We start from the raw sequence: 72,089 nt of genomic DNA, 5'->3' as shown, positions 1-72,089 counted from the left end.
TCAGCAACATCTCCTGAGTACAGTGATACCTCACATGAATGATTTTGCCTGGCTGTTTGGGGGGAAAAGGGGCCACATTTGGGGTATGCGCATTTTTCAATGTTGAACTTTGGCATTTAGGGATCCACTTTAATTTATTTTTACTAATCACACTGTGATTAGAAAGCTGGGCTCCATTGACTTGCATGGTTGAATGCAGTACCTGTATTCAACCTGCAAGTGGAGCCAGAGTTCTCTAGAGGGTCTGGAGACCATCTAGCGAACTTTTTCAATTTTATTTTTTTTTTTCCCGGGCCACCGCCATCTTGCGGATGGTGAAGATTGCGTGCTGTGAAATGGGTATAGCCAGGATCACAAGGCTGTTTATCATGGGCTTTGGTCTCTAGCACACTTCTCACTGATTTGGACATCTCCAGGACACAATCAGCCAGGATTTCTAGGACAGAGAATATCCCTGCGTACTCCTTTATTGTGGCCTTTGCATTCTGTCAGGACCCGGGCACGCAGGTCGGGTTGGAGCCCAGTTGCAGGGGACACTAGGGGCTCTGTCTGTACCCCTTGATGCATCATGATGGGTAGGTAGGTACACAGCCAGAAAAGCAGGACTGGAATCAAAGAATAAAGTTTGTTTCTTTTTCCTGTTGTCGGTTTTTTCTCCCTTTCTCCATATGGTTGTAGAGTTCCTGTTGATGTCATATACCTGCTTTTCATGTGTCTCTTATCTTCCCTATTCCTATCTGATGATGATAAATTAGATATTACACCAGACTCTAGAGGGCACTTTCAAGAATGAAAGGGACACGGAGCAGTCCGTATATTTTCTTGGCCAGCTGTGTTTGTGGACACATTTATAAAAAGTTTAATGCTTGCTACACAGCCAATGATTTATTTTATATAACTATGTAAGCTAGACATTACACAAATAAAACACACCTATGTGGAAACAGAGCAAAGCATGTGTTAAGGAAGATTATTATTTTTCTAACAACTTTACTACACTTTGCCCTGAATATCTGAATTGTTTTGGACAAAGGCAAATAATTAAATATGTGCAAATGGGTTAAGAACAAAATTTGGGGTTCATTTTTAATTTGGGAACAAAATTAATTGCCCATATTCACTCTCACTCACTATCTCTTTCACACTCATTCACTCTCTCGCACGCTCTCTAAAAGGTTCCCTACCTTCTCTGCAGACTACTTCCGCTTTTGCTTCCACGTCCACTTCTTGTTCTTCATCTTCTCTCTTCAATCTTCTCTCTTCAAACTTTTATTTCCGTACGCATCTCCGCGGATGTAACCTGGCACGAGCTTCTGCCAAAATGGCAGCCCTTCCGGTGATGCCCTCTCCCTGATTGCAGATAACCTGGCTCAAACTTCTGCCCAAAATGGTGACGCTTCTGTTGACGTCCTTGTGAGGGCCCTGGGTTAATAAGTGCCGTCCATAGTAGTGCCGGGTGCCACTCATTAGGGGGATGCCCAGATGGCCACCTAATGCGGGCCCGCACTTTACTGCTGTGGAGCTCGCAAACTGTGCGACAAAACTCTATTTCCGCCCAGGTTCCTGCTTCCCCTTTGCGGAAAAAGAGTTTCCTCACACAGAGCACGGGTGCCACAGCAGTCAGTGATGCTCGACCAGCCCCCGGACCAGTGAAATCTGTAAGGGGGTGCGGAAGAGTGAATGGGTGAATGATTTAATGAGTGTCCAGGGGCAGAAATAAGACAGACAGGCTGTTTAGGGTGGGCAGAGTTGGCACAGACTGCTAAAGGGGCAGCAGTGGCACAGATAGCTTGTTTTAGGGGGAGAGGCCTACCACGTCAATGTCTGGCTCAGTGTAAAGTGATGTGAGTTATGCTGTACCACCATCAATGCCTAGCTCAGTGTATAGTGATGGGAGTTACGCTGTAACACCATCAATGTCTGGCTTAGTATATAGTGATAGGTGTTATGCTGTACCATATCTGTTCAGTAAATGTGAGTTATTTAAACTTTTTTAATTTACTTATAAGTTTACTTATATTTATTTTTTCAGATTTTTTGTTTTTTCCAGTTGACGTTTTTTGTGTGTGTGGGGTGCCACATACATGCCCCCCCCCCGAGTTTCAAAGACTTTAGGTACACCCCCGGTGATCATTATTTTTTTTTACCCATATTTAATGCTAAGTAAAACGAGAAGAGGAGAGGAAAATATTCTGAGGAGAAACTGAGGTAACTGTTTATGTAACTGTATTGTGCCATATTGCTTTGGATTGAGCAAATGCTTATGAAAAAGCCAAATATGACACAATACATTTACCTAAAGAATATATTTTTGCCAGTACAGTACTTAAAACAACAAGAGCAGGTATTATATTAGGCTTTTTTCACAAACTGAAAAAATTAACTTTTACAGCAGCCAAATTAAAGGTTCACTCCAGCCTTATTTTCATGTGCACCGGTGAATACAAATTGGTGCAGGCATTCTTATCTATGCATACTCCCTCCCCAACATTTCAGGTATCCAAATCAGAACACCTATGTTGAGGGGGTCTTTCCCAATTAGCCACCTCGCAACATTAGGTTGCGTGGAGACTTTGTGCAAGTTGCAATAAATTGCTTTTTTACGTCCCTCAGCTGTTAGGGGAGGCCGAAGGATCTTCCCAACTGGTACATGCTACCCCTTGCCTGAAGAAGGGGGACAACGGAAGCCAACTGCCCAAGATAACAGGACAGTGCCTGAAAATCAGGACTGCCGTGCAGAAACCAGGATTTTGGGGATGAATGGTTATGTAGTTCAGAGACAGGGGTATGGCATCAGTAAGTGTAACTTTAAGAGGCGTGTAGCTTCAGTGGGCTTGGTCTCAGAAGGACAGCTAAATGCAATGGAAATTTGATTACTGCATGTGCCCTGGTAACCCAGGATACATTGTGACATAACTACTTTTTTGTCATGTTTTCTCCCATCTAGGTAGAGTGACAGCAAATGCCATGATGCTATATTAGTAAATTGCAATAATGTTTATTATGGAGGGTTAGCTCTGCACCTCTTGAAGGGGTGGCTAAGCTGAGTTTGGTGATAAACAAACTGCTTAATCATCACAGTCCAGCACCACACTTGCACACCACCCCACGGCATCCCTTAGTGCATCCACAAGGCTGCATGTAACTTGCCATGTAACAGCCTAAAATCAAAACACATGCTTTCACACATTGTGAATACTGATTTGTACAACGGATGACTTGACATATTAAGGGAATACATCTCCACAACCTCTTCTAGAAATTAAGGACATAAACAGGTAAGTATAGGACTCAGGACTTACCTCTTTATTCCACCGCTGACCAACTCTATGTGAACGCCCATGATTTCAGAATGGGGTCTCCAACAGGCCTTTGGTACGTGTGATGGTAAGGTGTCAGATATTTTGGTCATATAGTGTACCAGTGATAAAAATGTCGGTTGGGGTGGTCAGATATCTTTAAACTAGACCAGAATGCGACGTACTCTGAAGTTCTCAACTGTGGGACCCTGACAAATTCAAACTTTAAAAAGAGTATAACTTAAACAATAAATTACTAGTATGTGGCATGTGTGATGTATAAGTGAAATGGTTCTTTAAGAGTGCTATCAGTAGAGACATTTTGGGGGCCCTATAAATAAAATGTTTGTTAAGGTAAAATGTAAGCTATTGATTGATTGTTGAAAACTAAATATAGCCATAACAAAATGACTGATGATGCAATGTGGTTACTTCATAATCATATGATACTTATTTGTATCAGTGGATAGCAATGGACCACATAGATACTGGAGTAAATACCTTGCTTAATTTCCTTACATTCTATCCTCGACTAGTGACTCCCTTATAGATGTATTTTAACAATGCTTTAACCATTTATGGATATTTGAGCAAATCCATATAGTAAGCAATATGCAATAGCAAATTGATATAAATGAATAATGCACAACAGCAATAAACAATATAATGCAAGACTGACATCTTGTGTTAGATAACAGTATTACCATAGTTATAGAAAAGCTATGTTAAGAGTTGAGTACAAGACGATTATAAGACGACCCCCCCAAAATCTGAATATTAATTTAGGAAAAAAAGAAAAAGCCTGACTATAAAAAAGTTTTACTAGTAAATATTATTGCACGTAAAGTATTTTTTCATATTTAATAAAAGCTATGATTGAGAAAATGTTTTTTTTGTTTTTTTTTCCTTTTATTTGCCAACCTGGCCCCCCCAGTTATGCACATCTTCCACCAGGCTTGCCACTCATCCTCCCTGATATACCTTATACCCTCCTATATGCCACTCTGCCTCCCTGATATGCCTTTAACCCCCTGTATGCCACTCTGCCTCCAGAAATTTTTTTTCCAATTACATTCTTTTTTATCAGAATGTTTTCTATACTTCCACGCTGTATCAACTCCAGACGGTCCTGCAAACATTAATTCACCCAAGCCCTTTGCATGGCTGATGGAAAATATGTTGCATCTCCCCAATTTGAGATAGGAAAACTCTGGCCAAATTCAGTGCTGGTTTGTTGTATATTACATGTGTATATTTACAAATGTATTTTTATTTTGCTTGTTGGTGGAGAGCTCTTTGTTCTTTAATGTAAGCAGAATATAATGATGTATTACTAACCACTACACATCATTAATTACATTCCATGGAGCCATAATTCTTTGGTTACATTAAATCCATTATGAGGACCTGGAATGTCATGCCTTGACGAGAGCAGTGTGCATATGGATACTTCTGTGTGCAGAAGGCCACACAGCCAAGACTGTCCTGTGGGTGCTTAAAGCACTATCCCAGTCTTATGTTAGCCACAATCCTTCCGCTACTGGTAGAAGTGCACTTTGAATTTGCCACAATGGTGTCCCCTGCAGCAATATAATTTATATTAAAACCAATGAGATTTTCTCCTCACTGAATTGTCTGTTGTACAGGACCAGTTGGCTCATGTAATTATGTAACATTATTATACTGATCTTTGTTGCACCATCATATTTATTTTGCTATTTCCTCCCTTATTGTTCTGGGTGGTGTTAAGTTTTAGGTTACTGGGGTGAATCTATTGTAGATTGTAAAGGACAAATGTTCTGGGACACGTCTCTTAATTATTGAATTTAGATGTTTCAATCAGACCCATTGCCAAATGTGAATAAAGTCAAGCACCTAGCCATGCAGTCTGCATTTAGAAGCATTTGTAAAAAAAAAAAAAAAAAAAAAGGTCATTCTGAAAAGCTCAGTGTGGCCCTGTGATAGGATGCCACCTTTGCAATAAGTCATTACAATTCACCCCTGCAAGATATTCCATGGTCAACTGTAAGCAGGCTTATTGGAAAATGGAAGCGTTTAGGAACAGCAGCATCTCAATGGCCAAGCAGAAGACCACATAAAGTCACAGAGCACAGCACAGATGCTTTGCTGATTCCATAGCTGAAGAGTTCCAAACTTCTGCTGGCATTATCAGCACAAAAATTGTGCAGCAGGAGCTTTGTGCAAGCCTCACATCACCATGTACAAAGCCAAACCTTGGATCGAGCTGCGTAAAGCACGGTGCCACCAGACTCTGGAGCAGTGGAAACGTGTTCTGAGAGTGACAAAATCACGCTTTGTTTGGCGGATGCCAGGAGAACGTTACTGTGATGTCTTTTCTCTAGATCTGGTGCTGTATGGTTTGCTGCTCTCAGTGATTATATATATATATATGTAACCAAAGAAAAATGGGCACTCACGGGTCTTTGTAGCAAAGTGCATTAAACACTAGTTTATTTCAATCGGCACGGCCAACGTTTCGGACCACCTCTGGTCCTTTCTCAAGACAAGTGCTGTGTGGCAAAGTGAAACAATGTATGCAGTGCAGTGATTAATGTGATAAACAACAGGAGTGGTTTACCCCACCTCTCAAACGATTGGCAGGTTGAACAGTATAAATTTGGACGACAACTGCGACTGAAAGAATTTTTTCATAAGAAAAAAACTACGACTGATATTTTGAATCATCTGTTCAAACTCAGAAGTACTTTTGATCCTATCTCAAACCATATTTTTCTCACCACATTCCAGAGGGTTCAAGAAACTCAATTGGAGAATTACAACTGGAATCAACATAAAGCTCATTTTAATTTAAAAATTTCACGAAAACAGGCACTGACTACTTTATCCACCGATCCGGAGATTGTAATTCGCCCCGCTGACGAGGGTGGTGGGATAGCGGTCCTCAATTACACAGACTACAGAGATGAAATTATAAGACAACTCTCAAATCCAGAAACATATGAGACACTTACATATAATCCAACAGAGAAATTTTCAGCTATGATTAAAATAGTGATTCAGTGAGGGCAGGAAGCTGGTTATTTGACTCCAGATGAAGCCAATTTTCTGATTCAAGAGTTTCCACGTATTCCAGTACTGTATACGTTACCAAAACTCCACAAGAATGCACATAAGCCACCAGGCCGACCCATAGTATCCGCAAAAGGTGGACTTCTTGAGACATTGGGTAAATGGATAGATTACCATCTACAAGATGCGATCCAGAACACCAGGAGTCACTTGCATGATAGCCAAGCATTAATACAAATACATCTCTACCAGAGGGTGAAATTCAACTGGTGATGATGGACGTTACCAGTTTATACACATTGATTCTCCATGACCTGGGCATGCAAGCTGTCAAGCAATTTATCACCAATAATCCACTTTATAAGGGTCCGCTAGTTGAGTTTTTGTTGGAACTTTTACATCTTACTCTTTCTTTGAACTACTTAAATTTGAACATAAATTCTACGTACAGCGCATTGGAACAGCTATGGGGGCATCTATGGCACCCTCTTATGCCAATGCATATATGTACCGTTTTGAAGAAGACTATTTGATGGATATCTTGGGTGACCAAGACTTATTGTACAAACGCTACATCGATGACTGTCTAATAATTTGTAAGGGCACCAAACAGTCATTTCTGGAGACCGTTGACCGAATCGATGCACTCCCCACACCTATTCTGATGACATCAGAATGCAATATGGATTTTATTAATTTTCTTGATTTGAGGATCTCCATCTCTGAACGTCAACTACATTTTTCATTATTTAAAAAAACCTACTGATCGAAACACATTACTCCACAGACAAAGCTGTCATCCTCCTCATGTGTTTAAATCCATCCCCTATGCACAATTCCTGTGGGTACTGTGAAATAATTCTAATATTGACAACACGGAACAACAGTTAAGGGAGATGGAGAGCAAATTCCTACATCGTGGATATGAGCACAATTTACTAAGAAAATGTTTAACTAGAGCTAGAAAGACGATGGACCAGGACAATATCTCTACTCAAATTATCGGACAAAAAAGCTCTGACAGATTGACGTACAATATGCGATACACCATGGCTTCAAAAGATATCTCAGATGGCATTAGAACCAACTGGAATCTGGTAATAAACGATAGAAGCCTTCCTTTATCATTCAAAAAGCGACCGAAAATGAGCTATTCGAAAGGCAGAAGCATTAGAGACATAGTAGTTTCCTCTGATCCTATTCACTGTTATGATACTAATTGGTTGGCTAACCTTCCGGCTCGAAAAGGATGCTATAAATGTAGTGGCTGCGTTACCTGCGGCCACATGATTCAAACTAAAACATTTCAATATCCACATACAAATAAGCAGTTTGACATTAATCATCATATCATCTGTAAATCAGAGTTTGTTGTATATAAAATCACATGCCCGTGTGGCCTCTGCTATATTGGAAAAACGGACTTGACATTACGGGACAGAATCCGGCGAGAAACATCACTTGAACTCTTTACGCTTTGTAGCCATTGATATAGCCCCCCCTTGAGAAGAGGAGATGACAGGGCCAAGTTATTGCTTCAACGTGATAACTTTTGGATTAAGACTCTTTAATACCCTCACACCAATGGGACTAAATGAACATGTATCTTTTTCCTCATTTTTGGATACTCGATGAAATGGAGCATAATACAGTACTTTTTGTGGACGTATGCTTGCTGCATTTATGAAATCCCAATATGTTCTGTTTTTATTCATTGCATGCATGATATTTCTTTGCAGTCTGCAGAATTCTCTGCCTTTACCAAATTTTGTCTATTATAGATTATTGTGGTATGGTACTATGTATTTTTGAAACGTACACATTTTCATTCTATATGCACTATTCAACTGCTATTTCACTGAGAGGTTTCTCTTTTGTTTATGTAATTTCACCAAGGGAATTAAATGTATTGAACGGAACGGTTTTAGGTTCCGCTTGTTGCATGGGGGATGTTTTATTAGGTACACATTATGTTTGACTGGGGATATGCACATGCTGTTCTGGTGATTCCAGTCTTCATTCCCACATGATGATCGTTTGAGAGGTGGGGTAAAACACTCCTGTTGTTTATCACATTAATCACTGCACTGCATAAATTGTTTCACTTTGCCACACAGCACTTGTCTTGAGAAAGGACCGGAGGTGGTCCGAAACGTTGGCCGTGCTGATTGAAATAAACTAGTGTTTAATGCACTTTGCTACAAAGACCCGTGAGTGCCCATTTTTCTTTGGTTACATGTGTCTGGCTATTTTTGGAGCACCCGGGCAAATAAAAGCCTGTGTATATTAACAATATTTCTGAGTGTGCAGCCGCTCCCTTTGGTTTGTGTATATATGTGTGTGTGTGTGTATGTATATATATATATCTCATTGCTGTGATGTCTGGCAGACGGAAAAGGTCTTGAGAGAGGTCACATGATGTGGGGATGCTACAAAACTTCAAAACTATTTATTAAAGAGTTGCAGAAATGATTCTGGAAATCATTTGTAAGTTATAACAGTTACCAACTGTAGTTTAGTGGAAAGGGGATAATGGTATAGGGCTATTTTCAGGAGTTGGGTTTTGCTCCAACTTTGTGGGGACAGTTTGGGGAAGGCCGTTTCCTATTCTAGCATGACTGTAACTATGGGCGTAGGAAGCGGGGGGGACAGATCCCCCCCAGTAACTCATGCGGGGGGGGGCGATAATGAAGAAATCCCCCCCAGGGCTGTAGGAACCCCCCCAATAGAAACGCCGCAAATGCGGCCCGCGAGACCTCGAAGCCAGGGCAACCGATCTTATGCGGTCCGCACCTCGAGCCCTGCTACCTACCTGTGGGAGGGTCTTCTGTACTGCACAGAGGAAGCGGAACCCAGCAGAGTTCACGTGACATCACATCACATCCTGCTTCCTCTGTGCAGTACCAGAGACCGCGCCCCCTGCTGAAGTCTGTGAGCGGCATCGAGGAGCTGCAGTGCAGGTAAGGGGGTGGGGAGGGTGTTTGTTTGAATCAGTATGCGTGATTGAGGGAATGAATCTGTGAGTGAATGAGTATATGAATGAGTGTGTGTGTGTGATAGCATGGATGTGTAAGTGCTGGAACCTAGGCATGATGAGACTGTGATTGCTGTTAGCAATCACACTCCTATCATGCCAAGTCAGCCAGTACATGCTGAAACCTAGCTAGCTGCCCCCCTTGTGTATTGATGCCAGCAGTATGGGGTCTGCACATCACACTCCTATCATGCCAAGTCATATTGCTAAATTTTTTTGTCAAATTGTGGTGTGTTACCTACTTTTATTAAAAATGTGAGTTTTTATTATTATTTTTAAAGGTGGGGGGTCATTTTCGGTCCAGAATTTTCATTTTGGTGCATCCCTGGAATAAATAGAACTATTTCATTTGTAATTATCCTGAGTCCTGAATCTGTAGTCACAAAACTTTCTAGGCCCAGAAATCAGTGAGAGGAAAGGTTTTGTGTCATTTACTTTATTTTAATCTACATATTTTATTGAAGGCGTATACAACTTCCAGTGCCGGGACTCAGCGGATGTGCCGGCACCGGAAGTTGTATACGCGTATTGCGTAGGTGTCCCCCGCCGGCCCCGCAAGACACCCGGGAGTCTGCTCTGGTAAGTCTTGGGGGCTGACAGGCGCCGACTTGCACCTGTGGGGTGAAGGGAGGAGGAGCCCAATATGCAGGGGAGACTATAAATCAAAAATCAGAGTCCATAGGAAAACGGAGGTCAAAGTTCAGGCAGTAATCAATAAGCGAGGTCAATGGGCAATCCGAGGTCAAAGTTCAGGCAGCAATCAGCAAACGAGGTCAGTAGGGAATCCAAGGTCAAAGTTCAGGCAGCAATCCGTAAACGAGGTCAGTAGGGAATCCAAGGTCAAAGTTCAGGCAGCAATCAGCAAACGAGGTCAGTAGGGAATCCAAGGTCAAAGTTCAGGCAGCAATCCGTAAACGAGGTCAGTAGGGAATCCAAGGTCAAAGTTCAGGCAGCAATCCGTAAGCAAGGTCATATATATATATATCTCATTGCTGTGATGTCTGGCAGACGGAAAAGGTCTTGAGAGAGGTCACATGATGTGGGGATGCTACAAAACTTCAAAACTATTTATTAAAGAGTTGCAGAAATGATTCTGGAAATCATTTGTAAGTTATAACAGTTACCAACTGTAGTTTAGTGGAAAGGGGATAATGGTATAGGGCTATTTTCAGGAGTTGGGTTTTGCTCCAACTTTGTGGGGACAGTTTGGGGAAGGCCGTTTCCTATTCTAGCATGACTGTAACTATGGGCGTAGGAAGCGGGGGGGACAGATCCCCCCCAGTAACTCATGCGGGGGGGGGCGATAATGAAGAAATCCCCCCCAGGGCTGTAGGAACCCCCCCAATAGAAACGCCGCAAATGCGGCCCGCGAGACCTCGAAGCCAGGGCAACCGATCTTATGCGGTCCGCACCTCGAGCCCTGCTACCTACCTGTGGGAGGGTCTTCTGTACTGCACAGAGGAAGCGGAACCCAGCAGAGTTCACGTGACATCACATCACATCCTGCTTCCTCTGTGCAGTACCAGAGACCGCGCCCCCTGCTGAAGTCTGTGAGCGGCATCGAGGAGCTGCAGTGCAGGTAAGGGGGTGGGGAGGGTGTTTGTTTGAATCAGTATGCGTGATTGAGGGAATGAATCTGTGAGTGAATGAGTATATGAATGAGTGTGTGTGTGTGATAGCATGGATGTGTAAGTGCTGGAACCTAGGCATGATGAGACTGTGATTGCTGTTAGCAATCACACTCCTATCATGCCAAGTCAGCCAGTACATGCTGAAACCTAGCTAGCTGCCCCCCTTGTGTATTGATGCCAGCAGTATGGGGTCTGCACATCACACTCCTATCATGCCAAGTCATATTGCTAATTTTTTTTGTCAAATTGTGGTGTGTTACCTACTTTTATTAAAAATGTGAGTTTTTATTATTATTTTTAAAGGTGGGGGGTCATTTTCGGTCCAGAATTTTCATTTTGGTGCATCCCTGGAATAAATAGAACTATTTCATTTGTAATTATCCTGAGTCCTGAATCTGTAGTCACAAAACTTTCTAGGCCCAGAAATCAGTGAGAGGAAAGGTTTTGTGTCATTTACTTTATTTTAATCTACATATTTTATTGAAGGCGTATACAACTTCCAGTGCCGGGACTCAGCGGATGTGCCGGCACCGGAAGTTGTATACGCGTATTGCGTAGGTGTCCCCCGCCGGCCCCGCAAGACACCCGGGAGTCTGCTCTGGTAAGTCTTGGGGGCTGACAGGCGCCGACTTGCACCTGTGGGGTGAAGGGAGGAGGAGCCCAATATGCAGGGGAGACTATAAATCAAAAATCAGAGTCCATAGGAAAACGGAGGTCAAAGTTCAGGCAGTAATCAATAAGCGAGGTCAATGGGCAATCCGAGGTCAAAGTTCAGGCAGCAATCAGCAAACGAGGTCAGTAGGGAATCCAAGGTCAAAGTTCAGGCAGCAATCCGTAAACGAGGTCAGTAGGGAATCCAAGGTCAAAGTTCAGGCAGCAATCAGCAAACGAGGTCAGTAGGGAATCCAAGGTCAAAGTTCAGGCAGCAATCCGTAAACGAGGTCAGTAGGGAATCCAAGGTCAAAGTTCAGGCAGCAATCCGTAAGCAAGGTCAGTAGGTAATCCGAGGTCAAGTTCAGCAAGGTCAAGTTCAGGAAACAATCAGGCAAGGTTACTAGGTCACTATAGGAACAGGAGCACAGAACTGAAGACACTCTGTAATGCACTGAGCGTCTCAGAATATCTGAGCACTGACATGATGGTGTTCAGGTGTTTTATAGGGATCTCAGGCGTGACGTCACCCGTCACGCCTACAGACCCGCCCACAGTACAACCCCTCATACAGTTCAGTGAGGGAGCCGGTGCTGGGAGCACCGCCCCTCCTGTATAAAAAGCCTCCGTCCCGCCCCCTCTGTCTCTTTCCCCACGGACTGCAGAGGGAGGTGGTTTCAGAGCAGCATGCTGCAGCACCACCCCCCACCTCGGCGTTCCTGCAACCGCGGCACCCGCGAACCTCGCTCCCTCCGAGGACACGAGGAGAGGAGCTCCGGAGAACACAGCCCGCGAAGGACGCCGGCGATTAACGGACGGACGCCCTGCCGTTCGTCGGCGCCTTCCCTGTTGGAGGCGAGCAGCGGGTGCAGGCTGCTGCCGGCAGGTACGTGCCTGATAGGGGCAGAGGTAAAACGCATGGTGCGGACGTTCACCGCTGCCGGTGAACGTCTGCACGATGCGCTCAGACAATCTCCCGTGCCAGCACTCCCCCCATGGGAAGTGCTGGCAGGGGAGGCTGTCTGAGCGTATCAGAGAGTAGGATACGGGTCCCCTGCACCGCTGCGGGGATCCGTATCCTAACCCTGCTGCCTGCCTGGCGCCCGGAACCGCATGTCCCGGGCGTCAGGCGCTAGACCCCGAATATAGGCCGCACCCCCACTTTAAAGACTTAAAGTGGGGGAAAAAAGTGCGGCCTATATTCGAGCCAATACGGTATATATGTCTATGTATTTAGAATGCAGTGTTTCATAAAAGTCCCTGTTGGTGTAATGGTCACGTGTCCCAATACTCTGTCTTTATAGTGTATATCATTTTGAGTACATTAAAGAAGGGATTCACGATTGAACAAATGTCACAAAAAATTTAACTATGATAGCAATTGTCTCTTGGATGGAAAGGGGTGAAACAATGCAAAATATGACAAAAAAAAAATCAATACTTTTGATTTAAACAGATTTAAATTTATCTTACAGGAGTATCACAGTGTAAAAAAAAAACCTTTTGATAAATAATAGACAAGGAAAAAATTAAACGTTACTGAGAAATATTCACAAATTGGAATAACTGGAAATAATCTGTTCAAGGGTTGCAAAACTTTCCAAAAATTCCTCTTCCTCAATTCCAAATTTTGTATATTGGTGAATGTATGCTCTAAAGCGGGAGAAAAAAACAAACCAAAAACTAAATTAAACATACACATATAAAAACGGCAGATTTATAAATTTGTGCGACTTTCAAAAGTACCAATTTTGTATGTCAGAGATTACTGAAGTATCACTTATCTCTGTGACAGTAAAAGCTCAGTACTGTTTTTGAATGGCAAAGACAGACATTTCAATCTAGTGGCTGAGCTGAAAACTGGACTTACTAGATCCTGCTAACAACTGTTCATGTTTGTGGAGGTACTTACTTGGACGCAAACATGTCCCATGCCTTACTAACAATGTTGTCCAAGGGTTTTAGCAAATATTGACTATTGCTAACCAAAGTAGCCGATTTCTCATATTTGTTGAATGATTTTGGTGTTTTCCAAACAGTATAAGCGTCATCTGGTGGCAGCCACGAGGTATATAATGCTGGATCACGGAAACTTTCTGAAAAATGGTAAAACATGACTTTTCTGAAAAGAGTCATTTTATCAATACTTTAAATATGTTATTAGTATACATACACATTCTTACAGTAAATATTGTGCATCACTGTGGGGCAATGTACACACATTATATATACCTACCTACCTACTTGAGGATTAACTGTTTTACTACACAATGCTTAACTCACACAGAGGTTGTTGGCATGGGTACAGAACTGTCGCAAACTATACAAACAGTGTTTGTTGGTAAATTAACATGTCAACTTGAGACCAAATTTCAGTCTGTCTTATTGTCCCTTCATTTAATTTGTAGCCATAGCAATTTACATATAGCGATGTTTACATGACAATTAAATATGTCCCTATAGTTTTCTTTAAAATAGTGTAGCTTGTAATGTTTAAAAAAAAAAAGTTTCTCCTTAGTTCTGTTTACCTAGAGAGGCACTATGAAGGTCCTTGCCTCGGAGAATTGTCAGATTTGCAAGCGAAGTATTAAAAAGCAGTTCCCTTCTCGAGGAAAACTTTTCCTCTGTTGGCCGTGATGAGGGTCGCACCTGCCAGTTAATTCCTGGGGAAGGAAATAAAAACTTAAAAAAACAAAAACAAACTATAATTATGCACCACACGTGCCTCTTTTAAATTAGATATCCATGTAACACAGAAACAAACGGTTACCTTGTGGTATCATACAAAAGTATGCTTTACCATCACAAACACATTACCACAATATATTATGATTTTAGAAAGTCCATTCAGATAAAGAAATCCTAGATATATCCAACAAGAAGCAGGTATACAGTTTTCAGTATATTGTATGTAAATTACACATTGGTGAAAATATAGCTGAATAAATCTACTTGTCTAATGTGATGTGTCATTTTGCTTAAGAATACTACTTCAGGAATATGCCCTAAATACAGTAATAACCACATGCAATTCTTTTTTCTTTTTTTAAATATCTTGGGCAGGCTATATCTATCTATATACATGCTATTTTGTTATAGTCATGCGATGATTTAAGGTTAAGTGTTTTGCTACAGCAAAAGCTAAGAGTCATGGGTGTTGTTTTTTTCAAGCAATAAAAGGAACCTTTTTTCCTTTTTCCAACTGAACAGCCCAAAGTCATCAACAGAACATCCAAGAGAAATAAACATGCGTAGCTTACAAGAACATTTATTCTTTATTTTTTTGGAGCCCTACTGCAGGCCTGTCCTCACCTTCTTCCATTTTCGCATTAGCAATGAGCATTTGCCTAAGATGTTTGGTAAGCCCCTGCCAAGTAAATGTACTGTATGCCAGGGAATGTTCAGACATTTGAGGAATGTTACGGAGACCTAGCATCTTAAATTCAGGGTGTGGGACCAGGCATGCCATTAATTCCCCTGCGAAGAAAAGGAAAAACATTGTATTAGCACATGAGCCTTAAAATAATGTATTTTCTTTTAGTATTTTATATATATAACCTGAAAGAAGAATAGGGCAATGTGAGTGCCGTTATATTAAACTTTAGCCTGTGTGCATGATGCAAAAATTAGAGTAACCGTAGAGTAACCGTTGTTAAAATTACACAAGTCATTGTTTTCTGGACAGAACCATCAGACCTTTAACGAGAGCTGCGAAAAGCAATATTATATTTAAATGACGAAGCACAATGACAAAAGGTTTTTTATTTCACTGTAATAACGTACCATTACTCCATTTTAATACCACCTAAATTAAAAGGGTACACTAATGTAAGTAGTGGTCCAACATCTATTTCACCTTTTCCACACCTCACTGCCCAAAAAAAAAAGTATTTTAAAGAAACAAAGACAGGTCGTCAGATGGCCAAAACGGCATGGATGGGTGCCATCTGCCAAGGTGTGCCTAGTCAGATAATCAAAAGGCAAAGCACTTATGTGTGGTAGTTCTTTGACTTGGATGTTTCTGATTTCTCAGAAAGTGATGTCTTGTATTTTGTCCACTGGTGAAACAAGTTGCAGCAAGAGTGTAGGCCTTTTTGCCGCAAGAACCTCAAGTGTTCATATCTACCTTCTGAATACCTCAAGTATAGGCATTATACAAAGACAGGGGTTTTAGTGCACAAGATAAAATATCCTTATAAGAAAAAAGCAGAATAGAGGCACAAAAACCCTAACCACATCTGTATAGAACAATAGGTAGTTGGCTCAATTTTGTCTTTTATGATAGGACTATAGTGTTGCTTTGTGTGGATGTAGTGGATCGTTTTTGTTTATTTTGAAAGTATTTATTTTGAAAAGTATTTGTTTACATAAAAAATGTGCGCTTTGGAAATATAATAATTTGAAAAACCATTGGCACTATTTCCTTTTTTTCTTTTCTTCATGTAGCCTCATCATTGTCACCAAACTTTGCTAGTGGAAACTCACTTCTCGTATCTATTTTGACACCATAGATTACCTAGCAAGGAGTATGTTATTTAAAGAAAACAAAAAAAACCCTCAAAATAATGTCCAAGTAGTGTGGTGAAAATTAAAATCAGTCCCCAAAGATTAGGAATATATTAAATTTATATGTTTCTATATACAATTCTAAAATATAACAATCTTAAAAATGTCTTATTTGAATATAAGTATGTAATAATAATTACAGTTAACAGAAAACACAGGCCACTTCCAGCTAAAATCACTATTAATACCATACCTAGAGGATTCCTGCTGTATTGAGACGCTCCATCTGAAGTGTATGCAGGCTGAAATACGCTGCCCAACTGATGAGCAATGACTTTGTTGACATCCCGAAAAGATATCTGCTTAATATTCATTAGCTGTGAACAAACTTTGTGAATGATATCATTCTCATGTACTAGCAGTGCATCTGAGGACAGGTAGAGGTGGAAGAGGGTCAGAATGGAATTGTAGTTTTGAACAATCACCTATAAAAGAGAAATAAAGTTGTATAACCTGAACATGACTACAGTTGCTTAACCCCTTAAGGACCAGGCTGTGTTTTACCTATTGTACCATTGGGACCGAGGCTGTTTTAATACTTTTGCGGTGTTCGTGTTTAGATGTAATTTTCTCTTCACTCATTTAGTGAACCCACACAAATTATATGTTGTTTTTTTCAGGACAAGAAGGGCTTTCTTCAGATACCATTGTAATAATAAAATATGATGAAAAATGTAAAAAAAACCCACGTTTTCTGACTTTTACCCCAAAAATCTTTTACTCATCCAAAAAAGCTAATGAAAAAACCTACTAAATATATTCTACTATTTGTCCTGAGTTTAGAAATACCCAATGTTTTTATGTTTTTTTGCTTTTTTCTGCACGTTATGGAGCATTAAGTACAGGTAGCGTTTTGCTATTTCAAAACCATTTTTTCCAAATCTGGTAATTCTTCCCCCCATGTGCCATTTCGGGTATCTTTGAAGCCGGCCAATGCAATTTACCCCATCAAATCATATATTTTTGAAAACTAGACACCCCAAGGTATTTCAAATGCTAGTATTTTAACCCTTTCCATGCATAAGATTCTACCACCAGCCTTTGCCACACTTTGTGTTAGTATTTTTTTGGTATTTTTTTTTACACAAATTGTACTTTGGGTATACATTTATAGCTCCAGGTATACGTCACTATCAAACAACACCCTAATATGTGTTCAATAACATCTCTCGAGTACAGTGATACCACCCATGCATGGGTTTGACTGCTGTTTGGGGTTAAAAGGCCACATTTGGGAAGTGCGCTTTTTTCCCCCTATTTTGGTCAGTCTGTGCCTATGCCCTATCTTTGAGCCCGGCCACTACAATTTACCTCATAAAACCATATATTTTTGAAAACTAGACACCCCAAGGTACTTAAAATGGTAGTATTTAACCCTTTCCATGCATCAGATTCTACCACCAGCCTTTGCCACACTTTGTGGTAGTATTTTTTTTTATTATTTTTTTCACACAAATTGTACTTTGGGTATAAATTTATAGCTCCAGGTATACGTCACTATCAAACAACACCCTAATATGTGTTCAGGAACATCTCCCGAGTTCATTCATACCCCACATGTATGCGTTTGTCTGGTGTTTGAGGTTAAAATGCCACATTTTGGAAGTGCGCTTTTTTTCCCCCCCATTTCGGTCAGTCTGTGCCTATGCCCTATCTTTGAGCCCGGCCACTCCAATTTACCCCATCAAACCATTCATTTTTTTAAATTAGACACCCCTTGGGTATTTGAAATGCTTTTATTTAAATTTTTCCACGTCAGGATTTTTGGGAAGATACAGCGCTAATTTTAGCACTTGCTCATAATAATAAACTTTATTTTTTTATTTTATTTTACTCTTTTTGGACTTTTTTTTTACATTTTGCTGGAACTGGATAGTTCCTCTAAAGCATAATAATTTTTAAATGTTACCATGTTTTTTTTAAGCTTTTTCTTTTTTTCTTTTTTTCTTTTTTTTCTTTTTTTTTTAAATATTTTACTAATCACATAGTGATTAGAAAGCTGGCCTCCATTGACTTGTATGGTTGAATGCAGTACCTGTATTCAACCAGCAAGTGGAGCCAGAGTTCTCTAGAAGGTCAGGAGACTGTCTAGCGAACTTTTTCAACTTTATCTGTTGACGCCCCGGGGAGGGGCCAGACATGGCCCATCATGCCGATCTCGGTGTTGCTGAATGCCTCGACATCGAGGCATTACAGCAACACCGTTTAAGCTTAGAAAGTGATCATTGATCACTTTCTAAGCTTGTTTAAGTCTGATGACGTGTCAGGCACGTCATAGGTCGTTAAGTGACCGTTTTGCATGACGTGCCTGACCCGGCAATGGACGTTAAGGGGTTAATCCTTTGCCAAATATGCAAGGACGAGGTAGCCCCATGCTACAGGCCAGGCGTTGGGCTCAGTTTGTCAATCTGACTTTACATCTACACTCAATCAGAATTTACTGAGCAATGACATGAAACATAGCTATAATAAATAAACCAAAAACAGATTACATGCGCTCAAATCCAAACCCACATTATTAAATAGGGTTAAGTACAGGAATTTGGCTAAAGCACTCAAGCTCAGCTAGCAAGCCAAGGTACCCTGCAAGTTTTTCATTTAGGACCAACAAAACACGAGATGTATTTACCTTCTGTGCTTCCCTAGGTCCGACCTAGGGTAGCACACACCCCAGCTGCCCCCCGGCATCTTTCTGGCATTGAAAGTGCCTGGTATTTTGAAGATATGGAGCGCTGGGATATGTGAGGTCATATCCCAATGCTCTGTGTCTTGAAGGCGTGCAGTGCCTTTGAATGCGGTCTCTGGAGGCTGTGCTGGCACAGTCTTCACAGTGTAAATGGGCCAGTTGGGAAGATCAAAGATCTCCCCTTTAACTGGCCCATTGTGCACCAGTTTCACAGCGGGCGATTGTTACTCCCCTGGACCTGCTGCCCCAGGCAGGATACGTAAATTAACAAAAACAATAGGTTGTATGCTGTTAATTGGTTTCATTGACCAAAAATATTAAATATATTAATATAAAATATTAACCTCTCCAGTTCCATATGGCCAAATGACTTCATTAAGGAGAAATGAGTTCGGGTAGGCATCACGTAAACACTGTGTCACATACGTTCCCATGCCAGATCCTGTTCCTCCAGCCATACTCATTATTGTGAAAAAACCAGCCAAGCGATCACATTTTTCCACTTGCTTGCGAACTAAGTCCATGACTACGTCTTGGTGTTTTGGACCATGCACACAGTAACTGCACAATAAAATAAAACATATTTCAGCGAATACTAGAGACTGTCAGAGTAAGATGTGTCAAAAACAACTATTGTTACTTGTAAAACATGGACTATTTCATGTTCAATTTCTACATTACTTTTTAGATGGCAGATCCACATGAACTTTATTAATGGCATTTGAAGTCAATGATGTAATGCAGGACAATCTGGGTCAAAAGTAGTGAAATCTCCACCTGTTACAATAAACCTCGGCAAAAGGCTCCTGTTAGGGCATAGCTGGCAAAGACCATGTCAGGATTGGGTGTTCTTATTTTTCTTTCCTTTACTGCAAAAGTGCAAATGTACAAGAAAAAAAAAATACAATGTTTCAACATAGGCCTACCTGACCAAATTTTTTTTTACAAGTGGTAAAAATTATTAGCATCATACCCATTTGCCCAATTGTTTCCCGATCCTTGCTTCTGAGAAAAGTGCGACTTTTGATCATATTTCCATTTTCCAGAACGGGTAGCCATAGACATTGTTTGAGATATTACTTTAGGCTCCATGTCTACAAGAACAGCCCGTGCCACAAAATCTGCATTATAAGGAAAATAAAACAAAACCATGCTCAATAATCAAAATAGGAAGAAGGCTTTATACCTTATAAAATTAAATCAAAAACAAACCAAGCACTGGAATTAACACAAATACCTCCTGATTCCTCCTCGCTGAAGAATCTCTCCATGCAAACTTCTTGATAATGGTCGTTTTCTCTCCGGGAGCAAAGTCCAGTATTATGGTTAAGATCATTGTGGATAACGTCAAATAACTCATAGCCGATCTGGTTGCCACACTGTCCAAGTTGGACCGTAACTATTGACATGCTCAATAGTAGTTTGGAATTTAATCTGGGGGGGAAAAAAGAGGCAAAAGGACTGAAGGCATATAAACACTGGTAGTTTGTGCACTTTGTACGCTCAATACAAATTTTCTTTTTTACCATCTTCCACTAAACAGACAAAGCACCATTGCATTGATCAACTGGACTCTTTCCATTATTCACTAAAGCAAGAGAGCTGTATTTCACCAAATTCATTATACATTAAGGCCTATCCTGGGCAAAGTTCTTTTGCAAGAAGCTAGCTTAACTGGCCCTGTATAATATTGTTTTAACTGTGCATTATAGAAATATTATATACATATATATATGCATTATATAGAGGGAAGTCAATGGGTTGAAATAGCAATTTGCGTACCAACACTCTAGTAAGCAAAGCCTTCTGTTCTGTTTACATTTCTATTGTAAACAATACAGTGTCATTTAGTCTGCTTGGGCTAAATGAAGATAAGGGATACATTGAATTGGCCGGGTTCAAAGATGTCCCAAAAATAGGTCATGGACACAGGCTAACCAGATGTCCACATTCCAAAAAATGCAAAAGTGGCCTATTAACATGACAAACCCATGCATGGGGGTATCATTATACCGAGATGGTGCTTAACACATATTGGGGTGTTTGGCTGGCTCCAAAGATGTCTCAAATAGCACATGGGGACAGAATGACCAGATTTGGGAAAAAAAAAAATTTAATTGCAAAATTCTACTTGTACAAAAAGCAAAAAAACATTTGGTATTTCTAAACTAGAGACAATTTAGCAGGTGTTTTTCATTTTTTGTAGATGAGAAAAAGAGTTTTCAAGTAAAAGTCAGAAAAAGTCCTTTTTTTCCTCTCTCAATTTCCACCATATTTTATACTTTTTTTTAGTAAATTAAATGATACAATCAAAATAATGGCATGTAAAGAAAGTCCTTTCTGTCCTGAAAAAAACCCCAAATATATAACTTGTGTGGGATCACCGCAGAAATGTTAACAGCCATTGTCACGAGGGGTACAAAAAATAAAATCAGCATTGTCACAAAGGGGTTAGTCATTAATTTCTCTACTCTGCAACCGCCACAGCTTTAGATCTGAAAAATTCAGTGGCTTCACATTATGGCCTTGTCTTAATTTGTCCAGCAGAAGGCTCTAGCTCTGCAATTGCGCTCCCTATGTTCAATTTCTCTTCTCCTTCTCACAATCACTTGCAAATTAGCACACTTAAGCTCAGTCACCTCCTCTATTAAGTTTGTTCAATGCAAGTCATTTTATCAAAACTTTTGCTTGCAGTACAGCGCCGTTGTCATTTGTCAAAGGTCACCTTTATGGGGCACCGTCTCAAAAATTAACAACATGCTAAAATCACCCAAAATCTACAGCTCTCTGATGTGCACCAGTACCCACTCTCTCATACACTATATGGACAAAAGCATTGGGACACCAGACCATTACACCAACAGGAACTTATGTCACTTCAGCATACAAAGATATTTTGGACAATGCTATGCTTGCAACGGTGTGGGAACAGTTTGGGGAAGGCGCTTTTCTATTCCAGCATGACTGTGCCCCAGTGTACAAACCAAGGTCCATAAAGACATTTTTGTATGAGTTTGGTGTGGAAGAACATGAGCCCTTTCCTAAACCTCATCAAACACATTTGGGATGAACTGGAACGGATATTGAGAACCAGGCCTTCTCATCCTGACCTCACAAAAGCTCTACTAGATGAATTCCCACTTCCCAAAATCTTGTGGAAAGTCTTCCCAGAAGAGTGGAAGCTGCAAATGGGGGTCAACTACATATTGATATCTATGTATTAAGAATGTAATGTCATAAAAGTCCCTGTTGGTGTAACGGTCAGGTGTCCAAATACAGTATATGGACAAAAGTATCTATTTCTGATTTTTCTTACAGAATAACTTTTGATCATAATGATTTTGATCTCTTAGTACACTTCATTTGTATTATCTTTCTTCAGTCTAATTGGAATTTTATGCCGGTTGCCTAACTTTAAGAAAATTATTTTCCGCCAGGATTTAGAATTCCTTATTAACCAGTTGAATATCAACAACGAGAGATGGTAAATCTTTTTATCATTCTAAATAAAGGCGAACCTTATCTTCTTCAACATCTAAAATAATTGTATCCCTTTTTGGGAAAAATATATTTTATTATTACATATAAAGGCTTATGAGCCTGCAATTTCGAGCCTAAAAAATACAGTATGGTAATAATGCATAGGTTATTTTATCTTTAATCTTAACATCTATTTAAAACTAATAGATAAAAAAAATGAAATAAGGGAAAGTGTCACAAACAGAAGCTTTGTTTACATATCGTCTTATATAAGAGCTCACGCCACCTAATGTATCAGTTTGCCTTAGTCTGTCAATTCTAGTCTCGTCATACCCCTTGAAGATATGTTTTGTAAGAAGTGCTGCATAAATTGTTTAAATAATTAAAAAATTAATTCCATCGAGTACAATTTAAAGCGAACCCTTCAACGGATATTTTTAAAGAGGGGGAAAAAGGGGGGTAACCACCCACCTTGGTCTGCAACCGCAACTATGTTGCTAACGCTGGAAGTAATGGTTGCTGAAACGGCCACTACCTGTCTCTCACTCCCTCACCCCAGCAACCACCCTGTAGTTCTCCTAAAGGCTGCTCAGATAGATGACGCAAAAGGCAGGCGACTGACTTGTATTACACAATAACAATATTAATACAAATCGTAACGAGGCTCATATTGTCACAAGTCGCAGATTTGTCACAAACGTTTATCTTTTATTGTAGTTTCCCTTAACAGCCTTTCATGGCAGAAAAAGATTCGTAAACTTCGTTTTCAAGAATTCCCATTGAAGAGAGCTTTTTCTCTTCTTGCTAGGTCTTACTGGCGCGTCTGTCTGCACATGCGCAAAGCCCATGGATCTCCGCAGGCGTTCGGTGAGGCTTGCTCGGCTATATGCTTGTACGCATGCTCAGTGTTAGGCAGCCGGCTCGCTATTTGTCTCTGCGTATGCGCTATATACGCTGATGGGCGGAGGGCTGGCGCCTGGTGGGAAGTAGTGACGTCTGGGAGGCGCCGTCGCGTTTCCACGTCCGGTGATGGCGGCCGTGTGTTTGAGCCCATGAGGCGGGGAAATTGTGTTCCCAACCGCGCTGCGGTAAAGCAGAGGACGTCCGAGGCAATGGCGGGGGTGTTTGACATTGACCTAGACCAACCCGAGGACGCTATTTCAGATGATGAGCTGGAAGATGGGGTAAGATCTACTGTTTGAGGAAGGGGCCCAGTTGGAGCCTTGAAGGGTTGCAGGCCCCTGTGCTCGCCTACCGGTGCCTGGTCCCCGTCACCTGTCTCCCTGTCCGTCATGTCGTACCTTATAGATTTGTGCCGAGGTATAGCACTACTGATCAGCCGAGACGCCTTTAGTATGGTATAGTTGAGTTACAACTTCCATCGAATTGTTCCACTTCCTCGCCCAGCTAACATCGATGGGAATTGTAGTTTTTTTTTTTGTCTCACGAGGGCTGAGAATCGACTTGGTGCCAATAACAATCATTTTGGGACTGTAGTTCTCTACCCTCGCCGTAATCGCATGTGTGCCGTACTGGGGTTTCAGGCTGAGCCATATGATTGCGAAAGCTGGACTGTAAATGGCACTTGACAGGTGGAGACCGATAAGTTGCAAGATAAAGAGCATCATGCCAACTGATCCTATAGTTAATGAGGACCCTAAGCATGAGCCATACCTGCCCAGAGTGTATTTAATTTTTGCAATGTTGTCGTGGTTACCAACAGCCTGTCTGTGTTGATCATGCAAAGACAATGAAGTTACAAGGCCAATTAATGATAAGTTAAAGATGTGTGCAAGAAGGAAGAATAAGAGCTGTAGTCATGAATGGTTCACAGTTCCGTGTCTCAGCTGATGATCTGTTAGATCGACGCTTTATATGTTTGGATACATTTCTAAATGGACCAGGGGCCTTTTATAGGTTAGTTTGTGCCCCCCTCCCCCTTAGGCAGCTACGGTTCTTAGAATCCCCTCTACGAGACAGGCTTTCTATGTCATCCTGTGTACGGACTGGTGGCTCTTTAACATGTGTCTGAGGACACTGGAAAGCTGAGCTCAAAGGCATGTTAGTGCAACTTCCCAGAATGCAAGAATGCAGCATTTTCCAGGGAACACATTTCAGCTGAAACATTCCGTTGGTTTCTATGGAGTGCCTCTTGGAGATTGCTTGAAATGTATTGTTTTAGCGTAATTTTGACAGAAAAAAGTAAAAATGAAATTAAACTCGGAGAATTGTTGGAAATCTATAAATACAGTTGGTTATTGTGGTCCTTAACTATGAACTGCGTTAGCCATCTCTGAACTGTGGCTGAATGAGATTTTCCCTTAGTGATCTGTTTTCCCCCCTTATATCTGTGTTTTGAAGCACCCATATTATTAGAAGTGGTGTAACTTCCACAATTATCTATAATGCTTTGGGATAAATTGTCCAAATTGTCCAGGAGAAACAAAGTGCGTCTGTTGTCCTGTTCGACCAGGTGAAGTATTCAACGGAAAAGGGCATGAATAATGTCATTTGTTTATCACTATAACTTTATATGGGGTGCAAGTTAAGATTACTACCTGGACGTATAGAGGGTTAACTCTATATGTATTGCTTACCCAAGATCCTTGAGATATGCAATTAACTTAAACCATTTCTGTTAATAAGAATATTCACCCAGTATATTAAAATTGTGTGTAAGAGTATGTGTCTAAGTTGGATGTAACCGCAGTGATTTCATTAGTGTGCCTTTTACGTATGATATATTTCCCAGCGTAGTTTAATTTCTTATGGTTCGTGTCAAACCTTTTGGTACATAAGGTGGAGATCTGTTGTCACTTAGCTGTGCTTTGGTTTGCCCCCACATTATGAAATTCCTTCTGCCGCTAATTGTTGTCGGATAAAGCACCTGCATATTCAGCAGTGTTGTACAATAGTGTAATAACCAAAGTGACACGTGCTGCTGCATGATGTAAAAAGCAATGTTAACCCTGTCAGCAGGAGGCATTAGACCAAACCTTCCCATCTCCCAGCAGATAACAGAAAACCTTAAATGAAAAAGCTAGTGGCATCCTGGTATGTTTGCCCAATGATCACCACTGCCTATGTAAGCCATGTAAGCTGAATTTTATTTTTATCCGTATTGCTTCTGCTTTTTTGCCTTCCTTAAAATGGATCTACAAAAAATACTAATCTGAGATTTTTTTTTCACCTAAAACAGCTCTAGCTTTTGTATGTAATATATATGTATTTTCGGGTAGTTGCATATTAGTCATTTGTGTTCTGCCCTATCCACCAGACGCCCTCAGTCCTTATAATACTGCCTTGTGCGAAACACTAGAATGGCTCAGCTAGCTACATAAAAGCCTATGAAGAAACAGATTTCATTGTACAAGTACTTCATTAGCATTTCCAATCCATAAAGCTCATTGTTGAGTTTTTGAGTAGAGAAAGCTACCCAAACATACCATGCAACTGACATTAGCAGCCTCCAGGTCTGCAGTTAAAGGATGTTATTCAGGGCCAAATTAAATAAAGCCAGTAGTCAATTTTAACCTACATTACTGTATACAGCACTGTGTGCTCAAGAAGAAAACAGTTTTTCATGGGACTTCCAAGAGTTCCCCATCTATTTAAAAAATGTACTTCCTGATGGCGTGGTCATAGCATTCTGTCTTACTTGACATCTTTTAAAGAATTTCATAAGGAGATTGGCTTTCAGTCTCTTTTGTGTATTAAAAGTGTATGTCCGTACGATTTTGTATATTAAAGAAAAGTCATTTCTATTTTGAAAAGCAAGACAATGGTTCTCTCTGAGTATCTGAAAAAAAGAATTGTTGCTCTACTTAAAGATTGCCTAGGCCAGTGATGGCAAACCTTTTTGAGCCCAAGTGCCCAAACTGCAAACCAAAACGACTTATTTTTTTCAAAGTGCCAACACTGCAATTAAACCTGAATAACGAGGTTTTAGTTTAGAAAAAACAATTCGTACAGTTTTTCAAATTCATTAACAGCTTTTGTTTAAAAAGAAAAACACAATAACAGAGCTTTCCATAAAAAATTTTTTAATTGAAAAAAACAAAAAAAACCAAACAACTGTACACGTCCTCCCAGAATAAGCCGACCGTGCTGTAGCCATCTTTTGGCTATGGCCCGGTAGGCAATTGGTTAAAAAAAATTACTTGGTTTGCTGGAATCGGTGTGGGGTCAGTCCCCAGTCGCTCCTGTGATGTCCGTGTGTCAGGTGATATCCCAGGCAGGCAGAGCCGGCCTTAGGTGTTCTGGCGCCCTGTGCGGACTACTCCTCTGGCGCCCCCCCATCCCAAAAAAAGAAAGGAATAAAAACTTGGAACAAAACCCCAATCACTATATACTACGCCAAACATTGATGTGGTGTAGGCCTACCACTTAATTGTCTGGCTTAGTAGTAGGGATGCACCGAAACGAATTCTGGACTGAAACCGAAAGTGCAGCATTTACCCCCCCACACCATAAAAAAAATCTAACACTTTTATTTAAAGTAACACACCAAAATAGGACAAAACAATTAAATAACAATATTATATATATATATTTATATATATATTTATATATATATATATATATATATATATATATATATATATATATAATTAACAGCAATTACATTCCTATCATGGCCAGGCATACCCAGATTCCAGGATGTACTCGCAGACTTGGCATGATAGGAGTATGATTGCCCTATCTCACTCCCTTCTCCCTATCTACCCCCTTTCCCCTGTCTCACTTCCTTCTCCCTATCTACCCCCATCTAACTATCTACCCTTTCCCTCTTTGAAGTTCACTTACCTTTCAGGAGTCCTGCGGTGGGGGTGCAAGGCCTCTGCCTCCCAGCTCTGCCACTGTATGGAACAGTATAGAGTGATGGGAGTTATGATGTACTTTTAGAGCATAATTAGATCATGAAAAAGACATTGGAAATGGTACAGCATAACACCCATAACTCTCACACGCACGCCAATCCACACGCACGCCAATCCACACGCACGCTAATCCACTCTCACTGAATGCTTTCCTACCTTTCCTCTTTTCTCCTTACAGCTCCTTTTCCTTCTCTTCGCTCCTCTTCTTCAGTTCTTCTGCCTTCTTCCGGGTCAGAGGGCACGGACAGCGGTAGGCGCGGCTTCAGTGTTGTGCGCCGGGATCTGACAACAAACCCCGGTGCACAGCAGCTGTTGCCGCGCGGATCAAAAGGGAGTGGGATCCTTGAACCGGTCTAAAATCACTCAAGGGAGCCGGAGGTCTGTTAAAGACCTCCGATACCGCTCCCTTGCGAGCCTGCTCCTCCAGCGGCGGACATTACTGTCCGTCTCTGGAGGGGTGCCCCCCTGATGAGCGGCACCCGGTGCGGACCGCCCCCCCCCCCCCCCCGGGGGGTCCGACGCCACCGTAGCGTCCCTGTGTGGGTCACACACCCCAAAGGCCGGCCCTGCACGCAGGTGCGTCAGATGTTTGAGAGCGGGGGGCATGGCTTCTGTGGGAGGGTTCTGGGGAGGGTTCTCCCCAGAGAACTGTGGGAGATGTAGTCCGCGGGAGCCGACGCCGTGACTACAGTGTATGACTGTAGTCACGGCGTGCCCACAGAGACGGCTCGGCGTGCCAACAGCGGCACGCGTGCCATGCGTTCGCCATCACTGGCCTAGGCTATAAGAAAATTGGCAAGACCCTGAAACTGAGCTGCAGCACAGTGGGAAAAACAATACAGCTGTTTCACAGGACAGGTTCCACCCAGAACAGGCCTCGCCATGGTCAACCAAAGAAGTTGAGTGCACGTGCTCAGCGCCATATCCAGAGGTTGTTTTTGGAAATGGATGTATGAGTGCTGCCAACCAGGTGAGGCGTACGAAGACAAGTGTGTCTTACCTACAGTCAAGCATGGTGGTGGGTGTGTCGTGGTCTGGGTCTGCATGAGTGCTGCCGGTACTGGGAAGCTAGAGTTCATTGAGGGAACTATGAATGCCAACATTTACTGTGACATACTAAAGCAGAGCATGATCCCCTCCCTTCGGAGACTGGGCTGCAGGGAAGTATTCCAACATAACGACCCCCAAACACACCTCCAAGATGACCACAGCGTTGCTAAAGAAGCTGAGGGTAAAGGTGATGGAATGGCCGAGCATGTCTGCAGACCTAAACCCTGTGGGGCATCCTCAAACGGAAGGTGGGGGAGCGCAAGGTCTCTAACTTCCACCAGCTCTGTGATGTGGTCATGGAGGAGTGGAAGAAGACTCCAGTGGCAACCTGTGAAGCTCTGGTGAACTCCATGCCCAAGAGGGTTAAGGCAGTGGTGAAAATAATGGTGGCCACACAAAATTTGGACACTTTGGGCCCAATTTGGACATCTCCACTTAAGGGTGTAATAACTTTTGTTGCCAAGGTTTAGTTATTAATGGCATGTGTTGAGTTACATTTGAGGGGACAGCACATTTACACTGTTATACAGGCTGTACACTAACTACTTTACATTGTAGCAGAGTGTCATTTCTTCAGTGTTTTCACATGAAAAGATAATAAAATATTACAAAAATGTGAGGGGTGTACTCACTTCTGTGAGATTGTGTGTGTGTAAACAGAAATCACACCCAGGTTCTAGCATGTACTGGTCCACAAACATTCATTCACTCACTCATTATCTTATTCATTCCCTCATTCACAAAAACTAATTCAGATACTCATTCATTCCCTTAATCACGCATACTAATTCATACACCCTCCCCCACCCACGAGATCTCTCCCTTGCAGACTTCTGCAGGGGCGCTGCTCCTTCCCTCTGTGTTGCTTGCACTCTGTGCAAACAACTTCTCTTGTCCCGCTCCCAGGGGAAGAAGGAGCGGAGCAGAGTCATGTGATGTGCATTCACATGACTCTACTTGGTTCCTGCTTCTCCTGGCCGATACAAGAGACGCTGCATGCACATCAAGCAATTCCACAAAGCCATTTACTGCTATAATCAGGATACCAGTTTAGGAAATCTGTCCCTTTCCGGCTCTCGTTAGTCCTCACTTTAGGCTGGAAATGTGATGGCGGATTTTGTTGTGCTCTCATAAAGTTCTTCACACTGTTGGCCACTAACCTCCTTGACCCTTTTACCATCCATATTCATCATTCTGTTGTACTCTCTCACTTTGTTCCTCATGTGCTCTGGAAATATGATTTTACTTTATCAAAACTGAAGTTAATACACTTGATTTTTCTGTTTAATTTGTGGCATCAGGTTGGCTGGGGATTCTTGTGTTCATTCCATTTTCTGTATTTAAGATTTGTTGAAATTTTGAGTAAAAAAAACAAAACAAACTTTGGTAGTTCAGCTGTTGGATTGCAGGCTGCTTTATCTGTAGCCACCAAGTGAAGGGCCAAGGTCACGCTGTATATGGAAACTAATTCTTAGAAACGACTAATCCTTTAGATTATAAATTTGTGAGCCCCATTTACCTAATATGTTTGTCTTAGTCTGTCAATTCTAGTTTTCAAGGCCCTTGAATATCCCTTTGTAAATTGTTGGTGCTATGTAAATGTATAATTATATATAATTTCCACCCCCCCCCCCCATGGGGCTTTTATTATTTTCAAATCTGAAACCTTTTATGAGCACATATCAGTGTTCAGACCATTTAAAAATGCAGTTAATCTAGTTGTCTAGGATGCTCACTTTAACTTCATGTTTCTAAGTTGACCTGTCACAAGAATTAAACCTTGGCATTATTAAACGGCTCAAATCGTTGATGTTTCCAAAATGCCATTAACATAACGATTGTCACAGCAAGAAGTTGAAGTCTTAAAATACAAAAGTATTTCATGCTGCTTTAAAATATATATGTTTTAGTTAACGTTCATGGATTGAGAGGGCTTTAAATTGCAGGAGAGTCTCGGTCGGTTAGAAGGCAGTGCAGTCTTGCTAAATCAGCTCCACAGTAAACAATGCTAGCCATGTTAGGATTAGATAGTTTGCCCATATTGGAGTACCTTGACACAGTGATGGACTAAGCAATTTGCCAGCACTGTAGGCTGCTATGATCTTACATGAGGAAGTCTTGTGTCTTTAACTTTAATGATCCGGAAATATTACTGTAACAAAATGGTATGCGCAATGCACAATGTTTGTTCAGCAAGGTACACCTTAGTGTTTCTGTTTGACATGTTATGTTTAACTTGGACAAACAAGATGAGGCATCAGAATAAACATAATCAAGCTTGGCATGTAGCCTTTTTTAATCTCTTCTTCTATGGTTTCTTTCACCAACTGTTCACCACATTTTGATGGTTTAAAATGGCTAACATCCTGAACCTGGCTGCAGAGAGTGAAAAACATTGGGAGGACCTGAACAAGTATTGAACCCATTGCCTTCATTGATGTTTCCCATTCTGATTCTTTCAATAATTAAATCTTCTATACTAAAGTTTACACAGTGCAGTTATCTTTAAACACGTTAGATTTTTTCAAGTGGTATTGCTGATTTTGCGCTGCAGGGTAAACACACTCGGCCTTAACTGGTTTATAGGGCCATCTCCGTTGTGTTGCTGGCTCTTCCAGAACAATCTTCCAGGGCCATACTCAACCTGCACTTCTGTGAGAGGAGTTCTGTGTACTTTGTTTTTGTTTTATAGTGAATTACATGGTATGATCAAAACAAAAGCCCTTCTCGGCCTGAAAAAGAAACAATATATAACTTGTGTGGGTTCAGTAAATGAGAGAGAAGAAAGTTACAGCTCAACAAGAGCGCCACAAAAATGTTAAAACAGCCATTGTCACGAAGGGCATAAAAATAAGACTCTGTCCTTAAGGGGTCAATAGTTGGATTACCAAAATAAATAAATTTTGTCAGCAGATACTGACACACAGGGGATGTAGAAGCCTTGTTAGCATTAGAGCACCTCTTGCACAAGTATTTTCCACTACACTTAAACAGGGAAAATGTTATGTGAACTGTGCATTAAATATATATTTTTTTGTTGTTTCAGGGTACATTCAGTGAATTTATGGATCATGGAGGCTTACCATATGAACTGTAAGTTTCACCTTATGCTTGTATGTAGGTTCTACAATACTTGTTAATGGAGTAGTAATGCTGCTAGACTGTTGAATGATAGTCATATACTTGGCGTGTTTCTGTTTTTTCTTCATGCAGTTAGATAAACTGTAAGTAAAAAAAAAAAAAAAAAAAAAAATAAAAATTAATTGCTCAGGCTCCGGATACATGTAGTATATGTTGTAAAGCATGTATCCCCCAAAAAAAAAAAGCTTCACTTTTTCTGTTTAGTGGCATGGAACATTGTGAAAAGTTTGAGATCTCAGAGACAAGTGTAAATAAAGGTCCAGAAAAGATTAGACCCGAGTGTTTTGAACTACTCCGTGTCCTTGGAAAGGGTGGCTATGGGAAGGTAAGAGACTGCATGTTTACTTGTATCCTAGCTGTTTGGGCTTTGGATTTTTGTTTTACCTTGAAATTTGCAGATAAGAGAAAATGTTTTGCAGCCCTCAAGTTTTCCTCATGCTCCTTAGAATTGGGTAAAAATCATGTGTTAATTATGTGTATAAACACACACACAAACTTTAGTAAAAGGCCAGGGTAGCACTTGAGCGTATGCAGGGTAATACAGATGCATGTAGAAAGGCACGTAAAGTACAGAAGCCGCATGAAAAGTAGACAATGCTTTACGCTTTTTTTTTTTTTTTTAGAATTGGCTGGAGGTTAGTATTGAAGAGCGCAGCATTTGGCGCACACACTTTGCTAGCACAAACCCTTTAGCTTCCTGGCTTTTCTTGGTCATCAGCAAGTAAATGTTGAGTATATCAAGTAATCATATAATCAACTTCTCACAAGAGATTTGGAACCAAGATATTTTAAATTGGTTGCTGGATGTATATTTCTGACGTGTATGTACATGGCTGTGCAGATAATTGTGAAACTACCGTTATCTTTGTGTAGTATTGAGGTAGCACAAGTACAATCTTAGTCATGGCAGTCCTCATTGCAGCGCCCCAGGCAAAATAGGGTTTGTGTTGCCTCTTTGTCCTTAAGAAAACACAAGCAGGGCTCCTGATGATGGTATCTGCATTGCTTAGAGAAGTGGAACACTAGGATATGTCATATCTCAGTAACCGCTTTAAGCGCCTATGCCGATCGCAATCTTGTACGAGAGCAGTAAGTAGGGGCGGGAGGCCAGCTGGACCCTGGCGATGATTACATTCAGATGCAAGTCACCTGACTTGTGTACAAAACTTGAAGCTGATCCTGTTTTTTGCTTTTCAGGTTTTTCAAGTACGGAAGGTAATCGGAGCTCACACAGGAAAAATATTTGCAATGAAAGTACTAAAAAAGGTAAGCCGTGCATTGCTTTGGATTTACAATTAAGTGCACCCCCATTGTCATATGTACAAGTTAATTAAAAGAGATGATTAAATCTCTGAAATAATCTTATAATGGAAAGTATGTTGAATAAAAGGGTCACAGCAGATAAAATGGCTCATTTTGGGACTGTATTACTTCAGAAGTGGCATTCTTTTCTTTTCCACCATTAAAAAAATTTGCCTTTTTGATCTTCCATATAATTCTGGATATTATATAAGTGGTATATTCGATGCACCAATTTTTGATTCCGCTATTTAGACCATTTTCAAAAAAGCTGAAGCATTATACTATAAAATTGTAGCACGCATTCAGTTGGCATTTCTGCTCATGGTTTTGGTGTTCATAAAGCATCCTCGTTAATCTTTTAGGCTATGATTGTACGCAATGCAAAAGACACGGCCCACACGAAAGCAGAGCGGAATATTTTGGAGGAAGTGAAGCATCCCTTCATCGTAGACTTAATATACGCCTTTCAAACTGGTGGAAAACTCTACCTCATCTTAGAGTATCTCAGTGGTCCGTTTGTATGGTGTCTTTCTATGCCTATGAGCTGTAGCTTTTAATGTGTATTTTGTGTATAGATCTAAGTTGGCTGCTTTCTTAAAGACAGGCAGTAGTCTAAAAGTTTGTTATTCATGAGTTGTTATAAACGAGTTTGTAGGTGTGATTTTTAAAGCCTTTCCGTGAAGCTAAATTACTAATATTGAAGGTTCAATCTCGCCCTCTTTTTCAAATGGACAGTGAATGCTCAATGCTTAGTGATAGTTTTAGTAACCAAAATTGCACATTGCCACAGGTGCAGCTCTTAAGAGATAATTTGTCTCATAATTATTGTTTATCTTACACTTATCAAATAATATAAAACCTTTTATCGGCAAAGTTTTGTCATGTTTCCACAAAATACCTTGATTGTAAGCACTGGAGGCATTGACTTCCTTTCCTACTGTGTGCATACGCAACGTACCCTGATAACATCTGTGTGACTACTGTTTGCATTGTACGACTGGACTTTTTGGACCTCCCTTTTATTACACTGTAACAAGTGCTTAGTACATCTGCAAGTGCTAAATAAAAATATTCATACATACCGTATTGGCTCGGATATAGGCCGCACCCTAAAAGTTAGGTGCTTTTTCAAATAATTTTTTTTTAGTAAAAAAAAAACAACAAAACTTAGTGGAACAGATATGCTGCCACTCTGCCCCCCCGAGATATGCTGCCACTCTGCCCCCCCGAGATATGCTGCCACTCTGCCCCCCCGACATATGCTGCCACTCTGCCCCCCCGACATATGCTGCCACTCTGCCCCCCCGAGATATGCTGCCACTCTGCCCCCCCGAGATATGCTGCCACTCTGCCACCCGAGATATGCTGCCACTCTGCCCCCCGAGATATGCTGCCACTCTGCCCCCCCGAGATATGCTGCCACTCTGCCCCCCCGAGATATGCTGCCACTCTGCCCCCCGAGATATGCTGCCACTCTGCCCCCCGAGATATGCTGCCACTCTGCCCCCCCGAGATATGCTGCCACTCTGCCCCCCGAGATATGCTGCCACTCTGCCCCCCGAGATATGCTGCCACTCTGCCCCCCGAGATATGCTGCCACTCTGCCCCCCGAGATATGCTGCCACTCTGCCCCCCGAGATATGCTGCCACTCTGCCCCCCGAGATATGCTGCCACTCTGCCCCCCGAGATATGCTGCCACTCTGCCCCCCGAGATATGCTGCCACTCTGCCCCCCGAGATATGCTGCCACTCTGCCCCCCGAGATATGCTGCCACTCTGCCCCCCGAGATATGCTGCCACTCTATCCCCCCCCGAGATATGCTGCCACTCTATCCCCCCCCGAGATATGCTGCCACTCTGCCCCCCCCGAGATATGCTGCCACTCTATCCCCCCCCGAGATATGCTGCCACTCTATCCCCCCCCGAGATATGCTGCCACTCTATCCCCCCCCCCCCGAGATATGCTGCCACTCTATCCCCCCCCCCCCGAGATATGCTGCCACTCTATCCCCCCCCCGAGATATGCTGCCACTCTATCCCCCCCCCCGAGATATGCTGCCACTCTATCCCCCCCGAGATATGCTGCCACTCTATCCCCCCCCGAGATATGCTGCCACTCTGCCCCCAAGAGGTTCCCCCCCCTAGACTTACCGGTGCAGACTCCCCGGGTTCTTGCAGGGCCGGCGGGGGACAGCTACGCAGTACGCGTATTTAACTTCCGGTGCTGGCACTTCCGCCGTGGGAAGTGCCGGCAAGGAAGATTCACCGGCTGCGGCGATGCAAGCGTTAACAACCTCTCGCTGCTGGCACGTCTGCACAATGTGCGTTAACAATCTCCCTTGCTGGGACTCCCCCCGTGGAAATTCCCGGCAAGGGAGATTGTTAAAGCACATCGAGCAGACGTGCCGGCAGCGGGGGCTGTTTACGCACATTGCCGGTGAACGTCTGCGCAATGCGCTTAGACAACCTCCAGTGCCGGCACTCCCCCCATTGAAAGTGCTGGCAGGGGAGGCTGTCTGACCGTATCAGAGAGTAGGATACGAGTCCCCTGCACCGCTGCAGGGGATCTGTATCCTAAGCCTGCTGCCTGCCCGGCGCCCGGAACTGCATGTCCCGGGCGTCGGGCGCTAGACCCCGAATATAGGCCGCACCCCCACTTTAAAGACTTAGTGGGGGGAAAAAGTGCGGCCTATATTCGAGCCAATACGGTAATTGTTACACATTGTCTCAGCCTCAACTTACTGAACAGGAGATATTTGGCTGTATTTAACAAGTATAAATAACCAATACTCAAATCTACAAATACATACCTTAAATAGCACATAAGCCCACCTTCCACATTAAAGGTACCCCATCGGAGATGAGTCGGGCTTTACCTATCCCGTAACTCTCAATTTGGAGCACACGCAAAAAGAGGGGGACATTTATCCTTATACTACATAGATGCTGATATAATGCTAATCTGCTAAAGTGTCTCAGTTCTTACAAGAAAGGTAAAGCAACGTATTTTGTGTTCAACACAGGAGGAGAACTCTTTATGCAGTTGGAAAGAGAAGGGATATTTATGGAAGATACTGCTTGGTAAGAAAAATCCATTGCTATGAACCAGCTTGTTTCAGACTTAAAACTTACTAAAGCTTTACTTAGACTAGAGAATGGAATACCTTGATAGAAAAAAATGTTGCGGACCATTTTAAAATATATCTGACATCCAAATATTATTTAGCACATTGTCTTAATTTAATGGGGTTAATTTGAGTTCAAAATTATTGGGCGCTTAATCCTCGCAACATTTCAGCTACTGTCCAGCAAACTTTTCCTGACATATGTCAGCTAACTGATTTTATTTTTAATTTTCAATGCCCTGCTAAGTTCATCCAACTCAATGGGTTTATGACAGACTAAACCATGTTTAGTTAATCTCTGTAGGAACTTCAAAGGCAGCAGACTCTGTTTCTATAGAAATGCATATGCGTACTAATGTATGAATCAGAACTAATGTAGTTTGAAAGTGCTTTCTTGATAAGTCATCCTTTTGTTTTTTAGCTTTTACTTGGCTGAAATCTCAATGGCTTTGGGACATTTGCATCAAAAAGGAATCATTTATCGTGATCTGAAACCAGAGAACATCATGCTTAATCATCAAGGTGGGGACTACATTAAATAACTCCAGATTGTGCGACGATAAAACTTGCCTAATACTGTAGTAATCAGTTTATTCTTTATCCCTGCTGTGTATATGCAGCATTCCTGTCTTTGCAAATCTTTTGCATTCCTAAATGGAGTTTTTTTCATGTAAATTACTCAATAACAATGTTAATTCAGTTTGTTCGGTGAAATGGTAATTATTTTTTGAGATGTGTAAACTAAAGGTTCATCTCATTGATGATTTTGTTGGCAGCCATTGACGGAGACAAATTGTCTTAATTTCATTTCATTTTCCTTCTTCTCACCCTACCCTTAAATAATAATGAAAACAATGCCTACAAATTTTGGAATAAGGTTTACATTTTTTATTTGCAGGACATGTGAAACTTACAGATTTTGGTCTTTGTAAAGAATCTATTCACGATGGCACGGTCACACACACCTTCTGTGGGACAATTGAATACATGTAAGCGTTACAGCCTGTTTTCATGGGCCTATGAATGTCTAATCTACAGCATTGCATGCTCCAGCACTTAGAAACATGTGCAAAACATCTGTTTTATTAATCAAATGCCACTAAAAATACATAGAGAAAGAAAAGTATACTTTTCTCACAATAATTTGACAGTGAATGCTCAACATTGTATCATTTGTTGTCATTGTTCCCTATAGACATTAAAATGGTTTTTGTCCCTTTTTTCGTTACTGAATCTGGCACTTATGTTCGCATAGGCTCTCTTTATATGAGATGTTTATTTTCTTTTCCACAGGGCCCCTGAGATATTAATGAGAAGCGGTCATAACCGTGCGGTTGACTGGTGGAGTTTGGGGGCGTTAATGTATGACATGCTTACTGGAGCAGTAGGTGGACTGTTTTTATTTTATTTGCATGGTTTTACATAATCTTTCCGAAATAACTCTACCCTTTTACATGTGAGACAAATATATATTTGCTATAATTGACAGTTAAGTCAGAAGTGAAGCAGTGGAACATATTTTAGTAAGATAATGTTAGGTTAAGCTTTATTTAAAGTGGGTATCTTGCTTGAACTTTTTGTTTTTCTTCTTCAGCCGCCATTTACTGGTGAAAACCGAAAAAAGACAATTGACAAAATTCTTAAATGTAAACTTAACCTGCCTCCCTACCTCACTCAAGAAGCCAGGGATCTTCTTAAAAAGGTAGGTGTCATTGTTGGCCGCCCTCTTATTTTGCTTAAACCTTTCTTTTATAGTAATTATCTGTAGTTCAGTATTTGTAGAGTTATTTTCTGGGGTACCCTAGTGTTTTTAAATCAGCTAGGTAAAAGCGTGGCAGACCTTTTCCCCTTATTGCTTGACAATGCCCTCATTTTATCGCATTACTTTTTACTCCCTCTGCAACTGTCCTTTTAGGAGGTAAAATCTTATTAAACATAATCCACACCTAAACATGTGACTATTGTTGATGTATAAAGCACCATTCTATTCTGCAGCGCTATACAATTTAAGAGAAATGGAAAAAAGTGTCACACACATACATTTGCATAGGATATGATGCATGTCCTTCATAAATGTATTCATAAATACCAGTATTTCCATAGGAACAAGTAGGGTGCTTTCCACGGAACACACCTGCACGCTGATTCTGGTTAGGACAACCCAGAATCTTTCACCTAAACAGGAATTACGAATGACAAAGCATTGCACGCGATACATACATTGCCAATCTGTAGACCCCTCTTATAGCAAAGGAAATAGTCTTCATTTTCTCAGCCTGCCTTATAGTAGTGACATCGTCATATAGTGTCATATGCACATTTATAGTCATTGTATACTAACCTAATGGTGTTACCTTTTGTAGAGTGTTACTAATCGCCTAACAAAGGCTACTATGATGGTGAATATTTCTAAAGAGCAGTTCTAGTGCAGTGTGGTAAAATTGGTACTTACTATAGTAACAATTGAAATAACGGTTCTTATTACCCTGCCGTGAAGGAATCTTACTAACTAAGAAGTTTAATGTTAAAGGAACAATTGTCGCCATTGACCAACTCTGTCCGCCTCCCCATGATTGTTTCATATTTCCCTCCATTTGATTCCTTACCTGAAATCCTCATTTGCCTTATCTATGTTAATATGCTTTCATTGCTGGTCTGTGTGTCAATAAAATGAATCCTGCTTCTCCGTCCTTAACAAGTCTCCTGGTTATTGGAGGGAATTACTTTGTGTAAAGCTATACTTTACTTCGCTCAGCTGCTTAGAGGCTCGTGACCCTCCAGTGCACTGGGAAGATCAGCAATGATGGCCAGGGAACGGACAGCCCTGCAAGGGTCTGGTATCTCACCCCTTCATTGTGGTGCAACAATGAGTCTTGAACACTGTCACGCCCAGTCAAATGCACATCTATATATTCTATACGATATTCTATATGATTGAAATAGCTAAAGCAGAGATTTTAATATGATTAAAGATTTATTTTTTTTATTATGTCTTAAGCTGCTAAAAAGAAACGCTGCCTCACGCCTTGGCGCAGGAGTTGGTGATGCCGGAGACGTTCAGGTAATTCTGAAGTCCAAAAGTTGTCTTGCAACTTTGAAGTAATACGGTGTTGGTGCTGCAGTAGCATCATAGGCATTCTGCGTTTGTGCAGCTGGATATCTTCTTTCAAATACTTTTACTTCTTTTTACATGATTAGACTAGTTGTTCAGCTGTATGGGTGCACATGCAGCAGGTTCTTCAGTAGGTGAACATTTTGACACTACAATCTCTTAAACAGCATTCTGTATATACATAACCCACACCTACTTCAAACATCCATTTAAAAAATAAAAAAAATCCTTAAACGCATGCTTACAGCATTTTCTTGGCTGAAATCTTGTCACTAATTCTTTCCATGCATATATTTTAGGCTCATCCGTTTTTCCGACACATTAACTGGGAAGATCTTCTGGCTCGTAAGGTGGAACCCCCCTTTAAACCACTCTTGGTATGTTTGTAAAGCCCAACAATTTTCATTGCCTTTTCTAGGTGCTTGCGGGTGAACAATTGGTTCCTTTTATTTATCGTCGGATTCAAACGATTGCATGAGAAGTAGCTTAACATATGAATGGTCATTCAATTGAAAAATTGTATGAGGTTATACTGCAGTAGTAGTTGTAATGTGCGTTGATCCGCGGTACCTTGTTATATATTTTTTTCATGCCTCAAAAACATTCCTTTGAACCAAGGGTGTGGAGAGTACCGTTGTATTTCTTGGATAAACACGCCTAGTGAATAGTGCTGAAACTATTGTACCATCAATGAATCCAGTATTGACAGACTGCCAGTTGTCCTAGGTGTCTTTGAATCTAAATCCTTTAATTTCCTTCACAAAGCAATCCGAAGAGGATGTGAGCCAGTTTGATTCGAAGTTTACACGTCAGACACCCGTGGATAGTCCTGATGATGCCACCCTCAGTGAAAGTGCCAACCAAGTGTTTGTGGTGAGTTAAAGTCCCATGGAAAAAAAAACTTCTCCTTGTGCAAAAATAAATGCAGTGCAGTATAAAGTGGATTAGCATTGACAGATCCCTGGTTTGATCTTATTTTTGTTCAAATAAATGTTTCTTATTCGTATATCTGGAGGTTGCCGTTGTCAACCATGTGCTGTTTTGGGTGACTATCCCTGCCCAAAGACCGCACTAAGATGATTCTTTATGGTAATGCAAATGAAGTTGCTTCCTCTGTTGACTTTTAGTAGTTAGTGTCCAACTATGTGATGAAGACTGAGGCATTCTTTACCACAGGGCAGTATGAGGTGGCGGTGTCTTTTGTTTTAAAACCTTGTTAGATCCTGTATGTACAGCCTTATACTGTAATGTTTCAGAAATGCTGCCCTCCAAGTATGCCATGTTATGAATGAGATACCTAGGAGTATTGCAACTGCTATTATAGAGAGGAGTTTACCAAAGCGAGACATGCTAACTACTTTTTCTTCACCAGGGCTTTACTTATGTGGCTCCCTCAGTACTTGAAAGCGTGAAAGAGAAGTTTTCATTTGAACCAAAAATTCGTTCTCCTCGCAGATTCATTGGCAGCCCTCGCACACCCGTGAGGTAATATGGAGCATTAACTGTAAATGTTACTTGACATGTAAAGAATTTTTCAAGGAGTAAGGTCATGTTTTCTCAACCAGTGTCTTAGGTTGCCAATTAAAACATTCTGAAACCAGTGTAAGCTGGCCATTTGTGTGCAAATATAGTTTCTACAGCACTCAATTGTGGGCTTTCTGTTTTGTGTGGACCATGTGACATTAAACCATGTGACACTCTGAAAGCCATATAGAGGTTTATTCATTAAAGCGAGAGTTTGAAAGACAGTTTGCGGTTTTAACTCTCAAACCGTATCGTGCACTTGAAAGGCCAACCAAAGCATATTTTGCATTGAGTTGAAGCCTAGCATATCTGCAGACTTTTATTTGTAACCCCCCTCCCCAAATGCAGTGTTGCTATCTGTGTGATCACTAAATAAATACAGCCTCATCTCCCTGCTTAGTTTAAAAATGACTGCAATCGCTGGTAGGTCTGCCTAGGAGGGATATACTATCCCCATCATTGCTTACATTAAAAAATGTTGTATCCATAACAATAGAGCATTCTTGCTGAGATCACCTTAATATAATTTTATATTTTGTTTTACTTAATAAGCCCAACATAAACATGTAAAAGCTTGCTTTGTGTTTTTTGTTTTTTTCTTGAATGTGTAAATAGATAATATGAGTGGCTTGTTTGGAGCATAATCTTATGTTTCCAATTTTGTAGCCCTGTAAAATTTTCTCCTGGTGACCTATGGGCAAGAGGAACAGCTGCCGGGACCTCGAACACACAAGCGCCATCTGAGTATCGAATGGATGTGGGTGGAGTGGAACAAATGGACGTGACTGTAAGCGGAGAAGCTTCAGCACCTCTTCCGATCAGACAATCCAATGCTGGGCCATATAAAAAACAAGCTTATCCAATGATCTCCAAGCGACCAGAGCATCTGCGCATGAATCTATGACAGTGCAGTATTTTCAGATATGACTTGTACAGGTGGTAAAACAAACGGAACCTTAACACAGCTTAATACAGAGCAAAAAAAATAACAGATTTGGGGAACTCACAGCCCCTATGAGAGAGAAATGATGGATTCAGTTGCTGCACGGGACAGTTTGGAAAGACTAAACCATTAATTTTTTTTTTAAGAAAATAATATATATATACACAAATATATATATCAATCAATGGTGCGCAGATTTAAGGAGCAAAACACATTATAGAGGTTTTGAAAACTAACCAATTCCCAATTAAAGGTTTGGAATGAGACAGTATTAGACAAAGCAGGAATAGAAACTAATGTTTTGGTGTATATACCCCAGGGCCTCTTTTCCATCTTCCAAAATGAATCCTGTGAAGATTCTGGAATAGGGTTTAATTCTCTAAGTAAAAATTCTTGCCACAAAATCATTGCCAAACTGGGCTATAAACGTGTACGCTCAGTTCCCAGTTCTGATTAAAGCCAATTCTTTGTGTGATCAAATGTTGAATATTTACTATCCATGAATGTGACTGCCACGCCTTCCTTTTCCTAAAATTAGGGCTAGTTAAACCCAGAAACCAGTTGGATGTCTTCCAATGTTTTTTGGGAATACCTGCATTTTTTGGGTAACTCCTAAATTGGTGTGATCATTTGCAAGCTACCCATTGACGATTTTGAATATAAAAATGCTACTTGACTGTTTCAAGTGCTTCAGTAGGAAAAGTAAATGAGTGAAAACAGTTAGATTTGACTTGGATCTAAGGTCCTTTCGGTACATGAATGTTCTGGGATGCTGCGAATAATTTTACATCTAGCCTCTTCTTTTCCTCTTATTCAAAAAAAATACAAACAAAACACTTTGATCTGGTTGTCCTCCTAATGTGGACTTGAACATTCTGGGACTTGAATTTCTTTCCAGTTTGTAGAAGTATTACATGGCCTTTATACTCATGTCTTCCATGGTGAGGAAAAAAAAAATACAAGTCTAAGGCTGAACCTTGGGAATGTTTTTACAATGCTGGTCTTGTCTTGAATTCTGTATCAGTGTCTTAAAGGTACACAGACGGAAATAAAGGTAACTATACCTTACTTGCCTTAACAAAGCATTTTCATCAACATCACTAATGAGGTAATTCAATCCCAATCATGCTGTAATTTGTGTAGGTTAGAGACTTGTCAGTCCTGTCCCTCTGTTTACCTGTTGCTGCATCGAGTATTCCAGTGTGACATTCTGAAATGTATGAAAGGCCTGCTGCAAGGTTTTTAAAACACGCTTGTTCAATCTGTTATAAACTAAGATGTAGGATCCAAGCCATACACGGTAAGAACGGAATCCCTTAGTCCAGGGCAGAAAAATAAATTTTAAGTAGATTTAGAGAGAACCTGGCAATAGTGGTTTGAGTGTGACGTTTCTGTCTTATAATATGAGTAGATTCTTAAGAATTGCTTGTGTGTTATACATTATTAAATAATGCAAATCGTATTTTTAAATTCTTATTTTCTTATCACGGCAAACAAACTGTGGTAGTTGCTTTTGTCTGCTTACGAAAACAGTCTTACAGCAACAGCATTTTATTCTAAACTAATCTGTGTCCACAGCGGTTCTGCTACCACCTTCCCTTTGTTGGTTCATTACCACTGCATTGGGTATTTGAGAAGTAAAGCCTTAAACAGTTTTCATTAAAACACATTTCTTTTGATTAAATATATACAAAAATGTGTGCATATTTTGTTTTCCTTTCTTGGTGTGTAATAACAAACTTATCAGTTTTTGCTTTTGACATGTCTCGGTAAACAGAGACTTAAACCACACTTTTTTTTTTTTTTGTTCCAAATGATTCCCCCGTATGCAAATAATCATTTTACCAAGTTGCCTGAATAAATCAAACCCCCCTCCCTTCAACAGTTTTTAACCCATTTCTGATGTTAGGATGCACTATTGCATCACAAGGGAAGTGGCAAACAACTTACCCTTAGTCCATAATAATGTGTAAAGTACTAAGAATTAATAAAAGGGACTTCATGACTATAAATCCTACTTTTTACATCTTGCTCATACACTATATGGACAAAAGTTCTGGGACACCTGACTGTTACATCAACAGGGACTTTTATGACTTTGCATTCTAAATACAAACACATTAGTATAATGTAATTGGTTCTCTGGTTCCAAAAATATTGTCATCAAAGGTTTTCCTTATGGCAGTTGCAGTACTTAAGTAATAAAACAATCTGTGGCAGTGAAATCTTGTTCGCTGTAAATTGTCTGCCAAAGCTTAGAAGGAAGACCCACGTAAATTGTTTTACACTATAAGGCTGTGTAAAGGATTCCAGCAGGAAGCTGTTGTGATATCACAATCTGGGGGCTGGAGCATTCTGATCTAAACATCAGGAATAATAGGCAAACTAGATGGGCTGAAAGTTTATCTGCCGTCAAATTCTGTTTAAAAACTACAAAATATACAAAGTCTATATTTAAACATCTGGCGGCATTTGGAACATCTGTATCTGTTTTGCTAAAATATTTAGTTTGGTAGCTTCTACCTTCCACACTTTGTTCAGTTGGCTTAGTTTTACGACATCTGATCTTCAAACTTTTACATAGCACATGGGAGCATGAGTGCTCAAGAACTAACTTAGGAACTTTATTTGTTAAATCAGAAGTCATTTTAAGCTAGAACCCCCAATTTATTTTATTACTGGTTTCTTATAACATTTTTTGAAACATATTGTGCTGGGGTTTTTTCTTTTCCAAAACAGATCTAGTTTTTAACTAGGTCTGCAGGTAAACAAAGTTTGTTGGAACAATACAATCTGTCAATGCTAACCTACATTACTTGTATTCATCATTGTATCTTATGTTCGATTTCCCCCCCCCCCCCTTTAAGTTTCAACATAATTTTTTTTTGTAAAAGGCAGATATGTTAAAACCGTAGATAGTCCATTTTAGAATGGTATAAAGTATTCTAAATTTGGTACAACTCCATTTTATACCTACATTTTCTCAGATACCACAAGCTAACTGGAAATTTAAACTTGCGCAAAAGCAGATCAATGCTAATGATGTGTTTGCTCTTTTCATGATTGTCAATGTATATTATAAAAATTGAAAATGTGTATAATGAACAAGGTCTATGCAACACATTAAAAAATACACGTGCCTGAAAGTTGCTTCTATATAGTTAACACACGTTATGTTACTTTACATAATTTCTTTTTTTTTTTTTTTTTTCCCCTTTCAGAACTGTTTTGCAATATAGTCCTATTGTTCCAACACTGTACAAAAATCATTTTGATCATTAACTTGGTTTAGAAAAAGCTTGTTATGTGTATGCTATTTGTAATAAAGCCCAAGATGAAGCTTTACGTTAAAAAAGCTTAATCTAAACTGCTGGAGGAATATTCTTAAATCTTAAGATCTACTCGCTGCCTTTCTAAAGTGTAAGGGAATGTCCCAATTGGTCATTATCTAGAAAAAGCAGGCTAAAATATGGAGTTGGTGCAAAATATCCTTGAAATTATTTAAACATGGCATATGCCCCATTCATAATCGTGGCACACAAAAGCCAGCCCTCATGGGCAATTGCCATTTAATTGAGGAAATAATAAAATGACAGATCTGCTAAGTTATAATTGCTTAACATACTAAAAGAGTGAAGTGGTCTAAATGGAACAGCTCCTATTTAATGTACCACATTAACCATTTCTAACTGCTGTGTACTAGAATTTTGGAATCCAGTTTCAGCTTGAAAAGTTTTCTGGCTTAGAAATAAATAACCTCGGTAAGCAGCCTTCATCTTTCTTTGAAGACATTTTGGGGAGACTACCTAATAAGTAGGTTTTGATTATTTTTAATATATATTTACTCATAATATAAATATACTGTAATGTTGCTCACATTAGATAAAACTATATATAGAATATACATGTTTTTTCTTTTTGAAGACATGCTTGAATAGAGAAAATAAGTAAAATAACTGATCACAATGTTTTTTTGCTTTTATTTGAAAATATTTTCCCTAAATAAATACTGTTACAAAGTTAAAAAAAATAATGTAGCTGATACCTCATGATTGATATTTGATGGTCTGGTTCAAAACATTGTGGTCATTTTCCAAATGTAAATTTTGTGCTGGATTCTGAATAGGTTTTAAAGGTTTGTTCAATGTGTAAAAAACTTGGTCGTGATTAATCATTGTAATTGCTTTAGCCCTATTTTGCGTAGAGAAGGATCTTTAGGTCTTTATAAGAAATATGAGTGGGGGGATCTGCTTTAAAAGGATGGTATTAGTATTTGCTCTCTAAACTTCTGTTTATTTAAAGGCTTACCTATTTATCTACTAATTACTGCACCAGTTATAATTGAATAGGCCTGGATTTGTATGGTTAAAATGATTTAAAGAAAAAGAAAACGCAGCAGACATCCAAAGAGCTGGTGGATGGGTTTACAAAGGGATTAAAATCTTTAGTGAGCTGCACTGGGCAATTGTGTGTAGGGTACATCTGAGCCCAAGAGCAGACACAAAGCATGTTTTGGCCATGCTTAATAAAGCCTTAGGGGTGTCCAGCATTCATATGTTTGTCCTCATCTTTATGTAAAAGGTATGGGGGGGTGGAATGCTGCCTTGGGAGTGAGGCTAAATGTGCTTTTGCTATTCTTTTTTTTGATTGTAATAGACTATATTCTTGATTTTGTAATAAATGGCTGTAAATAGCTATTCGATATGAAAGTAAAACATTGCAAGTGTGTTTTATTATAGTATAGTATTGTGTGAGCTACATATTTTCTGCACATGGGCTTAACGGGTAATGACTGTTGTATTAAAATGTTTATTCACATCCAGCATCCTCAGTTTTCACATTTATTAAAGAAACTTGGTTGGAAAAATAAAGGTAAGCATTAGTCATATCGGTGGCAGATCAAAAGACTGATCTCGGGAGGGCACTCACACCAACACACAAACATATACAACTCACTTAACCGGTCTTTAAACACGGTTCTGCACTGCTACTGTGGCGTCATGCCACATGATATAGCATCCTTCTGAGAATCAAGAATATAAAGAGAAATCCAGGAATTGGGACGTGCCACGGTTCTTGGTGGGGGGCAAATGCCTCGTTGCTCCCTCTCCCAATCCTCTCAAGGCTTACATAGTAATGCAGTAGTAAGTAATTTGTCTACAATGGTCAAGGTAGCGGTTCTAGTCTGTGTGTAGGCAGGCAAGAGCACATGCTGACCTTACTTATTTTTATACAACACTTGTTTGGTGTTATTCCTCCCCTCTACACAAGGGCCAAAAATCCCAACAATCTAAAATTTCACAATTAAACATGGTGGGGGAAATGTCTAAAGTAGTTGATTACTTTTAAAGCGGTACTTCCACGATTGTTTGTTTCGTTCCTGGTGTCACATTAAATGTGAATCTTATTTTCATTTACTCGAGTATTTTCTACCCCTAAAAGATTAGTTATATATATATTTGCACCAGCTCTAATATAAATTCACACACTTCCAGAAACAAATACACAAGTTCTTTATTCATCTCAAAAAAGTTTAACAAAAATAATCATCTGCTTGTATTAAATAAATCATTAAATTTGGTATGCACCTTTCTTTTCTTTAACCATCACCCAAATGTTACTGCCAAACATAATACAAACCTTAAAATATATTACTTGAAGGAAAACTAATTAATGGAAGCAGTAGCCAATCACATGTATGCTAGCAAAACCGCTGTGTTCAAATAGCATACATGTGATTGGCTGCTGCTCCTCCAAATGGAGTGCTACAGACCATGTGCCAGATAAACCAACACAAAACAGTGTTTGGGGAAGTAGGCTGTTTCTTTGACGGCCAGTAATGTTTAAGTAAAATTGGTATACAATTTTTAAATGGCTTCTGCTGCTGTGCCCATTTACAAAGAAGGAATGCAATGGGAATCTTGTAACGCGTTCTTACTGCTTGTACGTAGATACCTGGCACTACACAGATGCCAGATAGGTGAACGTTTTCATACTGCAGTAAGATGTATGCAATGAAGGCGTTTGCGTCCTTAATCTAAGAGACAAATGTACCATTATGGCGGCACTTATAAAAGAAAGAATATAATAAGTATGGTGATTACATTTACATGAAAATACAATACACCTCAGGGACAAAATGAACCACAAAGAAAAAGAAAGAAAGCCTGTTGGTAGTAGCAATAATAATTTTAAAAAAACTGATACTTACACGCTATTGTGAAAATGTTACTTATTTTATCCGTGAAAGCGCAACAAATTTGAAGAAATCTTTTACAATGTGATAGAACTGATTTAAATGGAAATAAAACATACTCCAAAAGCTGGATGCCAGCTAATGTTTGGGTTTATGCATCTGTTCAACAGGTCTGACTTCTGGCTTATCACAGGAGTGATATATATATATAAAATGTATAGCTTCTGCTCTTAAGACAGTAAATGTTAAAGGGGGGGCAAACATTAATATCTAGTAGTATCTAGTAGCTTTGGTTTTGAAAGGAAACAAAATAGCTGCAAAATAAACATGCTACTATTACAATTGTTTTTTAAATGGAAATGGCTCGTGTTTTTAACTGGTTAGGCTCGTATTCCTTACTACAAATGATTTGCTAGGCTTGAATCCACCCTACCCAGCGCCACTACAGAATTATTACCACAGTGGAAAATGGGACACTGCTAGTGTGGCCCAGCATTATATATATATATATATATATATATATATCAGCCTTTAAAATGTAAACTTGGATATATATAATTAGCTTTACATTCACATCTTTACTATCCTCACCCACCAGAGGCTTGCACTTCAAGTAACTCTAACCCTTTAGATACCCAATATATACACACACACAGTTTTGGGGTCACATGGAAAACGATGACATTTGTAGCTCTGCTAACATAATTGCAAAAGTGTTTTCCAATGACCAATCAGCCTTTAAAACGTAAACTTGGATTAGCTAGCACAGCATGGCTTTGGAACACAGGAGTGATAGTTGCTGGTAAAGGGCCTCTGTACATCTATGAAAATATTACAATAACCCCTTCCGTACCGGCGTTCTTGCACTGCGTCTTCCCTTGAAGTTTTATTTAAATATTTTAATTCCGTGCTCGTGATTCGCTTCAGAGTTGAGGGGAGTGGCTGCTACGGATCGCTGGAGACACCCAGCGGTCAGTAGCAGCCGCCCCTCGTGATCCCAGCGTCCATAGCATCATCGATGCTGGTACGTCCCGGTCTGTGGGTGACACCCAACCAGGAAGTACCAGGTACGTCACCAGTACGGAAGAAGTTAAAAATCATTAACAATGACATTTCTAAATGACCCCAAACAGTAGTGTGTAATTATATATTAAAAATTTTTTTTAAGGGTTATAGTTACTTGAATAAAGCTCTGGTGGAGTGTACACAATACCGTAGAGGTCCATCTATATATTTGCTAGAAGTGGCTACTACAATGAACAAGTAAACTTTAGTGCCCTATACAATGGTTCATTGCAAAAGCATAGATGCACCTTAAATCGTTACCCTTTCACGAAAGTCTCATATGAACAAGTTCTGTATGTAATCTAATGGCCAGTAAATTTTATATATATTTAGCGACAATAAAATTACCTTCTTGGGATGTAAGTGCATGCTTTCAGGCCAGCACAACATATAGAGCATACCTAAATTAAAACTCATTCAAATAGGACAGTCATTTTTACATGACAACTTGCATTATATTTATGCAATGTTCGTCATGTACGTATAGGAAGTTAAAAATAAAAGATTTCATTTCAAACTGATGCAGAAATATAAAGATCTCTACTATGAATAGAAATTTCATCTTTGCACTGCAAATATTGCTCACATCACACACTTATTTACTAAATTCAATTGTCCTCCCTATATATAAAGCATTAGCCTTCTATTATACCAGAATGCTAAATTTCCTGAAAGTTTGGAAAAATGTTTCCGATATAATAATAAAAAAAACAAATTTCTTGGTAAAAGGATTTTGTTTTGTGCTGTATGTATATTTATATTGCTAGAAAGGTTTAAGCCTAGAACAGCCGAAGTTGAAGAGATGTAGCCCCATCTTTCCACTTGTGATTGTGGCTGGAAATTACCGTCCGGCAGAGCGGGCACGTTTTCTCCCTACTGAACCATAACGAGATGCACTCTTCACAAAATACATGCTGCGGGAAATAGAAAAGAAAAAAATTATAGTTCATTTTATTTCTCTTTGCTGGAAATTTAACTGCACACCCTTCCTTTCCTTAAGTGTGCTAATATGCCTTTAAAGTCTTTAGGTTTTTGTGATCCAGTTTTTTTACCTTTACCTTGTTATGCATCGAACACAAGAACAATCTCATACGTCATATACACTTGTGGATCAATTTTTTCCTTACCTGGCATACCAGTGCAATTGGTTTTGTAAATTCTGCTTGGCAGATAGCGCATATATCGCCGGCTTCTGAGCACTGTCTATTGGAAGCAGCCACCCCATAGGTCTGTGAGACAACACAAAATGTTTCCGCAACTTGCTTGTTAAACATAAGCATTTACACACTACTTTCATTTACACACTACTTTTTTACTTTTTTCTCCAAAATGGGAAAAAAAAAAAACCTTTCCTGGTCATTTTAAATTGAAATTAGAATGATAAGTTTTTCCCATTTCGTTGTGTCAATACGAGACAACAGTAACCTAAAATGTAAGCACTCCGTGGAAATTCCTAAATATGTCATAGCCTATTAGCCATTGAGTTCCAATGTTTCTGCACTGTGAGTAGAGTGTGTTGTGATCCACTGTGAGATAAGCATATAGCAGTGACTGTGATCCCGCTGCATGAAATAAACGCTTACAATGCAGAAATGACAGCCAGACAAAGGCATCACTTCCAAGTGATTAACAGGAGACTTGCACCCAGGCTCCCTGCAACAGCAGCAGGGCATGTGACTCTGCTAAAACCACGTTTCTGCGATCTCTTTCACAGGCCACCACCAACACACTATCAAAAAGTATAGGTTTCAGTTTATACATCATTTTTTCTATAGTCAATTGCTGTCTTCCTCGCCTCTTCCTCCACCTTTTCAAATACATGAAATTTAAGTGAATTGAAAATGCAAGTAAATGCGCAAATTAATACAGTGAATTATTTGATCGCAGACAAACCTTCCAGAATTAACTATGTGTTGTTGAGGGCCAGAACAGCCCCTTTTGGGAGAGAAGATCACGGTTACCAACCTTACAGAATTCCAACTCCCAATTTACTGAATATACACCCAGTGCAATTTTGCACAACAATAATTCAAATAGTGTTGTATGAATGAAAGATTCAATGTGATATATTCCCCGAAAGGCAGTAGACAGGAGTGTGAATTGTCAAGTAACCTTCTCTGACCTTCCTATAATTTCAACCCTTGTTTTATTCTGTGCAGTGAAACCGGTAAACAAACACACCAAGATACACTAACAGGACTAATAATTAAACTGTTTATTAAACTATATAGTCCTTCCGCATGAATAAATAGAACTAAAAACATGCTATTCAACAATACTTACAGGCCGAGTGAAAAATGTTGCTAATATAGTTGCAGATTTCTTCCACTGTCCAAAAATGACCAAAAGCTGGAAAGAAAATCACATCCTTAGTATGTGTAACATTTTGAGAGGTATTCATTAAATGTGTTTCTTTCAGTACGTTTAATATACTTTAAAGTTAATTGAAAATATCCTTAACTGGAGTTTCATGGTGATGATCTTGATTCACTCAACAATGCAGGTTTACAGGACCATATCACACAAGAACAGGTGTAACTCCTGCTTTGATTTTTTTTTATAACATTAAATAAACATGCCAACTGTTCAGCACCTTTCCATTACACAATATAAAAAAGGGGAATTTTTTGTTGTAAGCAGACCTTTAGTATTATTAATGTTTATTTACAATACATATATTTAACGGATATGAAAAAATAGTAATTTTACTTACCGTAAATTCTTTTTTCCTTAGTGTAGTGTCAGTACCACGGGGTCGCTCTTCCTGGGACAAGGACCTAGAACCGAAGAGGTTAAGATACCTCCTAACCCCTCCTACTCCTCCCTATAAGAGCCCCGGCAACCCTCATACCTCCAGAAAGTACCAAGAAACACAAGATAGCTTGCAAAAAAAATAATTTTAATACAAAAATGCACAGGGAGGGATATATGTACTGACACTACACTAAGGAAAAAAGAATTTACGGTAAGTAAAATTACTATTTTTCCCGTCGTGTAGTGTCAGTACCACGGGGATATAGCAAGAAGACCCCTCCTGGGTGGGGAAAAAACGGTCACGAGGTAACTGCCTGAAGCACCTTACGCCCGAAGTCAGCATCAGAGGAGGAGAAGATGTCTAGCCGGTAATGCTTGATAAACGTGTGAAAGGAAGACCAAGTAGCTGCTTTGCATATTTCTTCTGGAGATGCCGAAGACCTTTCAGCCCAGGATGTAGCCATAGCTCTGGTGGAGTGAGCAGTAATGCAGGATGAAAGAACCTGACCACTGAGAGAGTAGGTTAAGCGAATAGTGTGGGAAAGCCATCGAGATATCGTGTGCTTGGAGGCCGCATTGCCTGTGGATCTACCAAAATAATTAACAAACAATTGATCCATGGAGCGGAAAAAGGCAGTGCGGTCTATATAAATTCGTAGAGCTCTGTGGACGTCTAAAGTGTGCCAGAGTGATTCTTCCGGAGTTGAAGGAGACGGGAAGAAAGAGGGCAAAATTAATGGCTGATTGACATTAGCTTCAGAGATAACCTTGGGCAAAAAAGAAGGTTTAACATACAGGACGACTTTATCTTGGTGGAAAATAGTAAATTCTGGAGCCGCGGAAAGAGCTTGAAGTTCACTGACCCTCCTCGCTGAGGTAATGGCCACCAAAAAAGCCGTCTTGAGGGATAAAAATTTAAGAGATACCTCTTCCAAAGGTTCGAATGGTTCAGAGCAGAGTGCTTGGAGGACCAATGACAAATCCCAGGAGGGAAAATGCGAACGTCTGGGAGGCCGTTGAATGATGACCACTGTTGTAGGATGTCCCATTGCAGGGGTCTCAACTGCGCTTTGGACCAGCTTACTGCCGGAATACACGCTGTAAGACTGCCCAGGATACTCATAGCCAATCTGAAGGAAAGGGTTGGATTTTGTTGCAGAAAGGAAACCTGATTCTTTATCTTCTTGATCTTGGAGCGCGGGAGATAAAGTCTCGAAGAGACGGAATCCACTATGAGCCCCAGAAACTGGATCTTCGTAGTTGGAATCAGGTTGGACTTTTTGTAATTTATGATCCAGCCGTGTTCCCCCAAGCATCGGGTCGTAAAGCTGAGATGTGCCCGGAGCTCCTGAGAAGAACTTGCTTTTAGCAGCCAATCGTCTAGATAAGGGACGACTGTGATCCCCTCTTTCCGTAAAGCCGCTGCAATAGGAGTTAAAAGCTTTGTGAAGATCCGAGGAGCTGACGACAGGCCAAAAGGGAGAGCAGTAAACTGGAAATGACGAACTCTTGTCCCGACTCTTATGGCAAACCTGAGATATTTCCTGGAGGCTATGGCGATAGGCACATGGAGATAGGCATCTTTTAGGTCTAACGTAACCATAAGGTCCCCTTGTCTCAACAGGCGGGTAACCGTGAGAATGGATTCCATTCTGAAGTGACGGTAAGGAATATACGCATTGACTTTCTTTAAATCCAGAATTGGACGGAAGGACCCATCCGGCTTTGAGACCAGGAAGAGACGGGAATAAACTCCCTGAAACTCCTGATACTTTGGAACAGGCTCTATGACACCCTTTTTTAGAAGGGTAAGGCTTTCGGCAAACAGTGCTGAGTTCTTCACCTGAGAGGGGTAACACGAAATCAGGAACAGAGGACGAGGAAAACTGGAAAACTTTATCCTGTACCCGTCCGCAATGATCCTGAGGACCCAGGAATTGTTTGTGGTTTGCCTCCATTTTGGTAGGAACCATTGCAGACGACCTCCAACACCGTCAGAACTTCCTACCCTCTGGTTTCTTAGGGTGTTCCTGAAACTTTCTCTCGTGTTGTTTACGAAAGGCTTGAGTCTTGAAAACTGGTTGAAAAGGCCTGGAAGGTCTATACTGGTATCGCTTGTTCCATCTGCTTTTCCTATCCTGAGGAAGTGCCTTTTTAGTATCAGACATGTGTCTGATCAGTTCCTCCAAGGAAGAACCGAATAGCTTGGTTCTTTCAAAGGGCAGATCGCATAGAGTAGATTTGGAGGCAGTATCTGCTGCCCAGGAACGTAGCCATAATGCCCTTCTGGCAACGGAAGACAAACCCATGTTACGGGCTGAAAGCTTAAGGCCCTCTTCTGCAGCTTCCAGCAGGAAGCTATTAGCCAGTGTCAGGTTTTTAAAGTTTAGACAAACCTTCATCCATAGATTCTGAAAGACTGCCCTCTAAGGACTGCAACCAGACACCCTGCGCTTTAGCCACAGATGCGCTAGACAACGCCACTTTACACTGGAATCCAGATGATTGGTAAATCCGTCTGCAAGACGTTTCTGCCCTCTTATCCATAGGATCCTTAAGACCAGCCACTTCACTAATGGGAATGGTCGTACGTTTGGAAAGCTGGGCTATCTGGACGTCTACTTTAGGGATATCTTCCCATTTTTCATCGCCCTGAAGGTAAAAAAGCTGCTTAGAGTGCTTTGATATAAAGGCTCTTTTGCCTGGATTATTCCACTCTCTATACATGAGATTCTGCATGTGAGATAACATGGGCAACCCTTTGGGGTGCGCTGACAGGTCTGAATCCTGAAAAAGCCGTGAGACTTCCTTAACAAATTTACGCAGCTCCTGTGGAGGAAAATTGGTCTCATCCTCTGACTCCCCACTAGATGAAGCTAGAAACCTCCCCAGAGGATAAATCAGAATGAGGGGATGATACCCTCTTACGTTTGTGGGATTTAAGTTTAACGGGTTCCACAGGTGTAGCTGCTGCTGCTTTAAACGTTTCAAACGTTTGCGCCAGGTTGTCCTGGAACCAACCTAAAAAAGACTGCATGTCTTTTTGTTTTTCTTTTGCCAAACTCTCAGCAGAGCAGGCATTGCAAAATTTCTTCTTACAACCATCCGGCAACGGAGTGGCACATTCAGTGCACGATAAATGTTTGGTTTTAACCACAGCCTTTTTTGGAGCAGGTGTAAAAGATTTCTCTTTATCCGGCTTATCTGGTGAAACCGGACCAGACATCTAATATAAAACACAAAAAAAAAAAAAAAAAAAAAAATTTTTGGTAGAAAATATACAGGGCAGAGGATTTGACAGGGTAAGATTAACCAAATCCTACCTTACAACTCCTCAATCCGTGTGGGGGGGCTGGTGACACGGAAATCCCAGTGTTGACAAGCTCCTCTGCTGTCAGACTGGGCAGCACAGCTATATATATGCGAAAACCAGTTAGTTTTCGCGCCCTGAACAAGAGAAACTGAATCACGCATGCTCAATAGCGTGTCAGTACTCTTGGTGGAACGCAGCGCCCTCTGGCGTGCGTTCCACCGCTGTGCGCATGCTCCAAAACCTGCCGGCATAAGAGCGCGGCGTCTAAACGGCTCCGTAACGTCCGCCGATGCGGACGTTACTCCTCGCTCTGCTCACCACCCGGGGAGCAATCGGAGGGAACCCCCGGACACAACCCGTGTGCCCCACCAACGAAAAAAACAAGGAACAAGGTCCGTCCCTGACAAGGGACAAGGAAAAAACTGGAGGTATGAGGGTTGCCGGGGCTCTTATAGGGAGGAGTAGGAGGGGTTAGGAGGTATCTTAACCTCTTCGGTTCTAGGTCCTTGTCCCAGGAAGAGCGACCCCGTGGTACTGACACTACACGACGGGAAAAAATAGAATTGACAGTGCCATGCAAAATGCCCGCGTTTAATGGTTAACAAGACATCCTGCATGAAAGACACATCCTGCCATAAATGTTATCTGGAATCCAGGTCAGACCTCACCATAAAGTTAGTGGAACATGAAGAGCATCCAAGCAGGGTATCTTCAAAGGATGCCAGATGTTCTGTCCTGAGTGCCACAAAACCTACAGGGGACCAGGCACCTAGTATCTTCGGAATTATGATTTGAGAAATATGGTTACGTTTCCATAACATGAAGATGTTCTGTGTGGTGACAGTGTGACCTCCAGAATGATCGGAAACATGATGGGAGGGGGTCTAAAACAGGGCCAGGGAAGGTATCAGGGTGGGTGTTTGGTACCTGTACACTTGTAACATGGGGGACATGACCATCCCAAAATTTTTAACACACAAGGTACTACAACAACAAAATATGATGTAAAAAAATATCAGACAGGAGTCTGATGCCAGGTTATACGACCCAGCTCATTGGGAGTGTCCTAAACAGCGGATAGCTTTTCCTCCTCCTGTTGCTGGGTGTTAAGGGGTGGACAGACTAAGGTAAAGATGGCCCTCCTCACAATTTTACACGCTAGGGGATAAACGAATGTAATTATGGAGCAGCTTGCGATACTAAAATCTATCCACCAACATCATTTGCTCCAGTAAATAATCCATTAGTTTCCTGTCTCAGTTCAATACAGTTTTAATATGTTGTAGTATATGTGACATTATGAAGGGCCAACCCTGACAAGTTTCTCCTGTGTGAAGGGCTGAGTTGGTCCTGCATAATATCTCCACATTACCTATATATTTTACATGGCCAACAAAGATGTTTTTGCATGAGGAGCCACTGGGATGACTTTTTTTTTTTAAATGGTACTGTAAAAGTGCAACACTCCTGCAGATACCCACTGGAAGTATTTATGGATTCCAAACATCACAAACTGCAATGTAATAGCATCTTGATGTGTTAGAAAGTAAAGCAGGTTGTCCTTGTTAGAAGTTAGTAATAGTACCTAAAGCGTCCTCTACTTACTTTCAAAATGAGGTAGAGCAGAGCCAGCAAAATGCCAAAATGCCATACAGCTCCACTGGTTTCAGACCCATAATCTATTAGGTAGCGGAACCAAACCGGTGTTGAAACAAATGTGCAGTAATACTGAGAGATTTCTTCTAAACACATGTACCAATAGCCCTAGGAGACAGAAAACAGGGCGTAATGTTCTTTTGGTTTTAAAGAAATTGAGACAAGGGTCTACTACTATACAGAAGCATGAAAATAACCAATAAATTAGGAAGGCTTCATCTAGGAAGAGAATGCATGTCCACGGTTTTGTACATATACCACTGGTGTCTTATTTAGTACTAGTCATGGCTGGTCATGGCTACACCCGGATGCCTTGAAACTGTGGTGAGGCATTGATGACAGAAAGCTCAAAACGAGTTCCGTATTATTGCACTGCATTGCTGGTTAAGCCTATAAATGCACATAGTTTTGTGGGGAAGACTGGCATGAATGTATTTCATGATTTGTGTTGTAAAAGAATAACATTCCTCCTTAACACAAGTTGCCTAGGGTTTAGGACAAACAGGCCAACTGATTAGTGAATTTAAAGAGCATTTAAGAATTAAAAGGAATAACCAATAAATATATAATTTCTTTTAATTTAATAATCACAACCTAAAGTACTGTTAAACTGTTTAGATCAATATAAGTACATAAATACATTAAAATTCAATCTGCATAGCTGTGAATAATGAGCTATACAGCTGAGAAAAACAGGATTACTACAATTTTATGAAATTTGCCATATGAAAACAAAAAAAAGTTTATTCATTGATCAAAAAAATAATAAAACATCTCATGTACTGCCCCAATAAGTCAAACACATTCTTTGCCATAGTCTTGCTCTTACCTTGGACTTATAAGACAAGAAGAAAGAAGGCACCAGCAGAACCAAACATTTAAGGCCCATGAAGAAAAACTTCACAACAAAGTCCGTGATCCCCACAACCCACAAAGCATCCCAGAACTGTAAAGGACCGAGGGAAGGGTTCATGAAGATCAAGCTAGTGGACAAAAGAAGGCAGACATTACCAAACAGGAAGCCATTATTCTTTGCAATGAACAGACAGTGACTCACTAATGTATAGAAAGAAACAATGAAAATGTGGTAAGGCAACATTACTCCTAAAATAAGATTTATTAAAACACAAAAATTACCTATGACACCAGAGATTAAAAAGGACCGGCAAGAACAGCTACAATGGTACTGGAGTACTCACTGTTCTCTATATTTTGGTGAAGGTTGCTGTAGGCTGACAACAGGTGGAAAGCCAACGTTCTTAATACATAATACATTAGGATCTCTAAATCAGGGGCACAATCTCAGTTTTGGCTAACCTGAGTCTGTAGACATTGCCTGAAAACCCCAAGAGCAAATGTTTTCTTTACCAAACCTAAAATCTAAAAGCTAAGTTTTATTTATTAGTTTGGATTTCTTTTCAGTTTTAAAATGAGGCAGTAATGAGACAGTGAGTCCTGTTGATTCTTCTCTGGTTGTGAGATCCCCAATTTTTTACTTTACTTTTACTATTTTGATTATTAAAGGGGTTGTTCTTTTCTGAACAATAGCATCTCACGACATTCCAGACTACAACAGGGAAATCTTTTGGATTTTCAACTTTTTGGTTTTTACTTGTCTGTTTGTAAATAGGCAGGTTGTACCCAATGTGGCTTTGTAAATGATTAAAGCTGTGTTTTTCTAATGTTTCAGCTGAAATGTGTTTGACAGCTCATATTTTAATGTATTAGTCCCAGGGGTGCGCGCGCACACACACACACACACACACACACACACACACAAATAAATAAAAAATAAAAAAAAAGTTCTACTTCAGACTTCCTTGTCTCAGCTCAGTTTGCTGATTGCGAGCTACTCAGTCCTCAAAACAACTGTGAAAATTTACATGAAAAAAACAATTGCTCTTTTTGCCAAAGCAATAATGCTACAAACCTGTAATAAAGAGCCTGAGAGTAAAATGTATAATACAAGAAGAGTGATGAGCAGGTCAAAAACACCAGGAGCCAAATACATTGCACTCTGGAACATTTTTCCTGGAAAAAAAGAAATTTATTAAATACCTGTCTGAAAAATAAAACTAATAAATTTCAGCTTTTGGGCAGAAACACAAAGAGTAAATAAAATGTACAATAACCTTTTAGCTCCTTTTTAGCAAATTTTATATTTCGTATATAGCCTTCAGCATGAAAGAAAAAAAAAAAAAAAAAAAAAGAAGGAGGGGCCATAAGAAGTAAAATTACTGAATACGTCATACCTTTTGTTTAGATTTATTATTTAACCAGGAGTTTACTTCCATTGTTGTCCTTCCATTTAACTCATTTGTAATATGATATTTATATGTAATATGATATTTATAAATGTTTTGTATACTAAATATTCAGAATGTGAATGGTTAATGATTTTTCTACTGCGCTATAACTGTAATCGTCCAATGTCACTTTGTGAGCCTACCCTTTTGTATGTCATTCATGTTCGTAGAGGCAGTGGCATATTATGGTTTAGGCCAACTAGGCCTAGGGTGGCAGGTCTGTGCCACCTAGGGTAACCACATATCCCAGATTGATTTTATGTCACGGGCAGCCTCAATCTGGGACAATGCCGTCTTTTTTGATGCAGAGGAGAGAGTGGGGCGCCGAGCGGTCAGTCATAAAGTTTACAGCAACCGCTCCCGTATTATCTATACCTTTAATGCTTTCATGAGTTTTTAATGTGAATTCCAATTGATCTATACCTGCAAGCTGAGTTTGTGAGTTATTCTGTTGATCCATATCTGCTATGTTTCCATATTTTATTTTTTATTATTTATGTATACCTGCAAATACAGGGTTTGTATGTCATTCAGTTGATCTATACCTGCAATGCTGGGCTTGTGTGTTCTGTTGATCTATACCTGCAATGCTATCTTTCCATACATTATTATTGTATACCTGCAAATACAGTATTTTTTATGTCTGATTCTATGCCTTCAGTGCTGAGTTCACATGTGAATTTCAATTGATCTATACATGCAAAGTTGGGTTTGTGTGTTAATGTGTTGATCTATACCTGCTATGCTATGCTTCCATACATTATTTATGTATACCTGCAAATATAAGGTTTGTATATCTTATTCAGTTGATCTATACATGAAAGTGCTGTTTTATGTGTTGTTTATTTGATCTATAACTATGTTTTGGTGCGGGAGCGGAGGGAGCGATTGCATGCTAGGGGACATGGAGCAGGGCCCAAGGAAATGCTTGTGTAGGGTCCAAATTTTTCAATATAAAATGTATTGGCAGCAGGGGCTAATATATATATTGACAGCAGGGTCTAATATTTATATATATATATTGGCAGCAGGGGCTAATATTAAAGAACATAAAGTACATACATACACACATATATATATATATATATATATATATATATATATATATACACACACACACTAGCCTATTTACACTATGGAGGTGTGGGTCTAGCTGGCATGACTCAGGTTCAACCGGAATAAAGAATATTATCCTGCACTAATAAAACATCTGTTGATGCAACATACTGGAAGTTATATTATATATGAAATTATCTTGGTAGAAAGTTTCAAGAGTAGCCCTATCAACAAGCTCTTCTATCAGTGTTCAAAACTTGAGGCATTTGTTTTAATAACTAACCCCATTGTGATAAATGTGTTCTTAATAAAATATATAGAAATAAAAACTGAAAGGTTTACTTTACATTTTTAACTAGTAAACCTTTGGACAATTTTGGACTGGTAGAATTTCTTTCGAATTGAAGCTTACTTACTCTTAGAAAAACCTGATTTACAATGCATTTGTTTGCATACAGAAAAGTTGTTAGCAGACCAATTCCAACAGAAATGCCTATTAGAAAATAAAATAAAAAAGGTTAACAGCAAAAAATAAATAAAAAATAAAATAAAAAATATATATATATATATAAAACCACACGCACATAAAAAGCAACTAAAATTTAAGGGGAAAAAATATATATCAAACTAGTTGGAACTTTTATAGACCTTTTATAATCTAGTTTTGTTTATTCAATCATTTAGAATAAAACATACTGGACAAAAATAACAAAAAACCCCACATTGGTTGTCTCAAAAAAGATAAAGCTGACTTTAACTGTTACTCATGAACAGAAGCAACTTAAGGAAAGATCCACATCTTAGCTTAGTAGGCTTGCATTCACATAGAGTCAAGAGCTAACATTCCAGAGTTCACATTGTTCAAGTATATAAAAGGTAGTAATTAAGATAGTAATGTAAATTTCAATGTGTCAGTCTTGCTAGGATACTCCTGCAGGGCTAAACTTGCATTGGTCAAGGGAGGCAGATGCTCCAGGAGCATTGAGCCACCCAGCAGCAATGCCCCTACTTCCTCTTAAGTGGATGCGACATCCATTGAGGATGGGACCTATGTCCTCGAACAAGGTGCCAAGTGCCCTAGTTATGGTCCTGTTCTCATGCAAGAGCACAGACGATGCAGCAATATTCTGCTTTTCTCTATATTTTGCAACTAGTGCATAAATAGATTTATATTCAATAATACAAATATAAACAATCATGTTCTTCATAGGATCCTGAAAGTTTGGATTCCCCCCCCACCATTTTATTTGTCCATGTGACAAACAGGTGTGTTGAATCGAAGATCTTCTAGTTAACTATATTTTTTTTCTTTAGTTATTAATTAGAAGTATGGTTGAGTTATTAGGAATCATTATTTTCCCTTTAGCATGACACCAGTTTTGCCAAAAAATGAAATACCATTAATGCAAGCATGCCATTACTGAAGAAATTACGATGTACCAAGTGACAAACATTTGTCACACACACACTCAAGTGCACTGGCACTTCACTTAATGTACAGGACTACAATTCTTATGTGAAGGCCCCAGAATGGGGATATTAGACATTAATTTCGATCACAGTTCGCAGTACAATTTCCCATGGGTAAAGAACTATGTAATGTACTAGCCTTTTCTCTATGAATAGTGAGCACTTGACCTAGTTTTTAGGTAACTGAAATACAGAGTCAATAAACACCAGTAACAAAGAGGTAGCCCATGGTACACCACCAATACCCAGACAAGAAGTACCTGCTATGTGCTGAAGAATGAGTTTGGCACTGAACAGAAGAATGTATGGGAAACTTTTTTCCAACCACTGATAAATGTGCAGTGCCTCAGAGATGCTGTTGCTGTTCTCTCTTGAGTCCGTATTATTTTGTGCCTCTGTCCCATCTGCTTCATGAGAATGGGTATGACCATGTCGACTCTGAAAACGTCCATGCACGTTGGATCTAGTCTGTCTTGAGCTTGACCGTGTTCCATTGTCTGCATCATTGGGATGCAATTCTATGCTTACATGTCCAGAAGTACTTGATCCTTCTGCTGGGAGACGCAGAGCAGGAAGAGAAAGGCCAGCCGAAGCACTTTCACTCCTTCCTGTCTGATTATGGGCATGTCCAGAATTTGCCTGCATTATAAAGGGTTTCTTTTCATCTAAACTAGTGGCCTCACCGCTGCATTTCCTGAATAAGATATCAAAGGAAAATAAACTAGTTAGTACAAGTGGCACCAGATTTCAAAGGTTTAAGTCAGGCAAAACATACATACAAAAAGACAGTTTTGACTTTCAGGTATTTGATTTCAGTCTAATAAAAGTTAACTACTTTTTCTTTTGATGATTAATGTTAATTAGACAGGGTTTCATCCATTATCTTCTGGACCCTGGGATTGGTCTTTTTGTACATACAGCACATTCTTTAGTAGTAACACCATCAGGAGAACCATCCAGTTACAACAAAAATCTTGGCATTCAAATAGTTAAAATACCTAGTTTTCAAAAATGTATTGTTTGATGGGGTAAATTAAATTGGCAGGGTTCCAAGATGTCCAAATAGGACATGGGCACAGACTGACCAGATGTCAAAATTCAATTTAAAAAAGTGCACCTCCCAAACGTAGTCTTTTAGACCCCAAACCACCTGACAAACCTATGCGTAGGTGGTATCACTGTACACAGGTGATGTTACTGAACATATTCTGTGGTGTTTGGAAGTAACAGATACCAGGAGCTGTAAATGTATACGTGAAGTGCAATGCGTGCGTAAAAAAAATGAAACAAATAAAATTACTACCATTAACTTTGACAAAATCTGGTAATAGAACCAGTGCATGATAAAAGTTACAATACCAACATTTGAAATACCATGGGAGTGTTATTTTCAAAAATATATGGTTCGATTCAGTAAACTGTATTATTCAACTTCAAAGATGTCCCAAATAGGTCATGGGCCCAGGATGAACAAATACACACTTCAACTGTGGCCTTTTAGCCCCCAAACAACCCAACAAACCTATGCAAGAGTGGTATCACTGTACTTGCTTAACACATGTTGGGGTGATATTTGTCAGTGACGTATACCAGGAGCAACAATATGCATACCTAAAATACAACCTACCCAGAATCCCTTGTGGTTGTGGCAGCACCTTTAGATTTCTGAGGAAAAACAAGCCTTCTGGCTTGCCTGGTGTCTGTGGATGAGTGTTTAATAATGCTTCTACTACCCCCTTAATTTTAAATGGAAGGGTTTTCCATCACCTTTACCCACCATGACTTATGCAATGGTATATATATTAAATTAGATGGAATGGTTATCTGAAATTATATCCAAAGAAAGCCCTTCTTGTCTTGACACAATACATAATTTATGTTGGTACACTAAATGAGAGAGAGGAAAATTACAGCTAAACATGAGCACTGCAAAAATGTCATGAATGGTGGGGGGAAAAAAAAACAAAAACAAAAAAAACAGCCCAGTTCATAACCCAGTTCTCAGATTTGAATCCGTCACATTCCTCCTCAATAATATCTCCTATTTCTATAAATTACGCTCCACTTTAAGTCCACTTCTCCAAATAAAAACATCCATGCCTCCAAAATGTTTCTCATTGGTGTTAAATATCCTTCGGCGCTGCTGTTCCTCTTCAGGGTTTAGAGTTAGGGTTTTTTTTTGTTGTGGTGGTATATCCCACAGTGGCATAAAACATAGAGCTATTTATTGTCATGGGAAATGCATTGTAGGGGTTAACAAGGCATATTGCATGAATCTTTGCACAGATCCTGCCATAAACATTACATGGAAACCTGGCCAAATCATAATAATACAAAACTCCCTAAAGCAAATGCACATAGGAGGTAATCTAAACGATATGCCCCGTAAGCAAACATCTGGTGTGCTTTTCACAAGTGCTTTCCCATTTGCTTCATGTAGGGCAAAAAAACAGTAGCATGCCAACGATCTGGTTTTAACACAATCTAGCCCCACCTCTTCCATAATGTCAAACATATCTCATTGGGTGCATCTCCAACATTTTGATTGATTCAATATAAACATAACATTAAGTCAAAGTAAACAAATCAGACTGTCTAGCAGAGTCAGAGTATACAAAATGAAATATACTCTATGTAGCCAGGAGTTTAACTCACTGATATCGTACACTATAAATTGGCTTTTTCTGACAGCTTGGTGTTCTGAATATGGTAAATCTGTACTTTTTTGTGCCCCTCATCCCATTTGTTTATTTTTGTATTTGTATCCCCATTTCATACTGGTAACTCTACGAGCAGGCTTTCCAGCAAGTGCTGGTTTTCTTTTTAAAAATGGCCACACTGACGTCAAACATCCTAAAGTTATGTTTAGTGCCCACACATGCAGGGGAAGAAGCGACAAACAAGACTGAAGAACTAAAAGAGAAAAATGAAAAAAGGAACTAAGGAAGAAAAAACTAAGATAGAACAGAGCGAAGGGGAAAGATAGCAGACATTTATCAAGATGGACCGCGAGCAACAGAGCTACTGGTGTAACTGAGGCCCCCACAACCCCCATATTGCAGGGGCACTATGTGTGTGAGTGTGTGTTAGCATGTATGAGATCCTGAATATTTGTAATTGGGAATAGTTTAAAAAAAATGTATCTCAGTTCCTAAATAATACTTGCGCTATTACGTTAGGGTTTATCCACTAAGAGAAGAGTTGACAGGAGAATCTAGGTTTGACACCCTCACTTAACACCTACTATTTACCGTATTTGTTCGATTATAAGATACAAAAAAAACCCCTCGTCTTATAATCAGACCTGAACTAGGTCTGACTATGAGACTAAGATCCAGATCCTGGATCCTCCTGTCTCTCCACCCCCCCCGCAACTTATTGGTACTTCTGGGTCCCCGGTGCTTAGTCCGGGCAGCGTGTAGAGCTCTACGCGATTCGCGTAGACAACTTAAGCTGCAGCCGGGAGGAGGTGCGTTTAGCAGCGGGATTTGTCGCGCAGACCTTCCCCGGCTGTCAGAGATCAGAGTTCCCCGTGATCTACGCTCCAGTAAGTTTGGGGGAAGGGAGTGTTAAATGGGGGGCATAAGGCATTTCTGGAGGCAGAGTGCTCTGTGAAATGCCTTTTAACCCCGTTAATGCCACTCCGCCTCCAAAAATGCCTTTTAACCCTCTATACGCCACTCTGCCTCCTGAAATGCCTTATACCTCCCTGTGTGCCACTCTGCCCAATAATATGCCTTTTAACCCCCTAAACCCCAGAGTGACATATAGGGGTATAAGGCAATTCTGAGTGGCACATAGGGTGTCAAAAGGCATATCATGGGGCACAGTGGCATTTAGAGGGTTAAAAGGCATTTCTGGGGCAAAGTGGCAAGCCGGGGGACAGGTTGAAACAAGAAAAAAAAAATTAAATAAAAACAAAATATTTTTTTCAATCATAGCTTTTATTTAAAAAAAAAAATGTTCACATAGATTACATGAATTAACATTTACTGGTAAAACTTTTTTCCTACAGGGTCATCTTATATTCAGGCTTTTTTTCATAAATTAATATTCAGATTTTTGGGGGTCGTCTTATAATCGAGCGTCTTTCTCCCAGTGGGGCTCAAGGGCTTCTTAGCACACCTCGGAAGAATACAGAACTCAAAGTATGGAGGAGACTGAAACTGTCACAGATTTATCTATACATTGTACAGGCCCCGCGAGCCTTTTCCCTGCAGCAGACAGTTACTGGAGTTGGGCATTAATAATGTATAGTCATGTCAAGGAGCTGAAACACAACTCCCCTTTAGGAAAACAGACCCCATTATTTTTACGTGTGCTGATGCTGCCCAAAATATTCCTTAACTAATCTAAAGCAGAACCTACTCAAGAAATATAATACATGCTTTATTAAGTCACAGGAAATCGATATTTACAAACAAAATGTACTTGCCTCTCATAACTTGGCCGGTGCTTCATGGCGAACCCTGCAGCAGATAACCCTGTCACCCATCTCTGTGCAGCACATTAAGGAGGAAAGAGTGGCAGCAGGCGTCCGGACGCAAGGGATACAGCAGTCACACGTCTCCCGAGAATCACGGGACACTCACCTACGGCAGGTTCCGGGTGCTGGTAGTGACGTCAATCAAGTAAAGGAAGCGCATTTGGTTGTCGAGGCCAATGCCTTGTTTGGGGATGGGAGATCTGCGGCACTGGTACACGTAATCAGATGGGAGGAGCCCCGAGCTGCGTATTTGCGTCGTTACCAAGAGTAAGGTACCTGGCGTCGCTCACCCTTAGCAACGAGAGAATCCAAATCTCGAAACAGCGCTGAGAGACAGGTACACTATCACATTGTAAAACAGTATTAGTTTCGGTTATATATATATATATGTTTCTATAGATTTATATATATATATATATATATATATATATACACACACAGTTTTTGAACCTGTCCTGTTTATTTTAATAATCGTCACCTGGTTGTGACAAGGCACAAACAGAGCATACAAAGGTCTCCCTGGACACATTTGAAAGCAAACATTTTAGTCAGTTCTGGCTCATTCAGTATTCACCTGAATGCCCCTGTGCAAGGTATATTGTGCCACTTTCACTTTTGTGTGTCTGCTTTATATAGAAAAAAACTAATAGTAATAAATACCTCAAATGACCTAGTCTTACATATTATTTTAGGCAAACATACATAGACGTCCACAAAATTTCAGGTGAAGAATGCAAAATATTAGCCGTATGTTAAGGCTTTGACAGATATTGTCAGGGAATTTCAGTGACACCATTTAGATGCTAAAATGACCATCCATATTTTATAAACAGCAGTACTGTGCAACTACCAGGCAAATAACAATAACTTGATTTGCATTTAGCAGGTATGGCTAAAGCTCAGTGTCGCATAAACTGTCAAAAACCCTTTAGTCCGGCATGGCTTAACGCTTGCTATAATGAAACATTGCTACCTGGAAGTCCATGGCACAAGGTAAGGACCATTATTAATAAACATACCAATGCTTAATCTTGAAAGAGAAAATGTGACATCTAAGATTTTGTGTATATGGATAGTGGACTAGTAATGGTCATTTAATACAAATGTTTTATAGAGATTCATTAAATCTTGAATTTTAGACGACTTGAGGCATCTCATCTACTTGGCTTTATGGTAAGAATTCCACGAAGTACCGTATTTGCTCGATTATAAGACAACCCCCCAAAATCTGAATATTAATTTAGGAAAAAAAAGAAAAAGCCTGAATATAAGACGACCCTATAGGAAAAAAGTTTTACCAGTAAATGTTAATTCATGTAAACTATGTAACCTATTTTTTTAAAATAAAAGCTAAGATTGAGAAAAATATTTTGTTTTTATTTCCTTTTATTTTCCAACCTACCCCCCCAGTTATGCACATCTGCCCCCAGGCTTGCCACTCTGCCCCAGAAATGCCTTATACCACTTATGCCACTGTGCCCCATGATATGCCTTTTAACCCTCTAAATACCACTGTGCCCCATGATATGCCTGTTAACCCTCTATATGCCACTGTGCCCAATGAAATGCCTTTTGACCCCCTATATGCCACGGTGCCCTATGATATGCCTTTTAACCCTCTAAATACCACTGTGCCCCATGATATGCTTGTTAACATCTAGTTGAATGGTAACTGCTGCTGTAGCCAGGGCCGGACTGGGAATGAAAAGCAGCCCTGGAAACATTTGGAGACCAGCCCCCATATAGTTTATCTCACGGTCGAGTGACACTATTTGCCATACAGTAACTGTAAAACATTCTTTTTATCACATTATTTGTATTAAAATACAAGAAAGCAAAAGTGTTAAAAGACCCTAATAAATTAAATACATTAGACATAATGGAATCAAAACATTTGCTACTGCAACAATTTTTAGATGCAAAAGTTCCAGTCGAACAAAACAGTGATCACATTTTTTTTCACAATATTCTTGTAAGAAACTTTTATTCCTTTATTAATTCATGTAAACAATTTTTTCATATTTAATAAAAATTAATTATTTCCTTTTATTTGCCAACCTGCCCCCCCCAATTATGCACATCTGCCCGCAAAAATGCCTTATACCCCCTATATGCCACTCTGCCTCCCTGATATGCCTGATACCCTCCTATATGCCTGTAACAGAATGACCTGTCATACAGGGCCCCAAGGTAGTCAGAGATGGCTCCAGCCTGGCTGTCAAACAAAGATAGCACAGGCAGGAAATCCATTGTTTAATTAATCCCATCAATAGGATTGCTGACTGGGGATTAAAGGTTGGGTTGAATACATGTATCTGTTAATTTATGTTAATGCAGTTCTGTGGATATATGAGTCTATGTTTTACATCAATAAACTGTTCATTCCTGCTGTACTCAATTCAAGGTAGTTGTGCGTCTACTTATTGTGTTCCAAGGTGCGCATGCTGGCTGGTGCTGGAAGTGATTCCAGGGACAACAGGAGGATACATGTGGGTGATCTCTGGGAGTTACTACAGCTCTCTTGGTGAACTCGTTACAATGCCACTCTGCCCCATGATATGCCTTTTAACCCCCTATATTTGTTTATGTAAAAGGTCCTCTCTTAAGGGGGAAGGACTGTGAAACCAACATGAATAATGAAATCAGTTCTTACAACTAAATTGGGTTTCACTCTGAAGATCCCAACCACCATTCGAGTTTCTGCGATTAATCCTTTGTGATAAAATATGCAGATTGAAATAAGAGTAAATAACACAATACCTTTACTTTTCCTCTCACTGATTTCTGGGCCTAGAAAGTTTTGTCCTCTGAAGTGACTACAAATTGAGGAGGGTGTTTTATCTCTAGTTAAGTAAACATTAAATAAATCAATTTATTACTACAGTAAGTACAGTGCACACACCGACACCCAGACACACACACGAGGACAGGCTCTGCCACACCGACACCCAAACACACACCAGGACAGCCTCTGCCACACCGACACCCAAACACACAGCGGGACAGGCTCTGCCACACCGACACCCAAACACACACCAGGACAGCCTCTGCCACACCGACACCCAAACACACAGCAGGACAGGCTCTGCCACACCAACACCCAAACACACACACCAGGACAGGCTCTACCACACAGACACCCAAACACACGCACACCAGGACAGGCTCTGTCACACAGACACACCCAAACACACACCAGGGCAGGCTCTGCCACACCAACACCCAAACACATACACTAGGAAAGGCTCTACCAGACCGACACCAAAACACACACACACCAGGACAGGCTCTACCACACAGACACCCAAATACACACAGAGCAGGACAGGCTCTGTCACACAGACACACCCAAACACACACCAAGACTGGCTCTGCCACACCCAGACACACACACCAGGAGAGGCTTTACCACACCGACACCAAAACACACACACCAGGACAGGCTCTGTCACACAGACACCCAAATACACACCAGGAAAGACTCTGCCACACCGACACCCAAACACACACACCAGGACAGGCTCTATCACACTGACACACACACCAGGACAGGCTCTGCCACACCGACACATCCAAACACACACCCACCAGGACAGGCTCTACCACACCGACACATCCAAACACATACCAGGAAATGCTCTGCCACACAGACACACACACACCAGGACAGGCTCTACCACACCGACACCGAAACACAAGCACCAGGACAGGCTCTGCCACACCGACACCCAAATACACATACACCAGGACAGGCTCTGCCACACTGACACCCAAAGACATATCAGGAAAGGCTCTGCCACACTGACAGCCAGACACACACCAGGACTGGCTCTGCCACACCGAAGCATAAAAAATGTATTTTCTACACTGTTACCTGTAGCGACCAGTGTCAGGCAGCTGCTGCTAAGGCAAATAAAATCATGGGGTGCATCAAAAGGGGCATAGATGCCCACGACAAGGAAATAATTCTACCACTGTACAAGTCACTAGTCAGACCACACATGGAATACTGTGTACAGTACTGGGCACCAGTGTACAAGAAAGATATAGTGGAGCTGGAGAGGGTTCAAAGACGGGCAACCAGAGTAATAAGGGGAATGGGAGGACTACAGTACCCAGAAAGATTATCAGAATTAGGGTTATTTAGTTTGGAAAAAAGACGGCTTAGGGGGGATTTAATAAGTATGTATAAATATATAAGGGGACAGTACAGAGATCACTCCCAGGACCTATTTATACCCAGGACTGTATCTATAACAAGGGGACATCCTCTACGGTTGGAGGAAAGAAGGTTTCTACACCAGCACAGACGGGGGTTCTTTACAGTAAGAGCGGTGAGATTATGGAACTCTCTGCCAGAGGAAGTGGTTATGGTAAACTCAATAAAAGAGTTCAAAAGGAGCCTGGACGTGTTTCTTGAAAGCAATAATATTACAAGTTATGGATATTAGATTAATAGGGACAGAACGTTGATCCAGGGATTTATTCTGATTGCCATATTTGGAGTCGGGAAGGAATTTTCCCCCTGGTATGGGGCAATTGGCATCTGCTTCATAAGGTTTTTTTTGCCTTCCTCTGGATCAACACAGTAGGGACACAATATGTATATAGGTTGAACTTGATGGACTTTGGTCTTTTTTCAACCTTATGAAGTATGTTACTATGTTACACTGCTGTCATTAACAAATTGTATTTTTGTCCCCTTGTCTATTGATGCCCCAGCCAGGTCCCCCTTTAGTATTGATTACCGTCTTCCCCCCACAACACAACCTTGTGTATTTCCCCCTAGCATTGATTTATGTGATGCCTCAACTAACCCCCTCCCTTGTGTATTGATGCCCCCATTGGTTAATGTGATGCCCAAGCACACTCTTGTCTATTGTTGATGCCCCCCACTGCCATGTGTATTACCCCCAACTCTTGACAGCCACTTTTAAGATGTGGGATGACACATTAGGTGGAGGCGGCCTGACTGACGGTGGCCGCTTTCAATTCTGCTCGCAGCCACTCAGCAGGTGTTTTGAATGTTGGGAAATTTCCCGGTATCCCGCTGGGCCAGTCTGGCCACGTCAGTTAACCAAATAGAGCTGCCTCAGAAGATTTTTATGTAAAAGGAAGAGTTATGTCAGGGAAAATGACACAGAAATACTCATACCTGGTTGAATTTGGGATCCATGTTTGGGAATAGATCTTGGCTCTAGAAGTGTTACTGACTACTACAACAAGCCATAACAGATGTAGACTTTTCATGGGGCCTGTGTTTAGACTAGTATTTGTATTTATCCTTCTCCTTTAAAACTAGAATATAGACTGTACCAAAAATGTTTTTGGTCGTATCCTCCATCTCACCCCTCTATGACTGCCCTCACTTCTGCGTATTTTCTTCAAATGGGAACATCATTCAGGTCACTATTGTTGGTTATAACAGGCCCTCTGCTTATTAAGGGCACACACCATATGGGAACAGCATACAGTTCACCATTGTAGATCGTGTGACATTTTGTAGCAACAGCACAGGCTTCACTTGGGGTCCCAAAAAAAGGACAGAGTTGTTTGTTGGTACAGTAAATATCGGTGGGTGGTTAAAAAGTACTGGAATACTAGGATATGAGAACATTTTTGGAAAGGCAGCCTGTCTTGGAGGCCTGTCTTGAACTCTCTACCACAGAAATGGATTGCTATGGGGGTCACTTAACGTAACATGACCCTGCATGTTAAATAAATAAATATTTTTTTAAACTACAACAGCCCCTGAGTATATTTTTATTAAAACACATGCATATATAAGCAAATACTGAAATTTCATAATTTCACAAAATTGTCTTTTATGTTTTTTTTAAAGGTTGCAAAAAAGGTTAAATGAAATAAAAAAGTGCATATTTTATGAAGTGCCTATTAAGGACAATAACTCAAGCACAGGTTTATCTTATTTCTATTAACACAAAGAGTCACAAACAAGTCCTGACACGCCCCACTGCCTGCCCATTTCCCCTTTAAATGAGGGTGTTTCCTGCACTGTCAGTGGGAACGGCCATTGACGTCCCCCAAGGGTAGGCTCTGGGTAGCCGGAGCCCACAAGTCCCCAGGTATGCAAATATAACATTGGCATATATGATAAAGTATTTCTTAAATGTTAGCCAAATAAAAGAAAAAACTTACTACAAAGTCTCCTGAATAACACAATACCACGTGTGTTTTACATAACATAATCACAGGTTCGCAACATGCCAAAGTGGTTTTAAACTGAGACATTTTCATGGTTGTACCAAAAAGTGCACCTTGTGATTTGGAGATAACTACCCATAAATATCA

General features: G+C 40.3%; 3 protein-coding genes across 8 annotated transcripts; 1 reads left to right on the top strand and 2 right to left on the bottom strand.

Annotated features, from left to right (window-relative positions):
- Window positions 1–13,216: 13,216 nt before the first annotated feature.
- Window positions 13,217–20,327, bottom strand: LOC149286282 (tubulin delta chain-like). 4 transcript variants are annotated; one of them, XM_089494330.1, is made up of 8 exons: window positions 20,156–20,327; window positions 19,892–20,039; window positions 19,263–19,479; window positions 16,426–16,657; window positions 14,979–15,143; window positions 14,195–14,329; window positions 13,579–13,762; window positions 13,217–13,319 (listed from the first exon to the last, which is right to left on the bottom strand). In XM_089494330.1, exons 1-8 carry the CDS (start codon window positions 20,325–20,327, stop codon window positions 13,217–13,219), a joined length of 1,356 nt encoding a protein of 451 aa, XP_089350456.1. The 4 variants fall into 4 exon arrangements, with proteins under 4 accessions (XP_089350456.1, XP_089350458.1, XP_089350457.1 ...); XM_089494332.1 differs by lacking the exon at window positions 13,579–13,762 and having other exon boundaries at window positions 13,217–13,327; window positions 14,190–14,329; XM_089494331.1 differs by lacking the exon at window positions 14,979–15,143.
- Window positions 20,328–23,444: 3,117 nt separating this feature from the next.
- RPS6KB1 (ribosomal protein S6 kinase B1) lies at window positions 23,445–41,436 on the top strand. Of its 3 annotated transcripts, XM_089494274.1 has the most exons (15): window positions 23,445–23,582; window positions 31,375–31,421; window positions 31,674–31,794; window positions 32,667–32,735; window positions 33,134–33,281; window positions 35,795–35,852; window positions 36,318–36,418; window positions 36,795–36,885; window positions 37,190–37,280; window positions 37,491–37,598; window positions 38,895–38,957; window positions 39,308–39,385; window positions 39,774–39,881; window positions 40,381–40,493; window positions 41,199–41,436. In XM_089494274.1, the coding sequence occupies exons 1-15, from the start codon at window positions 23,451–23,453 to the stop codon at window positions 41,434–41,436; spliced, it is 1,566 nt and encodes a 521-aa protein (XP_089350400.1). In that variant the 5' UTR covers window positions 23,445–23,450. The 3 variants fall into 3 exon arrangements, with proteins under 3 accessions (XP_089350400.1, XP_089350401.1, XP_089350399.1); XM_089494275.1 differs by lacking the exons at window positions 23,445–23,582; window positions 39,774–39,881 and having other exon boundaries at window positions 31,378–31,421; XM_089494273.1 differs by lacking the exons at window positions 23,445–23,582; window positions 38,895–38,957 and having other exon boundaries at window positions 31,393–31,421.
- Window positions 41,437–49,515: 8,079 nt separating this feature from the next.
- Window positions 49,516–65,752, bottom strand: LOC149286280 (E3 ubiquitin-protein ligase RNFT1-like). The gene is made up of 9 exons (XM_089494341.1): window positions 65,727–65,752; window positions 61,552–61,985; window positions 60,238–60,314; window positions 58,390–58,490; window positions 57,289–57,442; window positions 56,409–56,567; window positions 51,020–51,085; window positions 49,864–49,965; window positions 49,516–49,650 (listed from the first exon to the last, which is right to left on the bottom strand). Exons 1-9 carry the CDS (start codon window positions 65,750–65,752, stop codon window positions 49,516–49,518), a joined length of 1,254 nt encoding a protein of 417 aa, XP_089350467.1.
- Between the last annotated feature and the right edge of the window lie 6,337 nt (window positions 65,753–72,089).

Source organism: Sceloporus occidentalis, unplaced genomic scaffold, assembly GCF_023333645.1.
Source record: "Sceloporus occidentalis isolate IW3139 unplaced genomic scaffold, rSceOcc1.0.p SCAF_71, whole genome shotgun sequence".
Lineage (NCBI taxonomy): Eukaryota > Metazoa > Chordata > Lepidosauria > Squamata > Phrynosomatidae > Sceloporus > Sceloporus occidentalis.
Note: the sequence above shows the minus strand (reverse complement) of the source record. Positions and strands in the feature narration are given on the sequence as shown.

Excerpts from the sequence above, each read along its gene's own strand:
- LOC149286282 (XM_089494330.1), bottom strand. The coding sequence starts at position 20,327 with ATGTCAATAGTTACGGTCCAACTTGGACAGTGTGGCAACCAGATCGGC. Across the intron at positions 19,480-19,891 it reads GGAAACAATTGGGCAAATGG|TTACTGTGTGCATGGTCCAA; the intron begins GTATGATGCTAA and ends TTTATTGTGCAG. Across the intron at positions 14,330-14,978 it reads TAATGCGAAAATGGAAGAAG|GAATTAACTGGCAGGTGCGA; the intron begins GTGAGGACAGGC and ends TTCCTTCCCCAG.
- RPS6KB1 (XM_089494274.1), top strand. The coding sequence starts at position 23,451 with ATGAGGCGGGGAAATTGTGTTCCCAACCGCGCTGCGGTAAAGCAGAGG. Across the intron at positions 31,795-32,666 it reads GAAAGGGTGGCTATGGGAAG|GTTTTTCAAGTACGGAAGGT; the intron begins GTAAGAGACTGC and ends TTTGCTTTTCAG. Across the intron at positions 35,853-36,317 it reads TTTATGGAAGATACTGCTTG|CTTTTACTTGGCTGAAATCT; the intron begins GTAAGAAAAATC and ends TTTGTTTTTTAG.
- LOC149286280 (XM_089494341.1), bottom strand. The coding sequence starts at position 65,752 with ATGAAGCACCGGCCAAGTTATGAGAG. Across the intron at positions 57,443-58,389 it reads TCTCAGGCTCTTTATTACAG|CTTGATCTTCATGAACCCTT; the intron begins GTTTGTAGCATT and ends TTTGTCCACTAG. Across the intron at positions 51,086-56,408 it reads TGCTCTACCTCATTTTGAAA|CTTTTGGTCATTTTTGGACA; the intron begins GTAAGTAGAGGA and ends TTTTCTTTCCAG.